Here is a 69,379-nt window from a genome sequence, read left to right on the forward strand (position 1 = left end):
CAGGAGACGGGTGCGGGAGGTGGCAGAGCTCAGCTCGCGGCTCCCTGTTCGGGTCTCGGCTTGGCCTCAGTCTCTGTCCCCAGAAGTGCCTGGAGGCCAGGTAGAGGGTGTGGAATGAGGGGCCCAGGCTTTTGCTGACCTCACTTTCTCACCCGCACGAGGGCTGGCGGCCCCACGGGGACATGGTCCGGGGCCTGCCTGAGAAGCTCTTCCTTGTGCCGACGTTCCAGGTCCAGGTTTCGTGGAATGCTTGCGGTCGCCCCCGCGGGAAGCATCTCTCTAACCCATCTGACAGATGAGAAGCCTGAGGCCTGGTGGACTCACCTCGTCTGACGTCAAGTCCTGCCGTTGGACCCCCTTCCCAGCAGCTGAGGGAGGCAGACGCCGGACCCCTGCACGCCTCCCTGAGGGGCCCGGCCCCCATCTCAGGGCTGCTTGTGCTTCTCTGTGAGACCTGATTGTCCCCAAGCCTGACTGTCCTCATCTGAGCAAGGGGGCTGGGGATGTGCTCGCTTGTGGGGAAGGGGCTCCTGGCAACAGCACCCCCGGCGCAGGAGCCCCCCAAGCACGTGCTGGGCAGGGGAGGCTTGGGATGGCTGCGAGCAGCAGGGGCGGTGCCCTGGCCAGCCCCCAGCCCCCTCCTGCTCTGGGCGGAGACACATTACTCCTCTGCTTCTCTGCGGTGACATTTAATCCACACGGGGGCTGGTGGATGCTTTATTTTTGGAGCTGACTTTGATTTGGGGAGGGTATTGTTAGCTCCCGGAAGTAGGTTTAAAAGCAAATACTACTGCTTCTTATCAGTGGCACCTAGGAGCCTCTGCAAAGGCGTCTCCCTCCCACCAAGAAGTCTAGACTTTGCCTGCTTGGCACCTGCCAAAGGGGGGCCTTGTTCTCTCTCCAAGGGGAAGGAGGGGCCCCAGCCTGGGGGCTTCCTGCCAGCTCCTCCTGGACAAGCTGGGCGGCCGCGGGCACACAGGTGCCGCCCTCTGGGCTCGGTTTCCCCATCTGACGCGGGTGACAAGGTCTCTCGGGGCCGCACGGCTTCTCTGCTGCTCCCGCCCCGCGGGAAGAAGGGTGAGGCGGGGCTTCTCCTCCAGCTGATCAGGGTGGTGTGATTTGCATGTGATTTGCATGAATATTCATGCAGATTTCATAAGGTACTAGGTCCAGGCATCTCGGAAAATTCCAGCAAACAGACCTGGGCGAAATGCCGGTGATTGTTCTGGGCCTTGAAGGCAGCTTCACGGAGACCGTCCCTCTGGACGTCTGGACCCTACAGGACTCTGGAGTGTCCTGTAAGACGAGTCCCTGCATTTTGTGACCCGGATCTCTCACCTGAGTGCCAGGAGGGGTCCGGATGGCGTGTCTGTGTCCCCAGTCTGGACAAGACTCCTGTGCCTCCGTCCAGCCCCAGGACTCCCCAGGGGTGGTCCTGCAAGTCAGGGTGGGGGCAGATTTTTGGGTCCTGAGGTTGGGGTCCCTAGGGTCCCTCTAAGACACTCATCTCTGCAGAATGCCTCTGTCAGGAGGTCCTGACCGAGGAGTCAGAGCTGCCCTCGGGGTCCCTTCCTTCCCCACCCATGCCTCTCCTGGTCAATGCCACCCCCCAAACGGTTCCCGCGTTTCACATGTGAACTTGATCACATCCCCCTTCCCCCAAACACCGCAAACAAAACAACGAAGCCCAGACCCTCCAGTGGCCTCTCTTTGTTCTAGGAACAGTATGACCCCCACTTGGGTCTGCACGGTCCTTGGAGCTTCTTCTGCATCTGTGGGCAGCCTGAGCTCCCAGCCTGTCCCCTCCTCACTCCCCGGCTCACCCGCTTCCTGCATCGTGGGGCGTTTGCACATGCTGTTCCCACTGCTGTCATGCTGTTCCCTCCGCCTCTTTCCCTGCAGCACTCCACTCATACCCCTGCCTAGTGGGGTCAGACCCCACCAGAGCCACTCACAGGCCTGCTCCTTCTGCGTGGCACTTGTGGCCACGGTTGTGGTGTGGCACCGGCGGGGTGTTGGCCCGGTTGCGGTCTCACCGCGGGGCAGTGAACTCCACTGGGCAGAGGCCAGCCCGGCCCTTTGCTCCCCGCTGCCGCTGCATGCAGTAGGCACTCCCTGAAGGAATGACGAGCGGCTGACCCTACCCACATTCCTCCCTTCGGTCTGACAGCCCCAGAGAGGTGGACTCCCCGAGGCCAGGGCCCGTTTCCCCTCCACGGTGGCCCCGCAGGGCAGGGCACAGCATCGGGCCAATTCAGCACGGAGGCCGTCTCCTGACTCGCTGTCCCCCGACAGGAAATGCGGCTGTGCCAGCAGCTTCCTGCTGCGGCCGGCTCGGGGCACGTGTTTTAGAGGCTTTTGTTCCCACAGCTCTGTCTGGCTGTTCCAGTGTCTGTTCCGTCTGCGGGGAACAGAGCAGGGTTGGCAGCTGGTGCTGCTCCGAGAGAAACCCCCCCGCCCCCGGCCACGGATGGTGGCCCTGTGGAGCGGGCCTGCCGTGGGCACAGGGTGGCTGGCTGTGCGGCCCTGGGTGGCTCGGCTGGGCGGCAGGTGGTCAGCCCTCGGGACCCCACGGCACGCTTGGCTGTGGGCGGTGCCGGCAGGTTCCCTGGGAGGATGCAGAGTCGGGGCTGGTGGGCTCCCCCGTTCAGTGAGTGCTTGCCCACATGTCCTGGGCCCGCTGAGTGCGGCTGGGATGACCTCTCCGAGGGTGCGCTCTGGCAGACCAGAGGGGCAGATGAGCAGGCCCCATGAGCATGTGGACGGAGCGTCGCGTGTGGACGGAGCGTCGCAGGTGGTGGTAACCGTGGCCCGGGGTCCCCACGGCGGCCGCCGTCCCTGCTGCACACCCTGTTCACCTGTCCTGTCCTGCCACTGGCCCCAGCACCCTTCCCTCGCCTTGGCCAAGGCTGCAAGAGCAGAAGGGAGTCAGGCCGGTGCGGCGCCAACACAGGTCGCCCGTGATCTTCTTGGCAGATGAGTGTGGGCCACCGGACGGTGCTGTGTGAGAGCCCGGCTCCCTGCCACTGCAGCGCGACCTGTCCCCTGCTGACAGGTGGAGACAAAGTGGCCCGGATGGAGGGGCAGGTGCCGGCATGGGCCTCTTGTAGCTGTGGGGCTCCCAGTTGTGCTTTGCCATGGGAGGCCCTGGTAGGAGGTGGAAGACGGGCCCCTGCACCCCGTGTCCCCTGCAGGCTGCAAGTGGGCTGTGAGTGGGCTCATCCCCAAGGCCCCGCCCCTGCCGGTAGCCCCCCTATTTGGCTGCTAGGGTGGCGGCCACTGGTATCTCTCCTGCTCCTGCCTGCGGTGGGCTCTGGGCGACTCAATCTCCCTAGTTGGTGTCGTCTACCCCACCCACTCATCTAGAAACAGCCCCTCTTTTAAGCTCACAACAGTGACCTCTGAGTGTCCCCTCTTTTGTGCCAGGACACCGGACCATGTGCCCGGCCCGTGGCTGTGTGTCCTGGGCCTTCCTCTTTTTCTGAGTCCTAGCCGGGTACCATGCCTGGAGCTCATCCATATCCCTCCTCCCACCCTGCTCCTTAGGGCTCTGGGGGAGGCCTGGTAGCCAGGAAGGGACACGTCACTCTCCCACGGTGGCTGCTCAGGGCTGAGAACGGTTTTCCCTGGAGGAATGCAAGCAGCAGGAAGAGAATGGGCGCGTACGTAGAGAGGCCTCTGTGAGCTGAGGTCCCCGGACTGGACGGAGAGCTAGGAGGTGGGATTCTGCAGAGCTGGCCCAGGAAACTGTGAGAGAACAAGGCCAGAATGATCACGCTGTGTCCACTAGACATTTGGGTTTGGGCTGCCTTTCTCTGCACGAGGTCAGCCATGCAGGTTAGACGCACAGACCTAACAGGGAGCAGAGACCCTGATTCCAGGCTCCCACACTAGGACTCACTGCTGTGCAGCCTGGGGAGAGCCCATGGCCATCTCTAAACCTTACTCTGCACCAGCAAATGGAAAGAGTGATCATTCGTCGGGTGGCATTCGAAGTCAAGGTCAAGGTCAGGGGTTGGAGAACTTTTCCTATAAACACACAGACAGCTGATCTTTCAGGCTTTGTGGCATATACCAATTAATGGGTATAACAGGTTCAATAAAACTGTAATTATAAAAACAGAGAATGGGCCAGATTTGATCTGTAGGCTGTAGGCTGCAGCAGTGAGGGCCAGGGAACTCCTCTGTATATACTCAGCTCCTGGAGACATAAAAACCACCCTTAGACGGTCTTGCCTTGACTTTGTCAACAACACCTGCCCGTTTCTCTTCCAGGAAAAAACTCATCTTGGGGTGTATATCAGAGGGGGCTCCCTGGAGGAGGTGATGTCTGAGCTGCTCTGGCGCTCCGAGAAGCATACTGCTAGCTGAAGGGGAGAAGTTTGCTAAAGTAGGAGTGGTGGCTCAGGGAGAGGCTGCAATTTGCACATTTAAACCAGAGCAGGCTGTCAGAGCCCCTAAAACCATGATGAATGCGCCTGGGCTTCCACCGGCCGCCCACGTGCTGCTGAGCAACGGTGATTTACGACGGCTGAGATTTTTCTTTAGCAAGTGGTTTTCGGAGTAAAAAGAAAGGTCACCGCGAGTTAGGCCTTACATATCTTATCTTGCTGCCCGCCAGCCAGCATTTCCCTCCGAACCTGGCCGAGCCCAGTGAGCGCGTCAGCTGCCGGGAACGGGCGTAGCTGTCCCATAAGAAGGAGGGAGGATCATCAGCAGGTGCCGCACCCAGTGCAGAGCCTGATGCGGGGCTCGGTCTCACCACCCTGAGATGATGACCCCAGTTGGACGCTCGGCCAGCTGAACCCCTCAGCAACCCCCAGGTCAATCTCATCTCGAGACCCTTGCCTTAGTTACATCTACAAATACGCTTATTCCAAAAAAAGGTCACAGTCTGAGGTTCCAGGTGTAGAGGTCTGTTTTGGGGAGGATACTAGTGGGGGACGAGGGTGGGCCGGGCAAGCAGGCAGGGCAGAGAGGGCACCGGGGGGACCCACTGTTCTGGGGGAGGGTCCTTCTTGCCTCTTCCAGCTTCTGGGGTCTCTGGGCACCCTGGGGCATGTGGCCCTCAGTCTCTGCGTCGTTCCCCACTCCTCACGTGGCCTCTCCCTCCGTCTGTGCGTCTCAGTATCTCCCTGCCTCTTCCTTATAAGGACACTCACCGTTGGAGGCAGGGCCACTCGGAAAATCCAGGACAATGTCCTCATCTCACCATCTTTAATTCAATGTCACCGGCAAAGACGCTTTTACCAAATAAGGATTTCCCCTTTTGGGGGCCGCCAATCCCCCTCCACGGTGGAGGGGGACGTGATCCGCCCTTTCAATGGTGGCGAGTGGGGCCCGAGAGCAGGGGCCTCCCGACGCCCAGCAGAGTCACCGGGGACAGGCAGGGGGGAGGCCCCATGGGGACACGTAGGAAGCAGCCCTGAGGGTGGGACACGTACAAAGCAGCCCTGAGGGTCTCAGGGGGGTGTGGGCTGCACGCTTGTGAGCAAGGCCACAGCAGTGGGGGAAGGGAGGAGCCAGAGTGCAAATCCCAGTGTGGTGTGACCTTGGGCGAGGTCGTGCCTCGTTTCACTCGTTTATTTTATGCTGCTCTGTTTTCCTTGATCTTGGTCCCGTTCCCAAGAAGCTGAATGGGAGGGACATTGCGTGGAAAGAGCCCACCGTCCGCAATGGCCGTTGACACCCAGCGGGTCTGCTTGACCCTGCAGACCCTCCATGACTTGCAGGTGCGCCGTTCTGCCTCTCCCGTCCAGGCCCTGGGAGGCAGGTGGGGATAGTGACCGTGATCCCTGCAGCGTGTGTGGGGCAGGGATCCTCATGTCCCGTCAGATGGGGGACGATCCCGCGGGCCATGGCTGTGAGTGTGGCGTGGGGTCTTTCCTGAGCAGCGTCCGTCTCCAGGAGAGGCAGGAACTGGGCTCAGAACACGGCTGCGGGCTGCCTGGACCTTGCTATCCGAGTCCTGATCTCCGTGACTGTCCTGGTGGCAGGGCCGAGATCTGACACCTGCCCGGGAAGGCTGCCAGCGGGTTCTGGGAAGAGGATGAGGGTGGGGATGCGTGGACCTGGGCTGGGCTCCTCAGGGTGCCTGGGACATGGCGAAGGAACTCCGGCTGGAGGGGTTGCTGCACAACCCCGTCCGGCCATCTGAGGAAGTGAGTGGCGACCCGAGACAGGCAGCCGGCCTTGGACCCCGCCCTCCCGCAGGCTCAGCCCCGGGCAGCCCTGACCTGAATGCTGGGGTGACCAGTGCAGGGGGCAGTGCACAGGCGGAGCTTGCCTGAGGTGGGGACGGAGGGGTGCGGTGAGGGCGAGAAGAAGCTGATGTGGTATTGGGTCACACCAACAGAGGTAAGTCAACAGGAGGGGAGAGCCGGCTTCACTCTTTCCTCCGTCAGTACGTGACTGTGGCACGAGTTTTGGTTGTTCTCTCTGAAGGGACGGGTTCACGCATCCATCCGTCTACCCACCGGTTTGTTTCCAGAAGAAAACCAAGAAGGAAGTGAGCGACCCTGGGTCCTTCATCCCCTCGTGGATGGGTGGTCCTCGCTGCGCCCCCCAGGTGCACGGCCCCGCTCGGGAGTCAAGGGTCTGCCTGCGATGGCCCCACCTTCACGTGGCCTGGGGCCTAGGCCACCACTGCCCCTTGAGCACGGCGGAGCTCCGCCCGCGGGCCTGGCCAGAGCAAGCGGAGACAACCCACCCGGGAAAGCTGAAGCCGCAACACAGCGACGAGTTCTCCCAGCAGCACTGGAGGGTCCTTAGCGACCCTGAAAGCTGATGCGGACGCGAATGATGGCGTTATGGGCTGAACTGTGGTCCTCAAGTGGCACGTTGGAGTTCTCACCCAGGGCCTTAGAGCGACGGTGCCTGGAGACGGGTCTTTGCAGAAGTGATGAGGGGAAGGGAGGTCACTGGGGGCCTGATCCACGCTGACCGGTGTCCTTACGAGAGGGGGAGAGCGGGCGCGGACATGCACTGGGGGACGACCACGTGAGGACACGGGAGGGGACGGTCATCCACACGCCGGCAGGGAGGCTCGGGAGGACCAGCCACGCCCGCGCCCAGGTCCCAGACCCCCAGGCTGTTTCTGCTGTCTCAAGCGCCCGGCCTCTGCTTGTCATGGCGACACCGGCTGACCCGCGGGGGGAGGGGGTGTTCACGCAGCCTCTTCCTTGGGCAGCGACCCCCACCCCTGCCCATGTGGGAGCTCCCCAGGGTAGACAGTCAGGGTGAGCCCAGGGTCAGAGGGCCCGTGGTCACCAGCCAGGGCCATCAGCAGACCCTGTGTTGTGAGCCGAATGAGGTCTCCGCTGAGTCTCAGACGCGATGTGTGTGCTCGGTGGTGGGCAGGGACCCCCGTGAGACCCACAGAAGGAGCAGACGTGGTGAGTGGTGGGCATAGGGCCACGAGGAGTGGCTAGGGGAGTAGAAGGCTGAGTCAGTGTGGGGGTGGCCATGATCTCGGGCTGAGGCTGGGCCTGGGTCTGGAGCTGGGACTGGGGTGGCAGGTGGTTGGCAAAGTTGGGGTTTAGGCAGAATCAGGTGGTCGGGCAGGATTCTAGGAATTGGGTGGGGACAGTTGTGGTTGAGGGGAATTGGGCTTAGCTGTGGGTTTAGAATAGGGGTGAAGATCTGGTTGGTGGGGAGACAGAGTTTGGGGCAGGGTAAAGCCTTCTGCTCTGGAGGGCCGCCTGAGTTATGGACGACAGAGGGGCCAGAGCCTTGTGGACTCTGGTTCAGTTTCCCCAGGCTGGGCTGGCCCTGGTGTGATGATCAGTCACCGCGGAGAAGCCTCCTACCTGCAGGGCAACGCTGGCTTGCAAGGTTCCTTGGCCATCCTGAGCTTGCTTCTGCCACAGGGCCTTTGCCCCTGCTGCTTCCTGCCTGGAGCACCCTGCCCCAGTTCCTCGCCTGGCTCACTCCTCCACTGTGTGATGTCCCAGCACGTCTGAGGGATTTCCCGGCCTTCCCGCCCAGAGGACCCCATTTCCTCCGGACCACGTGACTCCAGTCCCTTGCCCCATGATCCCCCCGGAGATGCCTTCTATTTTGTGTGTGTTCCTCGGTCTCCCCCACTGGCCGGCGAGCTGTGCAGCTGTGCTCTGTTCCTAGGGCTAATGCAGTGCCGGGCCCCTGTGGGGACTCAGGCTCCATCGGTGAAGTGATGAAGGAAGAAGCGACGCCCGCCTCATTCCCGAGGACTCGAGGAGCGGCTCCCGTGGGCCAGGCACAGAGGATGGAAGGCCGCCTGAACAACGGCCATGAGATCGCGGCCTCGCAGAGATACACTCCTGTGGGGAGAGCTAGACGGGAAAGAAGTGCCCTGAGCTTCTGCCAGGGTCAGGGGCGGGAGGCGAAAACCCAGCAAGCGGGTGGGGAGGGGCGGGGCCAGGGAGGTGTCTGGGGTGGTCGTCGGAAGAGGCCTCCCTGCTCCGGGGACCCTAAAGCAGGTGGGGGTGAGGGCGGGGCAGAGGGGTGAGCTGGGGGTGAGCCGGACTCAGGGTGGCGGGCAGACCCAGCAGGGAGGCTGCGTGTGTTGGGCGAAGCGTCTGGGTTCAAATCCTGCGCGTCCAGGGCCTGGCCTTTGCATTGTTGCCTGTGAAATGGGTCCCCGGAGGCACGCCCCCCTGGAGCTGCTGCTGGAGCAGCGAGCACAGCCTCCGGGACCCTGCGAGAGCCTCCAGCCTCCCCAGGAAAGGCGGCTTCCTTTTGTCCTTTTGTTGTGATAATTGCAGCGCCGGCGGCCTCTTTGTTGAGGCTGGAGGTAGACATCTGAGATGTTATTTTCCGCCGCTCGCGACCCTGTTTCTTGGCACGGGCGAGGCGGGAAGCTCACGCTGTTTCCTGCCTGGCAGAGCGCCAGCCCCTGCAGGACGCCTCCCACCCCATCCACTTCCCTGGCGCTCAGCCTTCTCCCCCACCTGCCCTGGGGGGTGGGGCGGTGGGTCGCCGCAAAGGCACACTTGATCGTTTCCTGGATGAGCTTCTGAATTTGACTTTCATGCCCTTCCTGCTGGGGGGCTGTTGGCATCAGGGCAGGAACGGGACAGCTGACGTGAGCGGAGGCTCTGGGGCCCCTGCAAGGGCCCGTCGCTTGTCTTTGTGGAGCCAGCAGGCCCGGGCCCGCCCTCTTGTTCAAGCACAGGTTCGTTTCCAGTGTGAGAGGGTCCCCAGGCCCAGGTCTGACTCCTCTTCTGGTGACAGGACCCCTGCGGAGGCTGAGACCCAGACAGGCAGGGAGGCACCGGCTCTGTCTCCAGCCCCGCCCCCCATATGATGGGGTCCCCAAAAGCATTTCTGCTAAGGGGACTGTGGCTCGGAGGAGAGGGGAGGCCACCACCAATCTCACAGTCTGGGCTCGGACGTCTCTGGCCTCACCCAGCAAGGGCTGCTCGCTCCCGGGCGGCCGGTGGTGTCCACATGGCGGGGTTGCCTCCCGTGCTCCTGAGGTTGTCCGAGGATCTGTCCGCCCCTCTCCTGGGCTGTGCTCAGGGCCAGCCCCGCCCTCACTCTTCCTGCTCTCATGGCTCCCGTGGGCCCGCACCAGAGACACCAGAGCTGTGGACGGCTCCTCTGCCCAAGGTCAGATTGTCACCCGCTAGGGCAATCGATCCGGGCTTGGTCCTTCATCTGCCAGAGCCTCCGGCGGCTTCCGGGCGGACCCTGCAGGCCCCCCTCCCTGAGGAGCAGCTGTGGGGACCCCCACCCTGCCTGGCTGGGACAAGACCGCGGGTGCTGCCGGCCACGGAAACATCCGAGAGAACTGAGTGTGGGCCGTGGAATCGCGTTAAAGCCGCAGCTTACCGATGTCTTAAAAAACAGCTTTTAGTGAGAGGCTGTTTGGCTCCGCAAGCTCCTTTTCCATTTTTTTGGGTGCATTTTATTGATTCCTGCGCTGAAATAGTCTTTCAGCGTTTTAAAATAGAATCCTAGGCGAAGGGATCCCAGCCTCGGGATTTAAGTGGAAATTGACCCGGCTCTTCATAAAATCACCGAGAAAACAAGATGCCGGGCGTCAGGAGGGCCCCGCAGTCCTGTCCCCGCTTTCTGTCGGAAAAAGTCACCCGGACAGTTGCTCACATGGACCCAGACTTCCACTGCAGCTGATTTTCTCTTTTCTCTGTCCTGGATGAGCGGGAGGGGGTGTGGACGGCTTGGGTCAAAAGCTCCGAGATTCCTACGGAATCGCATGGCTGAGCCTGGGGGCTCCTCAGGCTGGAGCCCCCAGCCTCCACCTGGCACCCCCGGGGAGACCCCCAGGCAGTTTTCCTGAAGCCCCCCCCCCAGGGGAAGGGAGCCACACTGCAGAAATGGCAGGAGGTTTCCTATGTGAGGGGTCTTGCCTTTCAGAGGGAAACGCACCTGCGTCCTGGGGCCTTGGGCAGCTGCTGCTGCTGGAGGCCTGGTCAGCCTCCCGGCCCACGTCTCCTGTCTCTGCCAGCCCCTCGTTGCCCGGGGCGGTGTCCAGGCCTCAACCACAGGAGACCACGGACGGCTGGCGGGGACTCTGGTGCTGACTGTGCACACTGCTCTTTCTCAAAGGCCTGCTCTCTGCAAGTTTCCAGGCAGGACGGCTGCTGCTGTGGACCCTCCTGCCCTCCACCGCCATCCTGGGCCGGGGGCTGGCTCAACCGGCTATGGGGGGCATCCCTGTTTCCTGGTCCCTGGCCTCGGCCGAATGCCATGCCCTGCTTCTGCTGCTTGAGTGGATCCTGGCCCACCTCTAGTCAGCCTGGCCTGAGTCTGCCGACTGGCGGCCCCGAGGAGACCCAGGACAGCTGTGGAGGGAAGTGCCCAGTCCTTCTGCGAGATCTGCCCTCCCCCGGCTCGGACCGCCATGTGGACATGTGCATGACCACTGTGGTCAGCCTCTGGAGGGTCACGGGCCAGCCCCTGGTCCGTCTCACTCCCGCCTTTCTTCCCCTGGCTTTGTCGTGCTCCCAAACCTTTGCCGGCTCCCCAGGGCCCCCGGAATCCAGAGTCTGGCCCGCTGCCCGCAGTGTCCCCAGCAGGGCCACCGTCTCTTCCTTGGGTCAGTGTGTCCAGTGCCCTGGCCCTTGCCATCGAGACCACTGTCCCTCCACCTCAGGGCCATGGTTTCCACAGACCGGGCTTAGCCCCACCTGCCCAGCCTGCTGGAGGCCGTTGGCTTGCGGCTCAGCTCTCAGCCCGGAATGGGCCGGCGTGACTGAGCTCCAGAGGGCAGTGAATGTCCCTGGGGCTTCTGTACTGTTCAGAGGAGGGTCCCGTGTTGTCCTGGACCTAGGGAGACCACCCTAATGGGTTGTCTTTCTGCTGCCGGGAGGGCAGAGCTCCCCCGGCCCCGTGCCAGGAGGCCTGTGTCTCAGAGCTCCACCCCGGGGGCTCGCTCCCTGCCTGCGGCCGTCCTGCCTCCAGCAGACACTGTGCCCTTGACTCTTCCCTTGACCTCTCCCTGTGAAACGTCACCTCGGCTCAGCGTTTTCTGGGGCCCCAAGCAGGCTCTCTCCATCTGCCCACTGCCCCTGTAACCCGATCCTGTCTCTGTGTGGTTTGGGGCATCTGCCCTGAGTCCTGAGTGGCCCCAAGCACAGGGGGAGAGGGGAGGGGCCTAAGGGACAGGAAGGTGAGGCGGCAGGAGGGGTGCAGGAGGCAGGGGGCAGGGCTGGGGACCGAGAACGGTGGAGGGGGCGGACAGTGTCCTTCTGGGGAGCAGCGCTGTCCCCTCCTTGGAAGGGAGCCTCTGCTGGGGTCGGGCTGGGGATGGGGACTCAAGCCTCCATCAGCCTCTCGAGAAGCTGCGTCGATCGGGGCACAGGGCCTCGGAGCAGATGCCCGCGAGCAGTTAGCTATTCCGGAGTCGGGGCTGCAGACATGCAGCCTCTTGTGGATGCACAGGGTCCTGCCGGCGGGCGGTTCGTAGGGAAGGTGATCTCAAGGCCGGGCCCCGGCGGCCGGGGCTCCGAGGCCCGGGGTCCCTTCCCGCTCCATGCCCAGTGCTGGGGGGCTGGAGGCCAGGGTGGGCTCCGTGAAGGGGCTAAGCGGGGGTGACGGACACGGCTGTGGGGCCCTGCACTGTCAAGGCGGCTCGGCCTGCGGCTTGTCTGTCCTGCCCTGAGACCCTGCCCCGCACTGATACGGGGGAGGCCGGTCCTCTGGGGCCTGAGGAGCAGATCTTTCGAGTTATCACTCTGAGCCCATGAGGCAGTTTTACCGCAGGAGCCTGTTTCTTGTCCGCCCCTGGCCCAGGTCCCGAATTCCAGACGTTTCTCCCGGCTCCACACTCTGGTTCTCCCACCCCCACTGCTTCTGCCTCCTTCCCAGGGCTGTGATCATGCTGGCCGCCAGCACCGCCCAGTAGACCAGGGCGGCCGCCTCCCCGCTGCTCGGAACATGAGATTTCCTCCCTGGCAGCGGGAGGCCTGGCGTCTTATTAGGAGCAGAGCACGTGCTGTCAGTCGACCTGCGACCTCAGGTATGGGGGGGGGGACTGGGCTTTTGCGCACCTCCTCCCCTTGGCGGCCCTGCAGCCAGGGAAGGGAGGTGGGCTCTGCGGGCACATGGGGGTGTGCCGTGGGGGGGCCCGAGGAAGGCTGAGCAGGGGATGCCCGGGCAGGGGTCAGTTTGGGATGTCCCCTGCTGGAGGCTGGTGAGCAGGGAGGGGCCACCGCCCTGTCCTTTGCCCCGATGGCAGGGATACTGCTCCCCAGCCAGGGGCCTGGCCTCCTGGCCTCCTCACGGGCCTGACGCGGAGATGCTGGGCGTCTTGTCCCACAGCTGACCAGGCGAGAGAGGGGTCTCTGGCCGGCCGTGGAGCCAGAAGACAGTTGTGTGGGGACGGTAGCGAAGGGGGGTGTGGGAGGAGACCCCAGCTCGCCCCCAAGACTGCGTGCCGCCCCCTGCCTTCCTGTCTTATCCGTGCGTGCTTTCCGGTCGGGAGCCTCACAGCCGCTTCCACGGGGAACGGAGCAAGGAGAGGCCAGACGCCCCCGTGAGCGAGTGGGGTATGCGATGGGGAGCAGGTTTTGGGCTGAGCGGCTGCTTAGCTGTCCCTCCAGACCAGGTCTCCGCCCCATGTCTGCTGGGCTCTGGTGTTTGATTTTTCATCCATTCAGCCTGAAGGACGGTGATGCCTGCTGTGTGCGAGCGGAGAGCTCCTGGCCCCGGGGGAGCCGGGGAAGTGGAGATGCCGGGCCACGAGCAGGAGGAGAGGGCGGCCTTCCCTCGGTGCCCAGGAAGTGGGTCCTTCCCGCGTGGGATGCTGCAGACACAGGGACACGGGGAGACACAGGCGTATACCTGCTCCCACTAGGACCACCACACGGGATATGGGACACCCAGTTAAATATGCACCTCACCTCATCCGTGACTGCTTTCTCTAGAGTTTCGTGTTGGGAGCATACTTACGCTGAAAACGTTCCTGGGTTGTCTGAAATTCAAAACATCAGATGCCTGTCATGTTTCGCGATACCTTTGGCCAGGCCAGGCTGGCCCCTTCCTCTTTGGGAGAGCTGGGGAGACCGCGAGAGAGGCTTTCCCTCCCCTCCCCGACACGGCGGGGTCTGGCGCCTGGGTTCCACGCATGCTCCCCCCAGGCGATGGTCCGCAGTCGGACCTCGGAATCAGTGACCGAACTCCGAGTGAGTTTCCACCCGGTCTGGCCAAGATCGAATCCCTCCGAGGCCTTTGTCCCAGCTCTGGATCACCTGGCTTGACCGAGTGGTGAGTTGGTCCTTTTCATCTGCTGGGCCAGAGAAGACTTGCATCGGGGGCCTAGATGGCCTTGACTCCCGGCGCGTTTCGCTGTCACCTCTACCAGCTAGCCTGGGGGGTTTGTTGGTGCAGGTGTGTCCCTAGCTGTGTGGCTGCGGGCCCGGGGCTGCCCCTCTCTGGTCCTGTTTCTGAATCTGAGGGTTGGCCTGGCCGACCACGGGGCTTTCCCCTTTTCAGTGCTCGGTGACATACGGCTCTGCTCTGCGTTGGACCGTGGCCCGGACCTCCAGACCCACGGCCCAGACCCGCTGTGGACGAGGGTTTGCTCTAAGAAGCCAGTTACCCAAGGCCTTCATCCCTGGAGGGTGACTGGATTATTTACTTATTTATAAAAGATTTTTACTTATTTATCTGAGAGAGACAGAGTGGAAGTGTGAGTGTGGTGAGGGTCAGAAGGACCAGCGACTCAGCACTGAGCAAGGACACCCCGCCCCCCGGCGATGTGGGGCTGGATCCCAGGACCCCGGGATCACGACCTGAGCTGAAGGCAGACACGTCAGTCACCGCCTGAGCCCCCCAGGCGCCCCGGGACCGTCACAACCTATTCAGACCACACAGGGGCCTCCCCATCTGCCCTGAACTCTGAAACTGCGTGGGGGCTGCAGGTCTGGGGGGCTGGCGGGGCTGCTCGTCCTGCAGGAGAAAGGCCCTCGTCCCTCGTGGGCAGCCCCAGGCCCGGCACGTCTGGACGGCCCGCGGCACGTCGCAGGAGGGGCTCAGGGCAGGACGCGAGCTGGAGCGAGGAACAGCCGCCGGTGTTGAAAACAGCCTCACGGCTTTCAGTCGTCCCGTCGTGATGAGGGGTCAAGCTTCTCCAACTCGTCTGCCAGTCGGACTTAGACACGGCCGAGTAATAACTCTGGACAGCCGCCGTGTTCACGCCTGCCTCAGTGCGGCAGGTAAGAAACTCTTCAGGGGCCGGAAATAACCATTTGAAGAGTCCTTCCCACGGAGACCCGCGCAGATGGGGCCTCAATGACGCCCGCGCGTCGGGAGCTGCTGTCCTGTGACGAGGCCGAGCACGGAGGACGTGCTCCGAGCGAGGGGTTGTTATCTCACTTGCAGGAGACTGGCCCTGTGTCGGGAGGTCTCCTTGGGGCCCCCAGGTCTGGCAAGCATCCAGTACGCCCCGGAGTAGGGAGCAAAGCCGCAGGTCACAGACTTGCTTTCTTTACTGGCCCGGGCCTTTGGGACACTCAGAGCACATAGAGACGGACAGTCCGTCACAAGAGCATCACAGCACATATGTGAGTCCCTGCCCAGCCCATGGGCTGTTGTGCTATTGTCCATGGGGGCCCTGGGTCCTGGGGCCCTGGTGAATCGGAGCAAGCAGTAGACAGGCAGGAAGGGGCTGATGGGGAGCTGCGGGGCCAGGCCTCGGGTCTGACTCCCACTCGGGGGACACGTGTCCCCCCAGCTTACTGCCTGGACGTGGTGTAACTCCCATACCCAGCGGTGGTCGGAAAGCAGGCGCCAGGCCCCAAGGCTGCGTGGACCTCCCGGCAGGGAGCAGGTGTCAGAAATCTGTTACGGAAACTCCGAGTTACTGACAGCGACACAGAAGCCTTCTGTCTCCGAGATGGCTTTGTCTGTCCATCGCGTGGCTGTGTGCGTGGACCCCACATGCCCCGGGGAGGGGACCACACAGCACAGAGGCCCGCGATGACCCTCTCTTTCCCCCTCAATGTTTACAGGTGGATTTTCTCACCGTGTTCTGCGGCTGGATGTCAGCCCTCGCCGCACGGACAGACGCCCCGCAAGGCGTCCTGCATGGTGGGCAGTGGTGCAGGAGTTTTCTGTGGCCCCCAGACTCCATGGCAGCCCCATTAGCGTGGATCCCCGGGCGACCACAGGGAGGAAGACCCGCCCTGCCAGCCCTGCACGGAGGTCTGGAGGAGGGGAGTGCTTGGTGATGCTGGACTCCTGGCCACTTGGCCTCCATAGGCAGCACGAGTCCGGCTCTCTGTGCGCCACTGCTTGGAGCCGCCGCCTCGTTCTGCCTCCTCAGGCTGGACCCTGGTCCCGGCCACCCTCGCCCCCTTGCCCCCCTCCCTTCCCCCGCGAGTGGGTTCCTCACCCCCGGTGTCTTACCCGCCAGCCTTGTGGTTTCTGCACCCCTGCTGGGCGCCAAGCGGTGGGGAGCAGCCGGGTCCAGCAGGATGGCCGCCCACGAGCCCCTTCACTGCACCCCCTCCTCCTGCCGACGGGGCAACGGGACAGCAGCGCCCGCGCCCACCTGCAGCGGTCCGGCCTGTCGTCCCTCCCGCACTCATCCCCTGAGCCCGCGCTGAGCCACAGTCCGCCTGCGAAACCCCGAGCGTCTCTGCATGGACCAGTCACGCCTGCGACCCAACACCGATGGGTGTTTGGGGGAAACTGCCCAGGGAAGGAGCATGCACAGGGCGGACGCAGGCTGGCTGCTGTCTGGGCCTCTGTCTGCCCTCTGGGATGGCCGACGCACCCCACAGGTTGAGACCCTGGGACGTCTCCTGAGGCCGGAGCCTGTGGGACCCACCCCGCCCCCACCGTCTCGCGTGCGGCCGCTCCAGGTAGGTGTTGGGGGTGGGGGTGCAGCGAACCAGCTGGATGGTACGGGGGAGCTTGGCCAGTCCTGAGGGGCTGCCTCGGGTGCCGCCCTGGACCTGGGAAGGGGGGTCCAGCCACGGGTTGAAGTCTGTGGGACCGGGGACAGGCTCCCGCAGCTCTCGCGGTTCAGACTACGCTCCCTTCCCTGCCCAACCGGCCCCGGGCTCCCGCGGATTCACCCCGGCTCTGTCTTCTGGGGGCAGACTGGCCTGCAGGCGTGTGTACCCCTGGGCCCGGCGGGGGGCAGAGCAGGGGTGAGTGTGTGTGCCCGGCCAAGGCCGGCCGCCTGGGGAGTGGACCCAGGTTGGGCGTGCAGGCCAGGGCTTCCACGCCCGTGCCCACCGAGCCCCTCACAGCGAGGATGGGCCTGGGGCGGGCAGAGAGGGAGGGAAGCTGCGGTGGGCGGGGGTGGGGGGACCTTCTGCTGTCCCCACGTCCCGTGCTCGCCGTCGGAATTCTGAAGAGCCGGAGCTTCTGAGCGGTCGGAATTGGAGCCCGAGAGCGCCTGGAGGACAGATGGTGCGTCACGTAGTGGCTTCTTGCAAAGTTGTGGCCTGCTGTGTGGCCTCACCTACTTGAGGACATGGGGGGCCTGTCCCGGCTTTGGGGCTGTGCGGCTGCCAGGCTCTGCCCACCTGCTTCTCCCTCCCTCCCTGCTGCAGACTCAGGCCGCCTCCCCTCCAGACCCTGCTCCACCTCCCCCGCACCCCCCCCCCACCCCCCCGTGCCTTGGCTCGCAGCTTCTCCCCCTGCCTCCGCCCTGGGAGGGCGCCTGGATGGGGCTCCACCCTGACTTGCCTCCGCAGTGAGGACCGTGGGGCTGGTGACCCAACGGCGCACGTTTAGACCTGTGAGCAGGCTGCTGTGCTGGGCCTGGCCAGGCGCAGGCCTCCCCTGTCTCTCCCCCGGACGGTGGCCATGGGCCCCACGTGTCCGTCTGCGCTGGTCAGTCCAGCTTGGAGGCTTGGACAGCTCATGGCTCTGGGGGCGGGGAGCCCGCGAGAAGGCAGCCGGCAGGGTCAGGTCCCTGGTGAGGGACCCTGCCTGGCCTGGAGATGGCCCCCTTCTCACTGAGTCCTCATGCGCTGGGGATGGAGGAAGTGAGCTCTCAGGGGCTCTTCTCATGGGGCACAAATCCCAGTCTCTGGGCCCCGCCTGCATGACCCGCTCCGCCCTGAACAGGGACTCAACATACGACCCTGAGGGACGCAGGTCAGTCCGGGCTGCCTCCTTCCGGCTGGTTCATCCCTGTTTGTCCTCCAGGGCACCTTTGTAATGTGAGTCTGACCGGCCTGGGGAAGCCTTCCCGAGGCTCTGAGCCCAGCCCTCCAGACTCCCGAGGCCGGCTCCCGCTGCCCCGCACGAGGTCCTGGCAAGGCCATGGGACGCGGTTCCCGGGTCGGGTCTCAGAGACGGTGCCTCCCACCTTCCCCAGAGGCACGGCTGCTCTGGTTCCTGTTCCCCCCCGAGTCCCTCCTGGCCGGGGGTCGAGAGAGGGCGGGAGCGTACAGCCAGCCTGGCCAGCCGGAGCGCCGCATGCCCTGGGCCCGTGACGGGGGCAGGTGTGGACACACGAGAGCGTGGCCGCTGAGACAGCCTCCTGGCTGCGTGGCCGCTCCCTGTGGTTTCGGTGGGATCTGGGAAGACGTGTCCCGCGCTGGCGGGGTCTCCCTGCCGCCACGTGGAGCCGGAGAGAGAAGCGGGGGAGGGGAGAGGACCCGCTGGTACCGTTGGACCCCTGGAGACAGCCGTACCCACATCTTGCATCCAGACCAACAGCACTTGGGTCTTTTTTCTGTTTTAGAAAAGTAGACGGATTTGTAGAGCATTTAAGTTCACAGCACAATCGAGGGGAAGGCACAGAGAGTCCCCCGCGCCCCATCCCCTTTCCCAGCAGGCACAGCCTCCCCCACGTGCAGCACCCCCGCCGATGGCACGCTTGTCACTGGCCAGCGTTCACGGACGCAGCCTTACGACCCGGAGTCCACAGCCTGCCTCACGGTTCATCTCGGCCCTGCACACCGTGTGGGGTTGGACAAACGCATAAGGATGTGTGTCCAGCAGTACGGTGTCGCGAAGGATGGTCTCCTTGCCCTAAATCCTCTGGGATCCGACTGTCCCCCTGCTCCCCAGCCCCTGGCAACCATTCCTCTGTCTCCATGGTTGTGCCTTTTCCAGAATGTCCGAGCCCTGGGACCTTACAGCACGGAGACTTTCAGACTGGCGGCTTTCACTTAGCGACGGGCATCGAGGTTCCTCTGTGTCTCTCCTTGGCTCGAGAGCTCAGTTGTACGCAGCGCTGAGTAACGCTCTGTTGTCTGACGGACCGCAGTCCGCATGTCTGTCTGCCTACCGAGGGACGTCTCGGTCGTCCTGAGTTTTGAGGACTCTGAATGAAGCTGTTATAACACCCGTGTGCAGGTTTTTGGGTGGGGATGGTTTCAGCACTTCTGTGTGAATACCCAGGAACGTGCTGTTGGCTTGTCCGGTGAGACCATGATTAGTTTCAGTGCAAAGCGGCTGAGCCATTCTGCGTGCCCACGAGCCGGGAGTGGAGCCGGGGCTCCGCATTCTCGCCGGCACGGGGGGTGACAGCACTCTGGACCGGGCGGTCTCACGGGGGTGTGGTGGGGCCCCCCACGGTTCTACTTCACGTTTCCTTGACGTGAACTGGGGAGGGCTGTTCCCCACGTGTACTCACCCCTGCGTGTCTTTTTTGGGGACAGGCCACGTGCCTGTCCAGGTCCGTGGCCCACGTGTCATCGGCTTCTGTGACGGGCCGTGTCTGAGTTGGGGTTTCTGCCTCCTGCCATGGAATTCAGCAGGAGGTGGTTAAGGGGAGGGTGGACACGGTGTGGCTTCAAACCTGGCCCACCTGTTGCTGATGACCTCTGGCAGACTCCCTGCCCACCCCCCTCCCGGGCTGTGGTTGCGCTCTGTGGCGGCTTTGCGGGGTCGACGGCAGGGGTGGAGGCGGAGGGCCAAGCGAGATGAGTTCTGTGAGAACAACCGGACCCGTTCTGAACTGTTAGAGTGACAATGTCCCTGAGGTTGTGCCACTCGTGCCTGCAGGCCGCCCCAGAGGACTTCCGTGTCCTTTCACAGCGACAGGCAGGTGCCCCTCTCCCTCGCTGCAGCTGCAAACCCGGTTCATGGGTCACCTCCTCCGGGGTGTCTGCCAGGCCTCTCCACATCTCCTCACCTGTTTGCTCCTCCGTGGGCTCTCCGTCAAGCACGGCCCTGGGGGTTCTCAGTGGACACCTTGAGCTCACATGGGCAGTGACTGTGGCTTGTCATCTCGCCATCCCTGCGACTCGGCGGGTGCCCACATTTGAGCCACCATTGTTAAGGGACCAAACAGAAGTGGGGCTTCTGGGAGTCGAGCACAGTGGTGCGTGGGGTGGACCCTTCTCTCAGCTGTAGAGAAGGGACTTGGTGTGTACGGAGAAACTTCTAGGTTCGAGGTGATTCACCCCCACTGACGTGGGTCCTTGTCACCAGGCCCGAGGCCTGTGTTGCATCCCCATTTGATGTCCGGGACACAGAGGTCCAGGGATGGGAAGTGACCGGCTCAAGGTCAAACAGCCCAGAAGGGCCGAGCGGGTTCACGGGGTCAGTGACCCAGGCGGGCGGCTGTGATGATGCAAGAGCTGCTCAGCCTGGCCGCCGGCCTCTCCGAGTAGGGACGGGCTCACGAAGCCTTCGGTACGCGGCAAGCTCGCTGCCGGTCTATAAGGCCTCTGAGCGGCAAGCCTCCGTGGCGGCTTCTCACGCCTGAGCTTGGGTCCAATATCAAGAGCGTCGCCTAATTACAGAGGACCCCGTAGCTAGCCAGCGGCGGCCCCTCACAGCTCTTTGGTAAACGTTCCTTGGTTGAGCTGACCTGAGAGACACAAGCTCCAGGCTCAGCTCTGTCGCCCAGGGGTCGTGTGACCTTGGGCAGGATGGGGACACACTGCGTCCAGACGCTGAGCTCCCAGAGTGGGCCGGCGGGGGCCACAGGCAGGTGGACTAGGAGGAAAGGCTCTCGGTGGGGAGGCTGGCACCGGGGGAGGGGCAGCCGTCCTGCCGCCTGGGGCTTCGGACCTCGCGCCCCCCCGGCTCCCGCCTCTCCATCCAGCCGCGGAAGAGCACCTGGGACCTCCCAACAGGGCCAGTGGGGCCCTCTCCACCCCTCCTGGCTGAGTCCCCGGATGGGGGTCTTTGCTGGCCATTCACCCCTCAATGACCTTGGGCGTGGCCCTTGGCTTTCTGCAGGTGGGAAACAGGCACGGCCACCCGCAACTCGAGATGATCAGGGGCGTGACGCTAGGGGTGGACACAAGTGTCTGGCTCGGACCCGCTGCGTGCTGACCCCTCTCAGGCGGTGGCACTGAAAGATGGTCCCCCAGTGTTCACAGCAGTGACTTGCCCAGGCCCCTGTCTGTGGCCACAATCCCTGGACGCCTACAGTCAGCCTGTTTGTTGCATCTTCTAGGCCTGGCCACGCTGAGCGCCTCAGTTTACCCTCTGCCTCCCTGTCTCGAAGTCTCGCAGAGCCCCGGGTGGGGGCCAGTACTGGGCCCCGTCGTCCTGACCGGGTGTCTCTCCTGCCCCCTTTTACCCACACCCCACACCGTCCGGAAAGCAAATTCTCAGGTGAGAAGAGAGATCAGATATTACTTCCATTTAGTCCGGGTCTAATTGTCTGGAGAAACTTCTGATGCACTAATGTTAATGTATTTCCTCTTAGGGCTAGTTACGCTAATTCAAATCTGCTTTAAGTATTAAGACACCGATACTGTGGATCAGATAACGGGACTGATGGAGGGAACCAGGGGAGGGGGAACAGGACAATATCTACAGCGGGAAGAGGAGGCGCTGTCCCTGCTGCCACTGCCTGTGACCTTGACCTTGGCTGGATGAGGGTCACAGTCTCACCTCCCTCCTCCACGCCCCTGAGCAGCTCAGACCACTGCTGACCCAGGTTGGCTTCTGGGGTGCCCACTCACGGCCCCTGCATGGCTGTGCCCCACAGGCTGTGGTCCCGCCCTTCACCCCCTCGCCCTCTAGTCTGGGAGCCCGAGACCCTCTCATCCCCAGGGAGCCCTGACCTGTCCAGTCACCTGAGGGGCATGGGTTAGGTTGCTGCTGCTCACACGGGACGACCTGGGGGGCTAGAAGGTCTTAGATCAATGTGGGGGACGCTGGAGGGGCCAGGGAGCGTGGCCGTGGCTGCCCGCGCCATCTTCATTGCTGTCACCACAGTGCATCAGCCTGTCCTGCCCGCCATCTCCCCGCTGTGCTCAGAGGGCCGTGTCCCCTCTGCTTGGCTCCTGGCCTGGGGGGCCTCATACCGGGTCCTGCGAAGGTCGTTTTGGTGGGGCCATTGCTGCGGGAGCAGGTGTGGCCACCCTGATCCTGGTGTTTCGGGGTCTACACTGTGCCGATCCCATCACATACAGGTCCTGGGCCTGACCCGGAGAAGGTTTGGGGCGCCGGTGCCCGCCCAGAGGAGCTCACCCCATGGGCTGGGTCTCCAGGCCAAGGCTGTGAAAGCCAGGGGAGCTGTGAAGACTCCGCTAGGCGATGAAGCTGCTTCTCCGTCTGTGGCTGCTGAGTCCAACCACCTAGACTGTGGGCGCCCCACGCCAGAGGGCTTCATGCTCTGCTTGGCCCTGGACCTTGGTGCTGCGTGCCTCCTGGCTCACCTTCTCTGCCCTTCTCCTGGTCCAGTTCCCTGGCTGCCGCTGCTTCCTACAAACCCCACACCGACTGCCCCCCTCCTCCCTTTGACTGCTGTCTCCACCCCCTTGGCTGGCCGGGCAGCCTTGGTGACGTGGCTTTCTGGCTGGGGAGTCCGTGTGTTCTCCTAGGGGGCCTCTGAGTGGGCGCTGGATGCTGACCCTGGGTAGGGAGGCGTCTGCTAACTTCCTCGGTCCCAAGGGCGTTCTCAGGAGCCTCAACCTGCCAGACCCCTCTGGGCCCTCTCCACCGAGCGCCGGCTTCCTGCCCGACTCTTGCTGTCCCTGCGGTTATAAGCGTCTTGGTGACGGCTGCTGAGGTCCCGCCCAATCCCTCGGTGTTCCTGAGAGCCAGAGCAGATCCTGGCACAGATCACACCCAAGGGGGTGGGGGGGGTGGTCTCTCAGCCTGCAGAGCTGGGGAGCCACGGTGCCATCCCTGGGAGGTCCAGCGGACCTTGGTCACTCACTCCTGCGTCCTGTGGGACAGGTTCCTCCCATGAGGTCCTGGGTCTTGATCGCAGTGCCTGAACCTCACAGAGGGCTGGCTTGGGTCCGTGATTCCCCTGGTGGTTTGAGGACAGCCCCTGCAGGCCCAGGGCCCTGACCTTTCCTCCAGCACATTCTCCCAGGGCTGAGGAAGGGGGTGTCTAGCACCCCCTACAGAACAGAGGTCTTGCGGTCTCTGGTTTTGGGGGCCGCGCCCAGAGACTTGTTGCTTCTGTCCAGCCCCCTCATCTAGGGCCGGGAGGCTGCCCCGGGGGCTGTGGCGGGCCGGAGCCTCATGTGGGCTGGTCTCTTCCCTCCAGCTGGGCGAGGGTGCCGAGGGCAGCTGTGCCAGGAGGCGGGGTGTGAGCGCGGCAGGAGGTAAGTCCTGCCCAGCTCAGGGGACACATCGGACACATGAATTGGTCCCAGCGAGTTCTGCAAGAGGCACAGTGGGAAGACATCTTCACCAGGCACCTGGGCAGCTCTGTGGCTCTGGGTCTGCCGGTCACTTCTTTTGGCCTCAGTGGCCTCGTGTGCCAAGGTGGGCTGGGGCATGAGCTACTCTTGGGGTGCGCCTGGGCTCCAGAGCCCTCCACGCTGAATCCCACCCACGGGCGGGACATGCCGTCCTCCGTCTCGGGCCTCCTGCTGCATCCAGGGCAGGCTGAGTCTTCCGTGTGGGGGTGGCTGCAGCGGTGCCCCCCACTTGCCAGCAGCTGTGACTCATCAGGTGTTGACAGGGTGAGTCATCGGGGGAGGCTTCCAGGCTCCGGGATTCTGGCCCAGAGCAAGGCTGACTGACAGCACGTCCTGGGGGCCCCGGGTTCCGGCACCGCCGTGCCGCGGTGTATACTCTCTGCCCTCCGACCCCTCCCCTACGGCCCCCAGCCCAGGCTGCTCTGGAGAACCCCAGGCTGGGGAGACCGTCCGGTCTTAGCAGCCCATTGCACAGATGCACAGGTTGAGGACTAGGGCACCACGCACGGGCCCCCCACGTGCACCCCACGGGGAAGATCGCAGACATTTACTTGTCTGCTCCCGACTGCCTTGTTGGGTGAGGATCCCTGTCCAGGCTCCCCTGCTCCTGCCCGCAAGCTGGGGTGGGCAGCGGAAGAAGACAAACAGGTCTTTTCCTCCGGCCCGTGGGTCAAATCGCAGTGTGGGGTTGGAGAAGTGCAGACCGTGATCTGGACGGGGCGACACAGGAGGCACTCCGGGGAGGGGTGCGGTGCGGAGACCTTCACTGCTTTGAAGAATGACGCGCCCCCTCTTATGTTCTGCCCCTCCCAACCCTGCTTTCTCATGCGCATGACGGGCCGTCAAGCAAGATGTGATTAATGCCTTTTTCAGTTAGAACTGTGGAGTAGGCTCGGTGAGTCAGACCTAGGAGTGTGCGGGCCTACTCTCAGCCCGGGTTCTTGGGTGGGTGGGCCCGAGAGAGGATGGATAGGTGGGCGGACGGGAGGGTGGACGGACGGACGGACAGGCGAATGGATGGGTGGAGAGATGGATGCGTGGGTGGCGGGTGGATGGATCCACGGGCGGGGGAGGGTAGGTGTCTCCTTCGGTGGGGCATCGGACGGGTAGGTTTGTGGGTGCGTGGGTCAGCGGACAGACGGTGGATGGATGGATGACTGGGGGGGTCGGGTCGGGAGATGTGTTGGTGGAGCTTGGACGACGGGAATGAAGGAAGGGTATGTGGAGGCATGGATACGGGGTCGGTGCACAGGAGGGAGTATTGTGGGATGGATGGATTTGGGGTGAATGGATGGATGACGTCTGTGGCTTTTGCAGTGCTAAAAGCTTAGGCTTTCTCTCCTGTCAAGAATTAAACACTTGAAGGGTCAAATGCGTGGCAAAACTTTGGGCCGGCAGCTAGAAGGCAGGGCTTAATTGTCACCCTTTCACTGTGTGACCTTGGGCAAGTCACTGACCCTTTCTGATCAGCTCCCTGTCTGCAACGTGGAGGGTTTGGAACCATTGGTCCCTCGGTTTCCATGCCTTGGCAGAGTTCCAGGAGTGTCCTGCTTCCTCCGCCCTCCGACCCTCTTCCCACCCTCCCTCCCGGGCCGAGGTCTGCTTCCCGCACCCTCCTGCACACCTCAGACCCCGAGGCCCTCCCAGGGGCTGGCAGCTTGGCAGGTCTGTGGTGAGGTCCCGGCAGGCAGCCCCGCTGTGCTGCCTTCTGGAGCGGGGCCTCTCCGTGCGGGCTCCCTGGCCAGATTTGGACAGGTGCCCAGCCGCTTTGGAGGCTGTCATTTAAATACCACAGGAGGCTGTCTGTCGGCCTGACCTTTTCGGCTGAGGACACAGCCCCCCTCCAGGGCCCCAGACAGCTGCCATCTGGCCACAGTGGTCAGTGGTGGCTCATGTTAATATTATCATTGTGATTTTGGTAAAACTGAAAAGTGTCCACACCCACCTGGATACACTGTAGGTGCTGCTCTCACCCCGACACCTGCCGTTTCTCCCTACTACCCTGCGGTCGCTCTAGCAATCACAAGGACGCTGCCCACGCTGCAGGCTGCCAATGGGACTGGTTAGAACAAGAAGGGAGAGGCAGGCGTCTTCTCCACAATTATAGGAGTGTGGCCACACCCACGCCATGGCCGACGGGCTGCGGGCTTCTGGGCACATGCATCTGTGTGCTTTGGAGCAGATTTGAGTCCTCAGTGTTAATAGCTTGGGTTTGGGGCTCTGCCCACTAGGACCCCCTCCCCAGCTCTGCTTCCTGCTCGTTGTGTGACCTTGGGCCTCAGTTTTCCCCTGTATAAAATGGGGACAGCATGGCCCATTCGTAGGTGGTTATGAGGATAAAAAGAAGGGAAGGGCCATTGTAGCTCCTGGCCTGGTCCCGCTCACGGTGAGGCGTTTGTCATTTCCTGGCAGCCCCATCCTCCAGGTGGGGCCCGGAGATGCCAGCAGTCGTGACCCCCTGCCCCTGGCCTGCTCCCTCCCTGGAGCCCAGAGCACGGTGTGGACCGGCATGGGTCCAGAGACACATGTCTGACGGGAAGGGTCGTGGGGCAGAGACCCCAGGCTGAGCCTGGCTGCCGAGTCCCGGGCATTCAATTACCCATTTGATAAGAAGGTGCAGGCGGGTTTGCGCCGTCCGTGTTTCTTAGGTCCCTTCACAGGACTCCCCCGTCACTCCTGCTGGCGCGTGGGGAAGGGCTCGGGGCTGCCACGGCAGCAGAGAGTGACTCTGGTGGGTGAGGTTGGCCAGCTGGCGGCAGTAGCTGCCGGGGGACGTTCTCGCTGGCTCTGCCCCCGGCAGATGCGTGGCTGGACGCACGGCACCTCCGAGGGGCAGCGGCTGGGGTCTCCGAGCCACACGGGCCGTGGCTGAGCCTTGTCCGAGGCCACGGGCTCCCCCCACCGCTCCCCTTCCTCCTGCTGGATGCTGAACGCTCTCTGGCCCCATCATGAAGTCATGTTCCTTTCTTGTCTGTATCAAACTTTCCCACTATGTCTGAGATAGAAGGGGAGTGGCCCAGGCAGATGCGCTGCCCAGAGCCGGGGAGCTGGCCCCCGACCGGTGCTGGGGTGAGTCCGGTCCCTAAGAAGCGGCCATGGCCAGGATGTGTGGATTTAGAGGTCTGTCGGGAGCAGAGAGTCCGTGAGGCCGGGTAGGGTTCTTGGGGAGCCGAGAGCCCCCCAGGAGCCTGGCTGCTGTGGAAGACGAGTCTACGTGAGTTCCTGTGCTTAGGAAACCAGCCCCACCAGCCCGTGCACTGGGGATGGGTCCTCGCCTTTGCTTTTATGACTTTTCCCCCTTGAGGAAATGTGACAGGCCAGGCCAGCCTTGGCACAGTCCAGGAGGGAACTGGGGTTCCCCAGGGGTGGGTCTGCATGTGCCAGCATGCTGCCCAGGTGGGCAGCGTGGAGGAGGCAGCAAGGACAGGAAGCAGAATGGCACAGCTGCTGAGCATCTCAGGGCTTAAGGCCCTTTCTTGGCAAGGCTGCTGAGGCCCAGGGGAGAGCAGGCCTTGCCCCTGGGGATTCCCTATCCCATGTGGTCAGTGGGCAGATGGCCCTGAGGCTGCGGCCACCCTTCGCTGGCTTCTGGGGTCCCAGGGAAACTCCATACCCTCTCTGGGCCTTGGGGCTGACCTGAAGCCCCCCTCGGCCTGTGAAGGGAATTTCTGGGCTTGCCAAACCCCCTCACCCCCGTATGCACCTGGCTGGCCTCGTTGTAGGGTAGACCCCGCTCTGGGTGGCCTGGCTCCTGGACAGCCTCTGGGTGGCAGTGGTGGCCTGGCCACCTCCCTGTGGCAGCTCAGCCTCAGGCTCCTGCTCTTCAGGCCCCTCCTGCTGCTGTGGGGACTGTTTCTGGGGTCGTGCTGCCTCCCGACCGGGGGGCACGGGAAGAGGCAGCTGCCGCACACCTCGCCGTCTGCCGGAGCTCTTTGTGTCCGAGGAGCGACACACCCTGTCCCATGAGCTGCTCTGTCCATGGCGACTCAGTGCTTGGCCCCCCACCCCTGACCGGGCTCGCCGGGCACCCACACCCTGGTTCTCATGCGCTTCCTCCGGCCCCTGGCTCCGAGCATCACCACTGGCACCTAAGCCATGCTCCGAGAACCAGAGGGGCTTGGGGAATATTCCTCGACACCCAGGCCATGTGTGCCTGCAACCTTGGCTCGCACGTCTCCCACCAGGGTAGGCTCACTCTTCTTGCTCCCTGGGGCTCACTCCATACGCGGAGGGTCCTGCCCTGGTTGCTGAGCAAAGTGGCCACAGATTCTCATGCCGGCCACCTTCTAGATCGGACTGGGAGCCTGCGGGGGGCGAGGAGACACCCACTTTCCCTTTTTCCTTGCTTCCCGTTGTGAGAAGTCCCCCGAGACCAAACCATTCTTTCCCCAACAGGACCTGCCCTTTGTGGACAGTCACCTCACCTGCCCTGGCTCGTGGGGGTTGTCGTCTGGCAAAGGGACACCCCAGCTCCCGGGGGCAGTGCGGGGGACTGCAGCCGTCAAGTGGGCCCGCTAAGGAGCATAGGGTCTGGCGGCGGAAGGGTGGCCTTCCCATCTGGAGGCCAGGAAAGACCTCGTGGAAAGTGACTGTTATGGGGACATGATAGGAGAATGTCACAGGTGTCTAGAACATGTGGGCAAAGGCCCTGGGGCAGGAAGGAGGTGAGAGGCTTTAGAACTGGAAGCTTTCCCTTATGGCTCAGAGGCTGAGCCCGTGAGCTCAGAGCACGGGTCTAAGGGCACATTCAGGAGTTCGGGCTTCGTCCCGAGTGCACAGGAAGCCACTGTGGGGTTCTGGCACTATTACGGCTGCCCAGAGTCCCCCTTTCTCTTGGGGATCTGCCCCCTCCCCGACCTGGACTGCGGTTCTGTTGTGTTTCCAGGCTTTGATGGTGTTGCAGGTTTGGCCACGGAAGAGCTTCGGGGAGACTGGCCGGAAGAGGAAGGGAAATGCCTGGGACGTGTCCTTGGGGCCATTTGCTGGTCCGGGTGGGGTCTCCTCCGGCTCCAGGGCCCACTGGATGCCCCACCAATGCCCAGTTTCTGTAGGCGACCCCACGGTGTGGTGTGGTCTGCACCCGTGGTCTGAGAACTCCACCTCCCCACTCCTGCTTAGCGAGGGGACCCTGCCCTGCTGCTGCTGGTCCCTGGCGCTTGCCGTGTCCCCCACTTGGCCGTCAGTGTCTTCGCTCCTCAACCCCTGCGTGAACGCGTCTTGGCATGAAGACCCTCTGGCTGGAAGGCCTGGCGTGTTTCCCGGGTCCTGACTGGACCCCGCCTGGCACCCACTTTTGTCTTCGGCGGGTTTGGGCTGGGATCCCGTCCCTCGCGGCTGGAGGCCTCCCGTGCGTGCCGGGGTTTGTGCAGGTGGCGGAGGGCGGCAGCTGCCTGAGGGAGGGGCTGTGGGGGAAACGCTCCCGTCGAGGAAGGCCGCGTGGTGAGGGTGCCGGGAGCAGAGGCACTTCTGCGTTCAGGCAGCTCCGGGGCTCATCCCAGAGTCTAAGACTAAGGGTCTGGCGGAGGCCTCACAGCGCACGGGCACAGTCGGGTGCCCCCTGGACGCTGGGTGCGCAGCCGTTGGAAACGTCGGCCCGGCCGCCTGCCGTCTGGGGAGGCGCAGAGGCCGCCGCGTAGCTGTTGCGCGTGGCTGGGTCCACGTTTGTCCCTGTATGTGCTTTTAAGTTCTCCCAACACCCCACTTTCCCGCTGGCCTCCACCCTCCCGCGGCCCAGCACAGCTCATGGGTCCGGGCTCTGTCGGGCGGGGCGTGTAGCCTGGTGAAGGAGGGTGACAGTCTCCCCTGGGGCCGTGGGGGGGATGGGAAGCACCTTCCTATCTATCTCCTGCCACGGACCAGCCACCCTGAAACTGGGGGTCCAAGCGGCAGGAACTTGTTATTTCTTATCTTCTTGGGTCAGCTGGGTTTTCTTCTGTTCCCTGTGAGCTCACCTGGGGTCACGGCGGTGGGGGGGGTGGGCTTCAATCATCAGGGACATCAGCTCAGGCTGGAATGTCCCTGATGACCTCACCCACGTGAGTGCGGGGCTGGCGACCCTCAGGCGGGCTCCCTGCCACGTGGCTGACCTCTCTTCTGGGGGCTCTCATGGAGCGGTGGTCAGGGCAGCTGCCTTGTGTGGGGCCGGGGGCCTGGAGGCTGACGGGAGAGCGGCCGTCCGCTGGAAGCCTGGGCTCGGCGCTCGTGTGAGGCCTCACCCCTGCCACATTCTCTGGGTCAGAGTGGGTCTCGGCCAGCCCAGATTCAAGAGGTGGGGTGGTCGTGATCCCCCAGTCTCCCGCAGGGTCACAGACCACACGGTGGGCGTGCAGTCGGGGGAGGGGACGGTGGCAGGGGGACCTCGCAGTCATACCCGTTCACTCATTCAGTACGTACTTTTGGAGTGACCACTGTGGGTCACTAGGGAATAAGCCCCTGCCTTTGTAGAGCCAGAGTTCTGGTGGACGGGAAGAGTCAGAACCCGTATGTAATCCTGAGTGTTTGAGGAAGCGTCAGGGTCTGAGACAGGAGTGCCAGGAGGCGTGGCCTAGGAGGGCTGCCTGGAGGAGGAGACAAGGAAGCAGAGACTTAAAAGAGGGAACAGGGCCAGCGCCCTGTGAAGAGTACAGGGAAGAGCATTCCAGGGAGGGAATAGCGTGTGGGAAGGCTCTGCGGCCCCAGACAGGGCTGAATTTGCTGGGGGCAGTGAGAGAAGGGACCTGGTGCTGCTTGGAGGTCATGGAAGGTCACTGGTCACGTCGGAACATGTTTCCAGAGGCGAGTTTGTGTGCCCTGGACTTGTTTCCATGGAACTGGTCCAAGCAAATTGCATGTTTCTCTGGGGACAGGGCCTTGTCTGGCTTCTACCTGGTGTGGGCAGAGCGTGGCCCCCGCCCCACATAGGGACCAGTCAGAACCACAGGAGATGGTGGGGTGCTCCATCAGGGCTCGGGGTCAGGACGGCTGCGGGGGTGGAGCCCAGGGAGCGGGGCCGCGTCCCCACACCCTGCCTGAGCTCCTGCGGCCAGCACACGTCCCCCACGGCGGCGACTCCAGCCGCGGGCTGCTCTGAAGGCCGCGGGCAGGGAAGACCCTTGAGGATGGCCATGGGGCGGCAGCGTGTCCAGGCCGGGGTGCACACTCAGTACGACCTGGTTTCCCCGGTGTGCGGGCCATGCCTTGAGCACCATCTGACAGCGCACCTGTGGCCCAGGCACCGTGCACTGCCCCAGGCCAGACTCTCCCCAGGGGTGTGTCACTGCCATCAGACCGGGTTCCTCTCGAGAGTGGACCCCTGTTTTCCCCTCTAGCAGAGGTGTCTGAGGGAAAAGCCAAGGCTTTACTCCAACTTTTTGGCCACATGGGGGCTGGGGCCCTCGTCTCTGTCCAACCGGGGCTGAGGTGCTGTTTCTAGAATAAGCACCCTGCCCCCCGCCTCCTGTTTTTCAACCTTTCCATCTCGGGTGAGTTCATCCGCTGCCTGCCGCTGGTCTCTCGGCTTGATTAGAGAGGTCACTTCTAAGCTTGAAAAACCCGAGTTGAGGGAAGAAGAAAAAAAACCAAAGAGAGAGAGTGGGAGAGGGACAGCCTTCCTGAGGGAAGATTCCTTATCTCCTGGCCGCAGTCTGCGCGTCGTGTGTGCTTAATAACCCAGCAGATCTTGTCTTTGCAGAAGATCATGCAGCCTTGCAGGCTGGCAAAGCCCTTGGTGGTGCGACTTCTCTCCCGCATGGCCCCCTTCCTTCTCAGGCTTCAGCCCTGGGGCCGTGGGGCTGGCTGGCATGGAGGGAGGTGGGACCTTGTTCCCTGACGGCCCATGCACGGCCAGGCACCGTTCCAGGCACTGGGCATGCGCGGCACATGCCAGGCTCCCAGCAGCTCTGCAGGCAGGCCTAATGGACCCATTTTACAGATGGGAAAGCAGGCCGGGGGGACGGAGTATCCAAGATGGAGCATGAGACCTCTTTCAAAGGACGGAGACTCAGACACACAGCCCAGGCTAAGCTTTCACTTTTCTCTGGACTCAGCTTCTCCACCTATATGGTGATAAGCAGGTAGGGTTAGACCATCTCCAGGATTCCAGGGCCCAGTCTGAGTGCACAGAGGGCCAAGGCACCAGGCCCAGGGCTTCATGGCTGTGGGACGAGTGACTTTGGGCGGAAAGGGTGGGGTGTGGTGTTCGTCTGGGCCCCGCTGCTGGAGCGAGCTGCTGTCGCACTTTTGATGAGCTCTTTCGGTCTCCTGCTCACTCAGGCAAGTTCCTGAGTCTCTCTGAGCCTCATCCTCTTCATCCATGAAGTGGGGACAATGGAAGACCGTCACGTGGCTTTGCCAGGGTCAGCCCAGGCTGCGTGCCAGAGTCCGGGAACCAGAGAGCTACCCCTCGCTCCATTCCAGCCTGAGTTCAACCCAGAGCGGATTCCTTGCTACTTTGACTTGCTTTTTCTTCGGGAGACTGCTTTCCGAGCTGTGGTCCTCTGTGCTCCCCTCCGCTCGCCGCCATCGCCTGAGCTTGGGGGTCTGGCCCTGGAGTGCAGAGGGTGGAGGAAGGCCTGGGGAGGCCCTGCAGAAGTGAAACCCAGGCTGAAAGCCTGCCCAGGAAGATGGGCTGGCAGAGAGCGGTTTTTAGCGCAGAGCTGAGAGCGAGGAAGGGGATTTTGCCATGGCCCGAGGCTCTGGAGAGCTGCGGCGAGCAGAGTGGGCACAGTTCTGTCTCCAGGGGCCATGGTACCTGACCACAGGTGCACTGTGTCCATGCAGGGGGTGGGAAGTGTGCGGAAGGAGAAGATGCCCCTTCTGAGAGCCCGAGGACCGACATGTCCACACAGGTGCCTCTTAGCACCAAGGACAGCAGCACCTCCAGGCGGCTCCAAGCCCCTAAATCCACCTCAAGCTGACTTCTGGAAGGTTTCACGCTGCTCCCAGGGTCCTCAGGCCGCACGGGCAGGACAGCTGGACAAGAGCAGCTGGAGGTGGTAGAGTTGTGGCAGGGAGCACCCAATCCCCGGGGTACGATAGAGCGACCGTCCCCAGAGACTGGAGACCCCTCATCGAGGGCGAGCTCTGGCAGCTGGAAGGTGTCCTCGTCCTCCTCCCTCGGAGCAGCTGGACGGCCAGCGACGAGGTGGCCTGCTCTGGGTGGGCGCTGGGCCGGAAGACTGCGACAGCCCTCCAAGGGCGTCCAACCTGCGGCAGCCGCCCACGAGGTAGGATAAGCCCGGACTCGCTCATGGCAGCGGCGGACCAACGGTGCCAGCCGTCCTGGGGTTGGAGGATGACCCATTTCTGTATGGTTTTTAACCAGAGGTGAACACTTCGTGCCAGCAACGTGACTGTCCTGGGCCTGTGGGCGGGGACCTCATTCATTCCAGCTGAAGTGCTGCTGACCGCGCCTGTGACCGGCGCGCCGGGGGGCCCAGACCGCAGAGCCTGATGCTGGCAGGGCCTGATGTGCGCAGGCTTCACTGGGGTGCAGCCCAGGGCACCCCGAGTGAGAGGAAGGGGAGGAGGGGCGTGCGAACCGGGAAGCTGCTGGTCCCCAGCAGAGGCAGGAAAGAGACCCAGCACGAGTCAGTTTGGCAAGGTGCCAAAAGGCACCTTACTGCTCTTTCCTACCTGACCTCTTGCTGGTCAAGTGATTCCCCCCTACTCCCACCCCACCCCTCAGGGCAGCACCTGCGGAAGATTTCAGAGCCCCTGGTGAGGCTTCCTGGAGTCCAGAGGGATGGGGGAGCCAGTATGGGGTGTGGTGGGCTCTGCTGTCATTGGTGATGGTGGTTGTGCCACAGCCCGGACCTTGCCCCTGGCCAAGCAGAGAGGGACCGTCATTAGGGGATGAGGCCACAGTGGCTGCTGGGCAGTGGCGAGCCCAGGGCCGGCAGGATGCATGAATCAGGGAGGCGAGAGGCTAGGTCCAGCCCAGTGCCAGCAGTCGGAGCCCGTGTGAGCAGTGGGGCTTGGCAGAGGAGGGCGCCCTCGGTTCTGCTGGAGCGAACAAAGCAGGCTCCATGGAGGCAGTGGTGGTGTCTAGCCTTGGCCCCAGACTCACTTTCTGCCTGGTGTGGAGAGGTTAGTGGGCCCAGGGCTGCACTTAGGGACGACATGTGCAGCCTGTCCTTAGTGGACCAGGTGTGGGGGTGGGGGACTCTGGGAAGGTGCTGGGCCATCTGCGCCACAGGGCTGGCTTCCGAGCCGGCAGGAATAGCCCAGCGTCCTGAAAGTCCTTCAGCTGCAGGGAGCAGAGGGGACAGCCCTGGGGCTGCTCCTGTTGGCCCCACCCCCTTGCCTTCTGCTTCCTGCACGGACGGCCTGAGTGTTCCCGAGTTTGCCTCCGATGGCTGCCTGGGGTCCTGAGCATTTCCCTCCCTTGCCTCACCCTCACCCTCACCGATGTCCTCCGTATTGACGCTGCGCCTCCGCCGTAGCATCGGGGGGGAAGGGAGGTTCAGAGCAGCGGGACATGTGGCCCAGGCCGGCCAGCTGATCTCCCTGCTGCTGACAGGCCGCCACGTCTCTCGACCCCCGAAATCCCGCCCTGCTTCCCTCCAAGGCCTCCCCATAACCCCTTTATCAAAAATTGTTGTGAATGTTTGTAGATAGTGTTGTAACAGCTAGAATCGTTATGGAAAATCCCCCTAGACTGAGGTGGCGGGAACTTGCAATAAGCTTCACTGGGCCACCCCCGTGTCCCCCCGGGATCGCCTGTGCCGGGACCCCCGCGGTGCCACTCGGCCGCTTAACGGCAAATCCCACACTTTGTCTCATTTTATCTCCACCTAGTTCAATATGTGCCTGCAAAACAGAAGATTATTAAAAAAAAAAACAAAAAACCCGCAAAATACCAAAGCAAAATCCTATGCAACCATGACATCATCATCACCCCCAAAATAGCAATAATTGTTTAATATTCAATATCCAGCAGTGGGCACATTTCCTTGTCTCAGGCTTTTCTTTCTTTTTTTTTTTTTTTTAAAGATTTTATTTATTTATTTGACAGACAGAGATCACAAGTAGGCAGAGAGACAGGCAGAGAGAGAGGAGGAAGCAGGCTCCCCGCGGAGCAGAGAGCCGGACGCGGGGCTGGATCCCAGAACCCTGAGATCATGACCTGAGCCGAAGGCAGCGGCCCAACCCACTGAGCCACCCAGGCGCCCCTCAGGCTTTTCTTTTTAAAGCTTATTGGATTCGGGGTCCAAATACAGGCGAAATACGGCATCCTCTGACATTAAGATTTCTGTAAATCTATGATGTCCTTTCCTCTCCCTCTGTCTTTTCTCCTTCTTAGCGTGGCCGCTGGAGGCAATGGCTGTCTGGCTGCGGGGCGTCGCGTCCTGTGGGACAAGGCCCGGAGCCCCAGGCCATGGCCTGGGACCCGGGTCTGGGTGCGGTGGGACCCTTCCAGAGTTGGTGTTGCCTCTCGCAGCAGTTGCCGGCAGAGTCCGGTGTCTTTGGGGACGTAGGTGACGGGGCGTTCAAGACTACCTCGGCCAATTCACTGGGTGTGAGAGCAACACGGTTTCATTTTTCCACAAAGGAAAATTTTACTGAAACTCAAAAGTGGAGGGCTCACCTCCCCTCCTCACTTAGCATTTCAGAGGCGCTCAGACCCGCAGGGTCCTTCCAGACTTTCCCTGGGCCCAGGCAAACCTGACCCACGTATACTCACGTATACGCAACCAACGCTGCGCTTTTCTTTACAAAACAAATAGGATCGTATTCGACGCATTGATCTGTAGCACGCTACAGTCACAGAAAGTTATAAATTACGGACTTTCTCGTGTCACCACGCACGGAGTTGCTCGTTTTTTATCTATGAACGTCTCAGAGCGCATCTCTGAAAGATGAGGGCTTTTAAAAACTGCCGGCCCCGACATCATTCTCCCAGCTGACGAGAAGAACAGTAATTTCTTCATATCCGTCACTGTCCAGAGTTCAAATTTCCCTGATTAAACCATAAATGTGTTGTTCGTGATTTTTATTCCAATTATTTTCCAAAATAAGGTGCCCCCGGGCCCTGACGGTTCTCCTGGGTCCTCACCCTCCACCTCGCGCTCTCTTTTCTGCAACATGTATTTGTCCCAACCAGGTCTTCTGTCCTTTGGAGCCTCCCAGCCTGGCCTTCACCGACATCCCCGACGTCCACCTGACCTGGCTCGTGCAAGCTGTGGTCAGCGTCTGGGCATTGGTCCGCCGGGAGGGACCAGCTCTGCCCGTCTGCTCCTGGCGATTCCTCGGGGTCCCAGAGTGCGGTCACAGAAACCTGCCATTCCGTCCGCTCTGGTGGCCGGCACGCCTCTTCCCGAAGAAGCAGCCACTCGCCCACTGCTGGGGACGGTGGCGGGCAGCCCGAGACGATGGACAGTCAGGACACGTTTGCTTGTCTCCCTTTGTTTACTAGGTTTCAAGACGACGAGCTGGTGTTCTCTGCATCCGACGACTGCCGGAGAGTCTCGCCATCCATTTCGGACTCGGCAATTTGGGCATATTTGGTATATTTCCGTGTGTCGCAGGTGGGGTCTGTATTCATTTAAGGATGGCCTCTGACTTCGTCCTTGCTGCCTGGCCCGCGCCGTTCCCCGCTCCCTTCCAATCCCGGCCTCGCCACCCCTGCGGGGCCCTGCCTCCTTCGGACGCGACGTGGCCCTGAGGACAGAAAGCGCTCGGCTCCTGGACGGAGCCTTTCCTAGACAGGCCAGGAGGTTCTCTTTTTAAAGATTAAAAAACCGAGTCAAGTGTGGGCTTACATGGTTTTATTCAATTTCTTGACTTTGCCTTTGAGCCTCCTTGTTCTCCCACTAACAACTTGGTTCCTCGTGGCATAAAATAATTTCGTATTTATTTTGTCCGTATAGGAAAGTGGCTCAGAATGACTCTGCCCCCATCCTGGGCGGCAACGGGACCGTGGACAGTCGTTCGACGCCACTCCTCCCGTGGCCCCGTCCGCGCTTACGGTACAGCCCTCGGGAACTTAGAATAAAATCACTGTTGGAAACTCACCTCAAATGACTCTTTCCCATATTGCCAAGCTGCCGATTCGATGCGCTGTTAGGGTCTTTGCTTTTGTTAGTTTTTAGAGACTGTTTTCTGCTGCCTGATTACCCAGAACGTGGGCATGGCGCGTTTCAGAACTTCCAGCTTCCGCCCCCGCCGCTCAGCCCAGGCTCACCCAGGTTCGGTTTCCATCTTTAGGTACAGCTGTCTTCTCCTCAAGGTTTTTCTCTCAACTTCCATTGCTTCTCAAACACACGCAAACGACTGCGCCCATTTATATCCCCCTGGTGCTCGGCGAAAGGGCCGCGCGCTGTCCGCACGCTTGCTCACGCTCTTCCCCCGCTGATGACACACCCTGACGCTCACCCACACCCGGGGAGCTGGCGTGTCGCGCCCCTCTGTCTGCAGTGCCTGGCGGGTTTGGGTATCACGGCTGGGGTGGTGTGTTTGTCAGGTGGGTGGGCAGAGGCTGTTACGGAGGTGCGTGGAGCACTGGGGAGGGAGTCCGGAAGCACGCCTGGGAGAGTCAGGAAGGCTGGGGAGCCGGTGGAGGATGGGCGGACAGGGGTCCTCAGGTGGGCGGTGAAGCGGAGTGTCTCGGGTCTGGGCAGGACAGCTCAGGGATCTGGGCGGGTGCAGCTCTTCAGCTCCCGGCGACAGTGGGACGGTAGAGCACGGCAGCTGGTGTGCAAGACTTGTGTGCCGCTGAGAACCCGTGCTCTGTTGGGGACGGAATCACCCACGCGGGTGGAGGTAGCAGAGGGACCCCCTCCTCTGCGTTCCACAGCCTGCTGCCTCCATCCCTTGAACGTAGCTTGAAACAGTCTGTGTTTGCTTTACTTCGGAATATAATTGATAGGGGGCCTCTGTCTCCCTGCTCGGGGGGCAGCCCCTCGAAGGTCTGGGCCCCTCTCAGCACCAGGGCGAGGGCACGCTTCTCAGAGTCTGAGAAGCGGATCTGGATTTTGCCACCGTCTCCGTCTATGGAATGAGCACATGCGCTGCAAGTTCCCGGGGCCCAGGAGCAAGTAGAGACAGTGGCCCCAGGGAGGGAGGCGTGGGGGGCCCGGCGACGGACGAGTGTCTCCGTGGGGAGTTCCTACCAGCTTCCCACAGCTGCCATAACCAAGCACCACGCACTGGGGCTTTACCCACGGAAGTTTATGCCCGCCCAGTCTGGAGGCTGCAAGTTAGAAACAGGCGTCACAGCTTTCTAGCCTCATCTACGGTCACCGCCCCCCTCCTCTTGCTATCTAGAACTCAGTGTTTATCACCAGTGCTGGGAGATACCAGGCCCATCCCATGCCTTATAAAGGCAATATCCTCTCTAGCTTCAACTGGGCAACTCCTAGCCATCCTGCAAAGCCCCAAACAATCAATACCTCCTCTTCCAGCCTCCTTTGACCCTCGCCTGGCTCAGCAAAATTAATCATGGTCCCCAGAGCACAGTCTCTGAATCAGACTGCAGCTTGCACCCCTTAGCAGCTGTGTGGCCATGGAAACTTGCTTATATGTAAAAGGGGGATGATACTTGCCACTCGGGGCTACTGTGGATAATCAGGGGGTGCACAGTGGCCGGAACGGCGAGGGCTCAGTAAGGACTGGACACAACACCAGCCACCATGATCATTGTCTGTCCGGGAGTCCCGGAGCCCTGAGCCCTCCCCGCCCAGACCATGAGCTACTTGCGGACTGTGATGCCCCCACGTCCTCACTGTGTTCATAGGAGCTGATGGCTTGGGGTGGTGGGGAGCCCAGGTCTGCAGGCTCTAGCATGCTTTGCTTTCTCAAAGTCACCACCACGGGGCCTGGGAGCCCGTGGAAGACAAGCCTGGGCGAAACGAGGCGTCTTGGAATCTGCTCGGCAGGCACCTGGCCTTGCTTGTGCCGTGCGGAAGGCCCAGGGGAGGCCGGAACCGTTTAGCAGGGGCAGAGCTGCTTAGGGGGACCCCCGGCTTCTCAGCTGGCAGGCGAGATGAGCCTGTGGGAGCCCCGTGGGATTTGCCTTCCACACCTGCAGCTCAGCTCGCTCATGTGTACAAACTCCCCATTACGTCTGATTACAAACCATTAGTGCAATTAGGTTAGCCCCTCTCTGCGTTCCAGGGCCCGGAGCCAGCTGTGCTGGGGGCTAGGGATAGAATAGCAAACAGCTTCCCGCAGAGGCGGCGCGCGCTTGGCCAGCTCTTGCGGGCTCTGGAACCGTCCTCTCGGGCCAGGGAGCCTGGGATCTGGACGGCCCTGGAGGAAGGGGGCTGCTGTGCACCTCCGGGAGTTAGGGGTGGAGGTGGGCTGGGGCCAGCGCTCAGGTGAGGTCACCGGAGGAGCAAGAGCCTTCTCCTCGCCAGGCCTGCACACTCCCTCTTCCCACGCCTGGAATGCTCTCCCGGCTCAGGGTTCTCATCCCCCGCACAGCTGATGGCTGGGGCCGGCAGTCCTCTGCGCTGGGGGCCGTCCTGCTCCCCTGCGCTGTAGGACCTCTAGCGGCACTCCTGGCCCCCACCCACTGGATGCCGACGGCACTCTCCTCCTCCAACTCTGACAGCCAGAAATGCACCCCCCCTCCATTGCCTAGTGCCCCTGGGGGCAGAATTGCCCTGGTTGGGATCTGGAGCCTGGACCTTGATGTGCAACTTCTGGACCATCGCACGGAGCCGGAGCCCTGCCCGGCGGGCGGCCGCCTGATGCCCGGCTTTGTTTGTTCCGTGGCCGCACGAGCTCGGCCCCTCCCTCCCCCCGCCACAGCCCTCCTCCCTCTTTTATCTGCTGTTTTATGCCCACGGCAGGCTTTTAAGCCCAAAGGCTTCATCACCTCTGGCCCTGCTACCCACAGGGGTGCCCGAGTCTGAGAGACCCCGAATATTGGTCCCCTGACCCTCCACGCTGAGCGCAGCCCCAGCCCGCTGGACTTGAAAGGGCTGCTTCGGCTGTGTACTCGGCCGTGGCTGTTTGTTCCGGGAGTCAGAGCGAGTGTGCGGCTCTTCAGAGCGCGGCTGGAGGTGTCCGCTGGAGGCTGGCCTGCCCCGCCCCCCGCATTGATCTTCGGCGGGCCCCCACGCACCCCCACCCGGCGCTTGTAGCCGAGGACTTTAATGACCACGTCTCACCGGTTCCGACATGTGTTTCCGCATCTCAAATCCCCCGATTTCAGGTGCTGGGGCCCCATGGCTGCTCTCTTCGGGGTGGTATGCAGGAGTCGGCCGCCCCGGTCGGCGCACTCGTGTCTTTGAACCTGGTTGTGGCTCATGGGGAGGCGCACGTGCCCCTCCTTGCTCTGTCCCCTGCGTTGTGCCACTGCTCCCTCCAAGAGCCGGGGGTGTGTTCGTAGGGTGATGAGCCTTCGAGGTCTGTCAGGGACTGGGGGTTCAAGGACATGGACGTTCAGGGCTGAGGCGGAGAAGATCCCAGGCAGACTGAGGGAAGACGTTTGTTGTATTTGCTCCCGGTCCCTTGAATTGGGCTTGGCTTTGTGACTCGGCTTGGCCAACAGAACACGGCCAGGTGTGCGCTGGTAAACTGGGGCCAGCTCCTCTGCCAGAAAAACACCCGGACCCCCTGATTCATCGCATTTGCCAGTTTCCTTGACATAACGAGTCCCTCCGGGCCGATGTCAGGCGGCTGATCTACCCCACTGAGCGTGGAGTTTGGACGAGATGCACGTAGTCTCTCTGGCTCACACGGGACGGGCCCGTGTGTGCTCTGGACCTTGGCTGTGAGAAACTCCATGAGCGTCGGCTCTCTCCCCATGACTGCCAGGTGGACCGTCTGGGCTAGCCTGCTGGACGATGAGACCGTGTATGTGTGTGTGTGTGTGTGTGTGTGTGTGTGTGTGTGTTGGGGGCAACAGCAGCACCCACAGCCGGCCCACTCCCAGGCCAGTGAGAGCACCCAGCCGGGGCCAGCTTAGCTCACTTGTCACCGACCTCAAACACACGAGTGAGCCCTGCCGGGACCGGGGGAGCCATGTGCTGACCCGGATTCTCATGGACTCATCGTTCAATTCTATCACTTTAAGGAATTCTATTGCTTTAATTGTACTGTTTTAAGCAACTCTTCATTTTGGGGGACGGTTTCTTACGCAGCAGCAGCAGCTAACTCGTCCGCAGCGGTCCGCACCGCTTTCCCTTCAGCTAAGTCATGTGTGTCACTGACTTATTATATGTGCTGAGTCTAAGTGTCATTTAAAGTACTTAAAAAGGATGGGGTGCATCAGAAAGATGAACACCCAACTTTTGTGTCAACATGGACAGGACTGGAGGAGATGATGCTGAGTGAAATCAGTCAAGCAGAGAGAGTCAAGTATCATAAGGTTTCACTTATTTGTGGAGCATAAGGAATAACACGGAGGACATGGGGAGATGGAGAGAAGGGAGTTGGGGGAAATCGAAGGGGAGATGAACCATGAGAGACTGTGGACTCTGAGAAAAAAACAACTGAGGGTTTTGGAGGGCAGGGAGGTGGGGGGATTGGAGGTGGTGGGTATTAAGGAGGACACAGATTGCATGGAGCACTGGGTTGGTGCATAAACCATGAATCTTGGGGGGCACCTGGGTGACTCAGTGGGTTAAAGCCTCTGCCTTCGGCTCAGGTCATGATCTCAGGGTCCTGGGATCGAGCCCCACATCGGGCTCTCTGCTCGGCAGGGAGCCTGCTTCCCCCTCTCTCTCTGTCTGCCTCTCTGCCTGCTTGTGATCTCTGTCTGTCAAATAAATAAAGAAAATCTTAAAAAAAAAAAAAAGAATGAATCTTGGAACACTGAAAAAATAATAAAATCATTAAGAAAATAATAAAACAAAAAAGATGTGGCACCTGGGTGGCTCAGTTGATTAAGTGTCTGCCTTCGGCTCAGGTCATGGTCCCAGGGTCCTGGGATCGAGCCCCGCAGCGGGCCCCCTGCTCGGCGGGGAGCCTCCCTCTCCCTCTGCCTCCGCCTGCCGTTTCCCCGCTTGTGCTCTTTCTCCTCCCCTCTCTCTATCTCTGTGTCAAATAAATAAATAAAATCTTTAAAAAAATACAGTACTTAAAAGTTTGTACTACGACTGCACGTGGAACAGGAACGGTCGCACAGGACGTGACGTCGCACCAGGTTCCCTTCATGTCGGTTAAGTGAATGCTCATCTTTGAAGAAATGACCGCAGTTCCATATTTTCTTCCCAAGCAGCAACCAGGTACCTTGTGTGCCTGGAGAGAGGAAACGGCTCTGTTTTATGGTGGGATGGATGCCAAAGCCCAGGGAGAGGCTGGCGTGACCAGTTCCAGGGCCCGGCAGGACGGCGGTCACTGGGCACTGTGCCACAGCTTGACTGGGGATGTTTTCTCTTCGTGTCACACAAAGTCATGGCATTCTGGAATCAACAGTGTCCTCAGTCTGATGGACCTGAGCTTCCTTCACACACACATCCACGCCTCTCGACCAGCGGCCTGTGCAGGCAGGTCCTTGTTGCTAGACTGAGCCCACGCGGCGCATCCCCACGGCTGGAGCGAGGGGTCATAGCCTTCATGACCATTGTCTGTACTGTGGGGTTCGGGGGCAAACTGCCCCTCCGTTCCCTGTCTCCCCCTCAGCTTACCCTTGGAGCAAGCCTGAGCCACAACAGAGCAGATGTGAGAAGCTCCCGTGCGGAGGACACTGAGGCCGTGGAGACCTTGTGTGACCAGTAGGGCCAGATTCAGGGTCCAGGGCCGGGACGTGGGCAGCCACACAGGGCTCCCCGGATGGAAGGGCCCTGTACTGGGTTGAATGCGCTGCTGTTGCCGTGACGAAATTCTTAACTTGTAAGTAAGGCTCCGTATTTTTATCTTGCTATGGGCCTGGGCAGTGGTGGAGCTGGTCCTGGTCTCAGTAGCCAGAGTGTCTGGAAGACTGATGGCAGGACCTGGGTTAGAGCCGGGCTCTGACCCTGGCATGCTGCCAGCTGTGTGCTCCCAAACACAGCTCACAGGACCGACTACAGGCACCGGCAGAGCCGCCCCCGCCTCCGTGGCGGGCACAGCAGCACTCCCTGCGCAGGCCCCGCCGACCATGCCTAGTTGGTGTGCGGGCCGTTTCCCTCTGGCCCGTGGCCCCCTCTTAGCAGAGCGCGAAGAGCCCGTCGGGGACAGAGCTCTGTGAGCACCTCAGCCCCAGGCCGACGTTCGCGCCGTCATCATTACTGCTGTCCGGATCCCTGTGAGCCACGGTCGTGGACCCTGAGAAGGGGGTGCCCTTGACCACAGGTCTCGCCGGTGGCTTCTTGTTTCCCTCTCGCTCCCCGGTCAGGCGCCCGCGGCTGCTGACCTGTCTGGGACCCCTGGGGCCCCGGCCAGATGACGACTCTTTTGACGAGCAGAGGCAAAGGGCTGACCTTGAGTCTTGCTGGGAGGTGAACGGTACTAGCAGACGCTTATGTCTAAAATAGAACCGCCTATCCAGACAACTGCTTATTAACTTGGGGAAAGGGAGTGCTATTTCAGGCCCAACATCAGAAAAGCATTTTCCTTTGAGAGCTTTTCCTGAACTTTTCACACCTGCTTGGCTGTGGAGGCCGGGGCCGCGAGGGCAGCCCCTCTCCCAGGGTCCCGGGAGAGCAATGAGACGAGCCGTAAACACATAAACCATAAGCCATAATGGGCGACGTGAGCCCAACGTGACACAATAGCCAGAGGAATCATAAGCCGCAGCTGGTGACGCTGTGTTCTGTTGGAAGGGACCCTGGGGCCCAGTCACGGGGATGCAGCATCCCACACCAACAAGATAGGGCTGCATCTGACCATCTGTGTCCGGCCACTGTGCCCTGCACCCAGATCCTTCAGATGGCTGGGGTCAGAGTTCAGACTATGATCACGGTCGGAGCTTTAATAGCCCTGTGGCAAAGGTCAGGGCCCAGTGTGTGACGAAGTCCCAGGATGTGACCAGGATCCGGGATCAGCCCGTGACCAAGATCAGGGCTCAGAGCATGACCAGGATCAAGGCTCAGCATGTGACCAGCGTCAGGGTTTAGTGTTTGTCCAGGATCAAGGCTCAGCCTATAACCAGGGTCAAGGATTGGTAGCTAACCAGAATCAGGGCTCTAGCATGCACCCAGAGTAAGGACTCGGCTGTGACCAGGATCAGGGCTCATTATGACTTTCTGGTGAGCAGGGGGACAGGATCAGCATCAGTCTGAGGCTGGAAATGAGCGCCCACCCACCTTCTGGCCACTGGGCTGTCTGCTCCTGAAGTTTGTGAAGCTCTCAGCATCCCAAACCCCAGGCAGCTGCTTCTCCCCAGGACAAGGTGGTCCTGTGAGGTTTCCTAAGCGTGAACAGAGTGAATGGGTGTGTCTGCAGCTGGGTTATTTTCCAGCTAACCCTGGCCCTCCCGTTCCCCAACTAGCGGTCACTGGATGAAGCTGGGAAGTGGGAGGGGGACTGCACTTTAAGCAGGATCCTGAGCATCGACTTTCCCCCAGATTTGGGGAAGCACGTGGGCCCTCCAGCTTCTGCATCTTGGCCTTGACTATAGGATCTAAACCCACCTCAGGGACCATCTAGGTGCTTAGGTGGAAGGAAAAGGGGGAGCGGCAGACGCCATTGCCTTGGCAAGTTCCTCTAAGATGTTGTGTTTGCATATTCTGCTTCCCCCTTCTTCGGGCGTTTGCTGTGAAGCACACATTATGCCTCTTTATTAAAACTGTTAATCAAAGGAAACGCACAAGCGAGAAGGAACCGGAGAGAAGACGAGTGACCGGAGGCGGAGCTGTCCTGGCGTTGGGTCAGGACGTTCCGTCGGAGCTGTCCTGGCGTTGGGTCAGGACGTTCCGTCGGAGCTGTCCTGGCGTTGGGTCAGGACGTTCCGTCGGAGCTGTCCTGGCGTTGGGTCAGGACGTTCCGTCGGAGCTGTCCTGGCGTTGGGTCAGGACGTTCCGTCGGAGCTGTCCTGGCGTTGGGTCAGGACGTTCCGTCGGAGTAAACCTAGGCAGAGTTGAAAGGACTTTCCTTACACGCAGTGGCTTTCTGTGTCAGTTTCCCCAATGTACTCAGTGTGTGAAAGGGTGAGGGCCAGATGTTTCTGAATAATGGTAGCAGTGAGCATGTTCGTAGAAGCTACCGTGACTCAGGCACTCAAAGGCATTATGTATATTAACTCAATTAACTCCCCAGCAATCTCTGAGGCAGGGACCCTTACTGTCCCCATTTGACAATGGGGACTTTACAGTCCAGGGAGGCTGAATAGGTTATCCAGGGTCATGCAGCAAGCAAAGGCAAGGGTGCGTGCTGAACCCAGACAACCCCGTTTCATACAACCTGTCCATCCTGTTGGTGAGTAACTCCCCGGTCCTGGGTAAGGTCACAGGCCCTGCCAGAGTCTGTCCTCATCCTAATTCTGTGAGGCAACCACAGCGTTGTCTATATTACAGGTGAAGAAACAGGCCACACAATGAGTAAGTGAAGTCATCAGAAAACTGATTGGAACGAATCCCAACACAGTGCGGTACAGTGCAGTTTCTTCTGCACCATGTTACTTCGAACAGCGAATTCCTGCTCTCATTTCTGTATTACTTTGGGCAAGCCCTTTCACACCTCCACTCAGGTTCTCCCTCCTTCAGTCTCACATTTATAGATTCTGTCACCAAGGATTCCGTCAGGATCCACACCGCGAGGAACACAGCGTGTGGAGCCTCAGCACCTAGTGCTCACAGGGCTCACGCCTGTTACTGCAGGAGACACAACCTGACACACTTGATGTGCTGGTATTTTTGGTGCTTCAAACAGGCCTACAGAAAGAGCCGTGGGATCCTGGAGGCGAGGGGACCGGCCCTGGCCTAGGCTAGAAGGAGGTCTGAGAAGGCTTCCCAGAGGCAGTGGCCATAGAATGGGCTTGAAGATCATGAGATGGTAGCTCAGGAATGAGGTAGCATCAAATTCTAGGCAAAGTGAGGACAAATATGTGACAGTACAAGAACAGTACCAGCAACAGAGTCATAAATAGGAATATCATCAGCATCAACATCATCACCATCATCGTCACTATCTCTATCACCATTACCATCACCATCACCACCCCCATCGCCACCCCCACCCCACCATCATCACCACCACCACCATCATCATCATCACCACCCCATCATCACCACCACCCTCCTCCTCCTCATCATCATCATCACCACCGCCATCATACCATTATCGCCATCAGCACGACCATCACTCACATCACCATCATTGCCATCATCACTACCACCATCATTACCATCATCATCACCACCACCACCATCGTCATCATCATCATCATCATTACCACCATCATCGCCACCATTATCACCATCAGCACCACCATCACCAACATCACCACCACCACCATCGTCATCATCATCATCATCATCACCACCAGCAACATCACCATCACCATGATCATCATTATCACTGCCATCACCATCACCATTGACATCATCACCATCACCATCATCAACATCATAATAACAATATTAACCAAAACAACATCATCATCATCAAAAATAACATTAAAACAGCAGCAGCAGTAACAACAGTCACTTAATGGGTATTGTAGTGCAAGTGTGTCTAGATTATACCACTTTGTCCCCATCACAGACTTGTGAGGTAGATCCTATCATTATTCCCATGTGCAGATGAGGACTGTAGAATTCAGAGAGGTCAAATTAACTTGTATGAGAGCACACAGGTCAGTGCTGGGATTCAACTCAAGTAGGGGCAATACCTACACAATTGTCACACCTTCTCAGGGTCTTCCGAAACCTCCCATCTCTTTGGAGCTCAGCCAGTGTGCCATGAATGGACAAAGGGGAGTGAAGTAGTTGATAGTCATCTTCAAGCCCACCTTTGTCAATCCCAAGAGTTCTTCCTGGTTTCAAGTCCTTTCTGTGCTATAGTCTGAGCAGAGGAAGGGGCTCTTCTATGGAAAAAACACATACTCCAGCCACATCCCCATCTACCAAATGTGAGGGTGGGGAAAGGATCAACCAGCCTTATTCTGAGCACACCCTGTTCCTTACTAATGGACAATTTTGAGCAAAGCCCACCCTTCTCTCTGCCTCTCAATTTCTTCAGCACTAAAATAGCCTTGATATCTTGTCCGTCGTAGTTTTCCTGATGGCCCAATGAGACAGTGAACTAAGAGGTGCTCTGAAAACTGTGAAGTACTGTCTAGGGACCAGCTTACCTCTGAAAGTGTGGGAGGGAGAGAGAAGGAGGTGAGTGGTCATTGAGCACTTTGGAGGCCTGTCAATTTCATTGATCATTTCAGAGAACTGGCTTTTTGTTTCATTGATTTTTCTCTGTTGTTTTCTACTTTCAGTTTCATTGACTTCAGCTCTTATTTTTATGATGTCGTTCCTTCTGTTTGCTTTCTTTTTATTTACTCTTCTAGGTTCTTGAGGTGGGAGCTTGACTACTGATTTGAGACTTTTCCTCTATCCTAATATAAGCATTTAGTGCCTAAAATTCCCTTTCAGCACGCCTTAGCTGTGTCCCACAGATTTTTGTATGTTGTGCTTTCATTTTTATTTGGTTTAATGTCTTTTTAAAAAATTTTCTTTGAGACTTCCTCTTTGATGCATGGATTAAGCAGTTTCCAGGTGTTTGGAGATTTCCCCACTGTCTTTCAGCTATTGATTTCTAGGTGGATTCCACTGTGCTGGGGAACACACTCTGATTTCAATTATTTTTATTTGTTGAGGTTTGTTTTATGGTCCAGACTATGTCTATCTTGTATATGGTCTGTTGGTACTCGAAAAGAATGCGAGTGTGTAATGCGATTAGATGGAGTGTTCTATCGATGTTAATTGCATCCTGTTGGTTGAGAGTCTTGTTAGATTCTTCTATATCATTGCTTATTTTTCTGTCTAGTTGTATTGTTGGGACAGTAGTGTTGAGGTCTCCAGCTGTAATTGTGGATTTCTATTTTGTCTACTTATCTTTTCAGTCCTCATTTTTTTCATATATTTTTCAGCTCTTTTGGTTCATATATGTTTCAGGTTGCTATGTATTCTTGGTGGATTTACACTAGTATAAGCACTTTCTTTTGATTAATGTTTGCATGTTGAATCTTTTTTTTCATCATTTTACTTTCAGTCTGCTTATAATGTCATATTTGCTTAAGACTCTTATAGAGATAATATAGTTCTGTTATGTTTAATCTACTCTGTCAACCTCTGTATCTTCATTGGTGGCTTTAGGCCATTTATATATAATATAATTATTGATATGTTAGGTCTTAAAGTGGGCTGTCATTTTATCTTTTGTTTTCTGTTTGTTTTTTCCCTGATTTTTTTTGCTCCTCTCTTTCCTTTTCTATGCCTTCCTGTGGGTTACTTGAACAGTGGTTTTTTTTTTTTTTTTTTTTAATAAGACTTCCATTTTGATCTTCCATCTGTCTTTTGGAGTATGTCTTTTTGTATAGCTATTTTGGTGGCTGCTCTAGATATTACGTTTTATGTACAAAACTGATCAGAGTCTGCTTTGTCATCATTCACCAGTTCAAGTGTAGAAAGCACACTTCCCTTTTGTTCTTATTTATAACATAATAGTTAAAAGTATTTTCTGTACATGGAGCTAGACCCTCAGACAGTGTTACAAACTTTGCTTCAACTTCAATTTGCTTCAGGCATAATTTAGGAAATCCAGAAGGAGAGGGAAATGTATTGCATCCAGTCCATTTTACTCTTTCTGTTGTTCCTTCCTGATGTTCCGCGATTTCCTCTCTTATTGTTTCCTTTCTGTCTGGAGAACCGCCGTTAGCAATTTTTAAGGTTAGGTCCGCTCATAAGACAAGTTCTCTTACTTTCCTAAACCGGAGACTGTCCTGATTTCTCTTTCACTCCTGAAGGATGCTTTTGCTGGATATATAATTCTAAGTTGACAGTTCTTCCATTTCAGTACTTGGTAAATGTTTTGTCACTTCTTTCTAGCCTCCATGATTTCTGATGAGAAATTCACTGTCCTTCTAATTGCCTTCCTTCCACGGGAGATGTGTTGTTATTTTCTGGCTGCTTTCAAGGTTTAATTTATCTTTTTAACTTAAAAAATTTGCTTAGTTTTCAGAAGTTTGACTATGATGTGTCTTTTTGTGAATTTCCTTGGGTTTCTCCTATTTGGGTCTCCAGACCTTGAATTTGTATGTTTATGTGTTGTCTAATTTTGGAGTTTTCAGTTATTATTTCTTTCAGTACATTATCCAGCTGCTTCCTCCCTCTCACCTTCTGGGACTCAACAGAAATCTCCTGTTATCGTCTTACAAGTGCCTGGGGCTCTGTTAGTTTTTTCAGTATGTTTTCTCTATGTTGTTCAGATTCCGTGATTTCTATTGTTCTGTCTTTAAGTGCAAGGATGCTTTCCCCTGTCTCCTCTATTCGGCTGGTGAGATCATCTAATGAGTTTTTAAGATTTTCAGCTATGGTATTATTCAATTCCAAAATGTCAGCTTGGTTTCTATATATCTTCTCTTTCTTCATTGACACTTTTAAAAAAAATTGTTACAAGTTGTTTGTCACAGAGTATTTATTGATGGCTGGTTTAAACTCTGTCAGGTAATTCTAACATCTCTGTCATCTTGGTGTTGACATCTACTGATTGTCTTTTAACATCAGTTTGAGATATTCCTGGTTCTTGGTTTGATGAGTGCTTTTTAGTTGAAACTGGGCTATATTGGGTGTCATGTTATAGACTCTGGGTCTTACTTAAACCTGTTTTAGTTGACTTCTGCTATTGCTATGGTATGGGATGGGGGTACTACAACCTTGTTGTCAGTGAGGGATAAACATTCAGGCTACCCTCTTGGTCTCTGTTGTCATCTGATGGGGTACTTTAGCTGGGTGACAATCCAGGTTTCTTATGTAGTCCCTGAAGACACCATGTGGGGATCTTACTGCTGCCTGATGTGGGTGAGAATCCTGGCTGCCTTCTTGGCCATCTCTGACACTACGTCAACAGGAGAGGGAGGGGGAGAAGAAAGAGCTGTGATTGGGATACTTGGGGATGGAGGCCAATAACAGAAGAGCAAGAAGAAAGTGAAGAGAGAACAAATAATGACTTGAGAAAGCAGAGCCCCGTTCTGGAGAGACGGTGAAACTGAGGCACAGAGCATAGAGAGGAGACTTAGTGAGACAAACGTAGTCCAGCCCCATTCTCTGGTAGGGGCAGGACACTTCCCCGGGCACACTCCTGGGAAGGAGGGTGTCCCAGGGACTTTGCTCCCATCCAGAAAGAAAAGGGGGTACTTTTCTTACACAGAGACCCCAAAGACCTGGCTGGGGAGGACAAGTTCTGAGGTAACCCAGAGTCCTTCTCCAAGATCCCAGGACTTCTCCAAGTCCTTCTCCTGCTTCATCACGCTTTCCCAACCACACATCAGTTTGTTTGTCTGCAGACTTTAGCTGGGTCTCTCTTCTTTGCTTGTCTCAGGGTGCCAGGGTGGTGGTAGCAGGCTCCATTGTCTCAGGGCATGTGTCCAAGAAGTGAGGGTTATGAGGTCTGGTGGCTCCAGCAGTGGCCCTCTGCTCCTCCACGAGTCTAGACACCAGTTCATCACCACCATCATCCTCACCACCATCATCACTACCACCACCACCATCACCACCACCATCATCACCAGCACCATGATCGTTCTTATCATCACCACTGGTGTTGCCATCACAACAGCGAAACAACAACCATGACAACAAATGTTGAGCACTTACATGATCTCATTTCCTTTATACCACAACACCATGAGGGAGGAGATACTGTCTTAATTTTTTTCAAATGAGAAAAACTCAAGCTCAGAGAGATTTAAGAAAGTTTCTTGACCTCATACAGCTATCTAGTGGTAGAGCCAGGATTTAAACTCTAGTCTATCCATTGCCAAGGACATTGCCCAAAAGGAGCTGGTCATTGAGGCCTTCAATGGGCTGGGGAGTGATGGCTTTATCCCTTTTGTGTGCTGCCCACAGTGGGGCTTCACTCACCCTTGGCCCTACCTCCTGTCCAGGCCCCCACCCTACATATGCAAGCACCTGCAGAGAGAAAGCAGAGCCAGATGTTCAGGGTAGGCCTGGCCAGAGCTCATGTTCAGACGCCCTGCCCATCTGCTGTCCGTTGCTGCCCCAACCATGCAAATATCCCTTCACTCTTTGTGCAGCCAAAGAGAACGGGGCGAGTTTCCCTTCCTTCAGCTCCTTCTCTTTCCTTCCATTAATATTACCCTGCTGAATGCCCCACATTTTTAGTACAGAGTGAGCCTTGAGGTCCTCCCCTCACAGACGTGCAGGACGAAGCTGCCCCAAGGAACAGTGGTGCTGTCTGACTGGCGTGGTGAGTCTGTAGCGCCATGCCCACACTGCGAGGAGATAAGCCCCTTCCTTCCAGGTCATGTGTGAGGTCTCAGGGAAGTCCTCTGGCCTCTGCTTGGGCCGTGTGACTTCCCTGTGGTAGTGGGTGTGGGGCTGTTAGCTACGTGTCCTGCATCCACGTGACAGCGGGAGGTGGCACATGGCTGGCAGCTGCACCTGGACCAGACAGAGAAGGAACAGGCATGTCTCACAAGGAGGACAGACTTGGACTCACGCCCTGGCCCAACGATTTGTGAGAATGGGGTGAGTGCCCATGTCGGGGCCAATGTGGGGCCACGGTGACCGGCACAGTGACCAGTGTTCCACGGGGGAGCTGCCAGACAGTAGGTATCTGCTGCCGCGAGTTGCCCGGCGTTTGGGCCCTGCTGCATCTCTGCAGATGCGCCGGGGGCGTGAGGCTGTCCTCGCTTGGGGGCCCTCACACGGGGCAGGAGGGAGCTCCTCTTGTCTGATTTGTAGTGTCTGATTCTAGTGGCGGCAGCTGAGGGCCACCACAGGACGTCTTCCGTCACACCTGCAGCCCCCGGAAGTCAGAATGCTCCAGGGAGCCGGGCAGAGGGGCGCATGAATATTTCATCGTGAGGTTCTCCAGGAGAGCGGCTTCGCAGGCGGCTCTGCACTGAATCCTTGCATCTCGGTGACTTACGTCTTCACCCCTCTCTCTCCTCTTGTCAACAGCGGACGTTCCAAGGAGCCCTTCACTGCTAAGTAGCTCGCAGTGGCAGAAAGAGAAAGTAACAGCAGCTGACATTTGTCCCACATGTCCCTGCACAGAATCCCTTCTCGGGCGTTAACCCAGTCGAGTCTCCCCAGGAGACAGAGATGCCAGGGTGATGGCGACGCGGGCTTTACAGACGGGACCTGGAGGATCCCGCAGCGCCTCTGCCGCGGTCCTTCTCTGTACGCTGAGAGCTCCCCGACCGGATTCCCTTGTGGACCCTGATTCCCATGCAGACCCCACTGCTGGGCCTCTGCAGCGGGCGCAGGCCCGTGGCCCGTGCTGTCTGTTCTCAGCAGCTGTGCTGTGAGGGAGCTTGCACTCTCTGCCTCGGTTTCCTCCCTCACACATGGGCAGACGAGTGTGCGGGTTGCCTTCTCGAAGCCTGGAGCCTACAGCCTGCAAGGGAAGACAGTGCTCACAATCACATATTGATAATCTGTTTGTTCCTTCGAGGCTCCGTGCACCCCTCCAGCTGCTCCGGTACCCACTGTGCGATCACACGTGTCCCTTTGTGCATCTGTGTGCACATACACATGTGTGTGCACCTGTGCCTGTGCACGTGTGTGCATGCAAGCATCGTGTGTCTCTGTGTGCACACATGTGCGTGAGCAATCACACGTGCCCCTCTGTGCACATTCATGTGCACATACACATGTGTGCACCTGTGTCGGGCAAGTATGTGCACGCAAGCATGTGTGTTCCCGTGTCTGTGCACATGTGTGCGTGTGATCACACGTGCCCCTTTGTGTACATGTGCGTGCACACACACTTGTGTGCATCTGTGTCTGTGCATGTGTGTGCATGCAAGCACATATGGGTGTGTGCACATGTGTGTGCATGTTTTTCTGCTTCCCCTCTGACAGTTAACCCCAGGATAGTTCTGACTCAGATTTTGCTTTACTTCGTACACAGGCCCTTTCACAAAATAAGAGAACCTCAAATGTCTCTCAGATAAATAAACTCCAAGAAAGAAATGGACCGAGACAGGAGCAAGTTGGTTCACCAAGAAGGACCTAAACACAGACGCACGGACCTGCCTCCAATTCAACATTCGGTCAGCCAGGGGGACAGGACTCTGCGTAGGTCACCTCTCCCCGCTCGCGAGCTGTGAGGCTGACGGGAGGCAGGGAACGGGGCCCCGCACTCCGAAGGCGGGGAGTCCTTCAGCAAGAGGCTCCTGGGAGGCCGTGGGGCCCATCATGCCAGACTATGCTCGCGGCCTCTGGGGATGCGTCACAACAAAATCACTGGTCTCTGGCCCGCGGAGGGGAGTGCGGGGAGGGCGCCAGGTCGGTGGATTATGGGCTACTGTACCGAACACACAGAAAACGTGCGGAATGTGCACCGACGGAAGGCGGGGAGTGGAGACGGTGCTTCCCTACACCGGATGGCAGCAGCCCGGCGGGATCGGTGTGAGCCGCTGGACATGGAGGGACGCCCAGGTTGGGCACTAGCGCAGAGCTGGCAGGCCACGGGCAGCGCATCCCAAATGCAGCCACTTTGCAAAATCCTCTCAGTCTCTCTCCAGCTCTCCCGCTCGGAATGAGAACAACACAGAATGCGGAGCTTAAAACCTATTTCCTGACATTTTAACAGCCCAGGGGGGTGGGAGCCCCAGCAGTTTCCTCTCATTTTGCCATTCCTTTAGGAGTTGTCTTCCTTTTTTATTTTATGTTGTTTGCAGTCAATGCTTATTACTTTAATAACCGTAGAAATGTTATTTTTATATTTTAAGGGATTCTTCTGTGCGCAAGGCTGGACGCGGGGCGTTGTTTCCAGAACGCCCCCTGGACTCACCATCAAAGAGGCTAAATTTCGCTAAGGATTTACCTGCTTCTTCCCATCAGGTGAGGAGCCTGGAGGTGGGTGTCCTGGAGGATCGGCCTCACGGCCTGGGCAGCGGCAGTGAGTGGGACCAGCTCGGGGGCCTGAGCAGGAGTCTCCACCTCCTCGGACTGCAGTTTCTCTGGCAGGAAAACGGAGCGACAGCCTGGCAGACCCCCAGGCGCTGCAAGCAGGGCAGACAGGCGGCCTGAGACCCAGGGACCCGACAGTCACGGCCGCTCCGCCAGGCACACTCGCGGGCATGGACCGTCAATCTCCAGGAGCTCTGTGAAGTGACCATGCAGCCAACCCTGTTGTCCAAGTGCTGAAATGGCCCGGAGAGGCTGAGAGACTGCCCCAAAGCCACACAGCGCCCAGCAAGCGGCCGTGTGCCCAATGCTCCCCTGTCCTCCTCCCCCGACCATTAGGAAACTCCGACTCCCAGTGAGATGACATCCGGGGGTGGCTGAGCTCAGATAGGGCCATGGGATGGGACCCCTAGAGCGGATTCGTGCCCCCATAGGAAGAGGAAGATGCAGGAGACCCACCGTCACCCCGCAGACCCATGCAACTACAGCAACAAGTCTGCAAACCAGCAGGGGGGTCTGGCCGGGACATGAGCACGGCGCCACACGATCCCGGGCGGCCAGCCTCCAGCACTGCGAGGACTGAGCCCCGCCGTCTCAGCCGCCCAGTCTAGGGCAGCCCCAGCAGGCTACCACCGTGGCTGAGCTGGGCTTGCCTCCAGCACGCTAGCTCTTAGCCCTGCGATGCACAACCTCGGTAATGTGACCTCCCTGACACTCGAGTGCAGACCAGAGTCACCGCCGTCCTGCGCCAGCCCGAAAAGGAAGCGAGCTGAGCGCCCATGAGCACATGTCTTCATCTCTCTGAGCGGCAGATGCCTTAGCTGCGAGGGAGGATCTCAGCGGCAGCCTGTCCCCTGGTTTCCCTGAGCCTTGAATGGGGAGTAACTGGTAGAAGCTCACATGGGCCTCCCAGGCCTCCCGCCACAACGGGCCCTGCACTGGCAGCTTACAGCCGCAGGGACTTAGCATCTCATGTTCTGGAAGCTTCTAGCCTCTGAAATCGCAGTGTCGGCAGAGCTGTGCTCCCTCTGGAGGCTCTGGGTGTGGATCTTTCCTGCTCCTCCAGCTCCGGGGGACACATGGGTCCCGTGACGGCTGCTGGCTTGTGGGTCCTCCGTGGGCCGGTGTTGTCCCTCTCCCTCTCTTGTAAGGACACCAAAGCCCTTTCCTGCTTTGCTTTAGCGGCATCATTCGCTGTGGTTTTTTGGAAATGAAGTTCCCATTGTAGGAAAAGTTCAGAGGCAGAATGGAGAGTTCTCACCTGCCCCACACCTGGTTTCTGCTGTTCTTAACTTGCATTATTGTGAGACATTTGTCACCATTAATGGAACCAGTATTGATACGTGACTATGGACTGAACACTGTGCTTTTTTCCCTGTTTTTTTGTTTTACCTAATATCTTTCTTCTGCTCCATGATCAGGCTTCTGTAGCTTGAGGCCGTCTCTCAGACTTCCCGCGTTTTTGCTGATTTGGACGGTTTTGAGGCGGTCAGGTTTCCGTGGAATTCGTCTGATGTGCTCCTTGCGATCGGACAGGGGCTGTGCGCCTCTGGGAGGAAGAGCTCACGGGCGACGTGCCGCCCCATCACAGCTTATGCGCTGCCATGACTCACGTCTGCCCGTGGGGACCCTGATCACGGGTTGGAGGCGGTGCTTGTCCAGTTCCTCCAGGGAAAGCCCCCTCCCCACCCCTTTCCAGACTGCCCACTTGGGAAGGGCGTCACCAAGTGCAGCCCACCTAGGGATTGGCGGTCACACTCCCCTCCTTGAGTGGGTGTCTCCCTGCGTATGTGGGATTTTCTGGCCTGGGAGCTGTTTCTATTCTGACCTTATATATATTTGGCCAATCACGTAATCTTGTCAATATGGACTCAGGGATATTTAATCGATTCCTTGGTTATAAGCTGTAACCACTGCTGATTTCAGTCCCAGCTCTGGCCGCTGGGCGCCCTCCGCCGGCTTTTGCCCCGTCAGTATGCGTTTGCGCGTTTGCTCACATCTGGCACGTGGGAGGCCCCGCGCTCACTTTGGACGCCCTCACCTGACGCTGCTGCCGGGCACCATCGTGGCCCCGTGTATGCTCCGGCCCCTCCTGCTCGCCTGTCCACGCACAGGGAGACCCCTGGCTCCCTCCACCTGTGTCCGCTCACGGGGGGGTCCCAGCCTGGCCCTGGCACAGCGGCATTGGCGGGTGGACCCCAGCCCCCCAGAGACTGTGTTCCCCCTGGAGCAGAGTTCCCTGCCTTCGGCGGGAGACGCCCTCCCGCCCCGCCCCAGGCTACGCAGGCTTCTTGCTCCTCCAACCTCTCCCTGCAGGTTTTGGATCAAAGATCTTCCCGTTCAAACTGTTGGAAATAAAAGAAAGCACGAGACACAGATTTTGAGCCGTCAGCCCTTGGCCTTCCAAGAGCTCCTGTGTGTCCATGTCCAGCCAGACCGTGTCCCCATCTCTTCCGAATGCATGTTCTGTTATTTCTCAAGCAGTGCCACGCCCACCGCATGCTGAGCACTGTGTGTGGGTCCGGAAAATCCACAGACAGCTGAAGGAGAAGGTGTGGAAACGGAACGAACGCGAGATCGTAACCATGGCCGGTCCCAGGAAGAAGGGCACGTGGAGCTCCAAGCCTGCTCTGATCAGGAAAGCCGGGGGGACTTCCCAGAGGAAGGGTCCTGGAGCTCCAGTGCCGCAATCGGTTAGCGCGCGGTACTTATACAGAGGAAGGGTCCTTGGGTGATCATTTGAAGCACAAGAGGGACTGATGAGGGGGAGGCACTTATGGGCTGGGCGGAGGACTCAGGGCTGGGAAGCACGGCATGTCTGTGGGTGTCCAGCATGGCCAGTGTGGCCTGAGCATGCAGGGGTAGGGAGAGGACTGTACAGGGGTGGAGAGCGGAGCGTAAGAAACGGGATGGGGCCGCAGGGCCCTAAAGCGTGTTGCTGGCTCTGTGAGGGCATGGGAGCCCTGGAGGGGCATTGAGTGGGAGGGGGAGCCATCTGATGTGGACTTTGAGGAGACACCTGACTCTCCCTCGAGGAGCTTGGGAGCCCGGCTGTGGAGGGTGAGGCAGGCCGGCAGGGAGGATGGGCCCCGACGGGTGAGACACGTTCCTAGCCTGGTGCCCAGCTGTAGGACTACATGTGCCCAGACCTGGTCAGAAGGCCTCCGCCAGGCCCTTCTCTGCCTCAGGGCCTTTGCACTTGCTGGTCTCTCCCCGTGTCTCCCCACACCGCTGTATTCCTTCCTCGGGTGCCCCTCCCGTCTCAGCCCTGCCCACCTCCTAGACAGCGCCTGTCCCAGAGGCTGGTGGTTCTGTTCCCACTGCCCTCGCTGCCCCGACAAGACTGTGACTGGTGACCTGATGCTGATGGGGACATCCCGCGGCTGCCATTTGCACAAAATGACCCAAACGCAGGGAGAAAACGCACGTGTTCGCGCGTCGGGGCTGACGACTCCTGGTTTTGATTCTAGGTTCAAAGGAGCCAGTGGCTTGGGTCTGCTCACAGCAGGGAACGCGGCTTCGTTATTTCTGGGAAATCTGCTGAGGCTGCAGTGCGGACTCGGGTGGGGGCGGTGGGGGAGAAGGCGAGTCTTTGCTCTAGTCCTGTCTCCGGGCCCCGCCCCACGGTGCCCCAGATGAGCACCTGCTCCCACTCACCGATCGGGTCCTCCACGCTCTGGGCTCTGCCGCCCTTAAGGGGAGCGTCTGGGGTTCCGCTCGGACTCAGGCCTTGGGGTCTGAGGTCCACGAAGTTACACAACGCCAATTCTGGGAGGCCATAAGCTTCAGTAAGCCGCCCTCCTCCCATCGACAGAAGGAGGACTGAGTCCCAAGGGCTGACAAGTCATGGGCACAGACCGGCACTATGGCTGGCCCTCCGAGCCCAGCTGGGTGTGTTGGTGAGGAGCAAGGGGAGGGTGCTGGGGAGAGCCGGGCACGTCGTGGGGGGCTCTGGGGCTTTGTTGAGTCACTGCTGAGGCTGCTGCTCTCTGTAATGGCCGAGAAAATGCAGCCCAGCCCGGCTGGTGTGGCAGGATGGTCCCTGTGCATCAGGAGGGCTCCCCAGACTGAGACACAAGCCTCCCTGCACACCTCCTCCGGGTCTCCCTCTGGCTCTGAGTTCTCACAGAGGGGAGGACAAGGGGACGGCAGGAGGGGCATGTCAGCCACCAGTAATGTAGCTGGAATCTTCCTCAAGTGTTACCCCATTGAACCCCGTCACAACCCTGTGCGGTAGCCGCCGACCTCCCCCGCTCTAGGTGCTGGGATCATAGCAGTGGGAAAAGTGTGCCCTCAGACCCCATCGTCTGCTGCGGGGCCAGGGACATCCAACAAGCTGGAGAAAGAAACGGCACAGTGGAGACGTTGGGGAACGCGCCTGCATGGCCTTTTTGAGGGATGGCGATGTTTGAGGATTGGCGGGTGAGGCTGAGCAAGTTCTGCCGGTCTCCTGGGCACCCCCTTGTGGCCAGCGGGCCCAGGGCACATTGGCCAGCCCCTCTGAGCTTTCCTGTCCTCTAAGCCAGAGCAGGATGGCCCATCTGGCACAGGAGTCAGGGCAAACAGGTCGATGGGCCAGGGGGCCTCGCTGGGCAAGGAAGTCAGCCGCCGAGCTGCCGCCCCTGGGCCTCTGCCGCACCGCCCACTCCAGCTTCTTGAGGGACCACGGGGGCTGGGTATAGCCCTGTCCTTCCTCACTGGGGCCTCATGGGGCCCTTGAGGCTGATGCCCTCCCGAGAGCACGAAGGCTCTGGGCCTGACCTATGACAGCTCAAGGCAGGCACGGAGCAGACGCTGTGACAAAGGGGACACGTGCCAGAGCTCGGAGTCCTCTTGCTTCCTGGAACTGCCGGGAACGCTGACAGTAAGGACTTAATGAAGCCCATATCCCTCCTCCTCACAGCCTCCCAGCGCCACAGAGGTTGAGTAACCTGGCTGGGGTCCCTCAGAAAGTGGGCTCAGGGGTCACCTCGAGGCCTCGGGGCTACACATGCTAGGGGGGAGCCCAGAGTCCCCACGGAAGGGCCTGGGGCTCCCACACTGTATGCCCAAGGCCTGTGGGGCTGGGGGAGGGGACAGTCTTCTGGCCGTCAGCTCTAGGAGGCCAGGGCTCCTGGCACCTGTTTGCACCGTGGTGAGTGAATTATAGCCCAGCCAGGGGCTGGCCAGTGCGATTGGGGACGCACGTGCTCTAATTACCAAATGTCCTGCATGATTAACTAGCAAATTAATAGGCTGAGTACTCCGTCTCCACCTGGCCAGCGTCTCTGAAGCCCATAAACATGCCGGAATCCAAATGCCGCTGGGGGCCCTGGCCCTGCCCCCGCCATCCAGCACTCCAGGTGATTTACGGGCCTTTCCCGAAGGTTGTCTCTGTGCCCAGACCTCAGTTGGGAAGCCGGGAGCTGGGTCTCCAGCCGGGCGCGCTCCTCCCCCGCCCCAAGCCCTTGCGGGATCAGGCTTGCCTGGGTGCCCCGGGCAAGTCTGGCACTGCCTCGGTCTCAGTTGCCTTTTTGGCCTACCAAAGGCGGTCTCGCCCGGTGTGGGCCTGTCCCAACGGTCAGACAGATGATGCAGTGTTGTGTGTGTTTCCTTCCTCTCTTGGCCCTTCCACTGTGTCTGCCGGAGGGTCGCTGGCCTGCTGACCGTCCAGGCGATCTGAGTCTGAGTCTTCCGCTGTGTTCTGGGGGGCACGGCTGATGTCCCCGTGCCACAGGTGGGCACGCCTTCTGGCCACATCTCCTTGTCCCATGTGTGCCTGTCGGGGGTCCGGGCGGGCAGGGCAGCACTCCACCCTCTCTTCCCTCCTTCTCCCAGGGCGTGGCCCAGCTGCCTGTCACCCGGGCTCTCGGTCATCGCTGCCCCCAGCCCCTCGGCTGAGCCCGTCTTTCTCTCCATCAACGTGCGGCCTTGGATCCTTTGGCTTTCATGCTCACAGGGAGGAGCAGAGGCCATGGGGGTGAAGGTTGGGGACAGGACAGCCCAGGAGGCTGATCCTGCTGCTCCCAGTAGAACCTTTAGCCCCGAGAAGCGTGGCTGGGTGGCCTGGAGGCTTGTGCAATGTCAGCCGTCCAGTCCTGGCCTTGCATTCTCCTGGAAGGTAAACTGAGGCTGGCAGGGCACAGGACAGACCTCTGGGCCCTACGGCCTCCTCCTGCAGCGCCTCCAGGCCCACCTCCTGGAGGCACGCTTGCTTGAGGCTGCCCAGTGCTGTGGGCATCACGGGCCTGTGGTCCAGAGCCCCCACTCACTCCCTGGCTGTCTCTGGGCCTTGGTGTATCCATCTGTGGGATGGGTGATGGGGCCGCCTCTCGCTCGAGGAGGTCGTATAAGTGGTGACTGGGAACGAGGTCCAAAGGGCCCCACGGTGCACCTGGCTTTGTTCCTGCTCTGGGCTGCTCCTGGGGAGGAGGGGGCCGCGGAAGGGGACGGGTGCCTGCGGGGACAGGGCGGCCTAGACGGCACGGTGCAGGGACAGAGTGGAGTGGGAGCTCCCTGGGGACAGGCCGTAGGCGAACGCAGATGGAGGTGCCTGGAGGGGGACTTCCTCACCAAACATGCCCTGTTAGCAGCAGTTTGGCCCATTTTTGAGGTCATTTTCTACCTTTGAGCATTTCAAGGATTTTAGTCCATTTGTTCTCTGGAAGCTCCTTCCTGCTGCTGGCCAGGGAGACACTGGTGGAGAGGAAGCAGCACCGGCAGAGCCCAGGGTCCGGGAGCTGGCGGGGGGCACCCAGGAGGGGCTCGGCGCCCACGGGAGGCCCCTCCTCTGTGGAGGTCAGTGCGGCAAGCTCAGCCAGCCGCCCCCCACCCCCGCTCACGGAACTGAATTCCGTTGGGATTAGTGTTAAGTATATTTAAAAAAAATCAGGGCCCGGAAAAGTGAGAATTAAGTAGAATTTAATATTCATCATGCCTCGGGAGAGGGAAGATTTCCTAAGTTTAGAACTAATACAAGGAATCAGGAGAGAAAATATGGACAGATTTGACTGCATGAAAATGAAAATCTTCTGCATGTCAAAATTAAACCACCAAATAAAAAGGCAAAAAAAAAATATGGCCTCAGAAATATATTTGCAGCAAATATGACAGACGAAGGCTTAATTTCTTTATTAAATAACACGCTCGTAAGAAATTCTGCAAAGACATGGAGGTGCATAGAATGTAAAGTTCAGTGTATTTTTCAGGCGATCCAAGTGGCGAGGGGGGAACGTGCTGGGAGCTCAAGCATGGAGGGGCGAGCTCGGCCACGGGAGGTCGGCGCTGAGTTCTCAGCAGGGGTCTACATTACACACTCATTTCTTCCATTTTCCCAAGTTGTTCAGAGTTCCTTTTTTCTTTTTTAACATTTTCTTTATCTGAGAGAGAGAGACAGACAGACAGACATAGTGACAGAGATCACGAGAGAGAACACGAGTGGGGAGGAGAGGGAGAAGCAGACTCCCCGCTGAGCAGAGAGCCCGATGTGGGACTCGATCCCAGGACCCTGAGATCATGACCTGAGCCGAAGGCGGCTCGTCAACCAACTGAGCCACCCAGGTGCCCCTTCAGATTTCTTTTTAAGGACTATGTTTTAGCTTAAAAACTGTGTGCTGTGCATTAATTGATATCATGACTCATTATCATCATTACGGTTAGGACCATAGCAGTAGCCAGCGCAGACCGTAGTGGTGGCAGGTGTGTGCACTCTGCTGTTCTGTGAAGCACTATTTACCCATCACTTAAGCTTCCCAGCACCTGCAGGAGCCAATCAATGGTCACGGGCCCCATTTTTAGATATGAAAATAGGCTCAGATAGGTTCACCGGGAGAGAGGGTTTGCATCTGGGGCCCTGTCCCTGAGTGGTGCAGGGATGCCGGCCGAGGACAAGGCAGGACAGGCATGGTGCCCCAGGGATTCAGTGCTGGCAACCCCTTGAGTGCACGATCGGCCAAAGGAATCCTTGTCACTGCGGAGGGCAGCGCGTCCCATCCTCGGATCGTCCCCCTCCCCTTGACAGCAACGTGGAAACAGAAAGGCAGAGCCAGGAGCTGGGACCACGTTGGGGAGTCAGCAGGAACCCAGTGTCTGCTGCCACACACGTGCACTAAATGCTTATTAAAAATATGAAAACAAGGCCGAGGTATTCTTAGACTAATTGACTAAAAATCCTTGAACTTGACACAAGTTGGAGGAAAACAACAGAGAAAACATGCAGAAATGCTCAGAAGGAGCTAGACTCCTGTGACTTGGACAGCACGTGCTGCATTTGGTGATTCCCGTTACGGCCCCGCTGTGGGGGAGGAGGTCTCCCAAGATGGAGTGTCTAAAAAAAGTCCTTGAAAACCTGCACATGAAATCAGGCTCCAGGATGAAAGGCCCCAGACTGAAAGCCCAGGATGGACACAGAGGGGCCATGTCTCTCACAACACAAGTCCCGTGTGCTGCCCTGGATGCAGAGATGAAAATGCCTCTGCCCTAAGGGGGCATGAGCCTTGTCTTGGCACACTGGAGGGCTCCATGGAGGAGGCGTTTGTGTGACTGAGCCTGGAGGGGGAGAAGGACCCAGGACGGTGCAAGGCTGGGAACAGGAGAATTGGGAAGACCTAGCAGGTGGTCTGCTGGGTGGCATTCAGGATGCCCGGTGCAGGGGTGGGGGGCAGTGGGGGACTGGATGCGCAGGTAAGAGACAAGCAGACCCCAGGATCAGAAGTGACCCCTCTTCCTGGGCCTTTAGCCTCTAGGAGATGAAAAGGTAGTCAAAGGCCTGTGAAGTTTGCTTTGAAAATCCCAGTGTCTTTGGGGGACGGAAAGGAAAGATCCAGCCCTTGTTGTGGGGGGTAGAAACTCTGACCCCCCCGCTTCTTGCACCACTCTCCCGAGGAAGCTGTTGTACCCCTTCTGCAGATGAGAACACTGAGGGTCAGAGAGCACACAGAGTCAAAGCCCACAGCCTTCCCAGCTCTCACTGCTGTGGCTCAAGGCGTGGCTCTTTGTGTGACCCCAAGCCATGGGCCACTGCGCCCTCTTGGGACCTTCTCTTTCTGTTTCAAGGCTCAGACCTCAGAGGGCTCCTCCTGGCCTGTTTGTTCCTCCCTGAGCCGATCTCTGGCCCCCAGCGGGCTCGCAGGCCACCTGCGGGCAGGGCCAGTTCTGCTGTGGCGGTATGTCTGAGGTCCTCACCCCTCACCGGCATGCAGTAGGAGCTCCATATATGCTCTTGAATCACAGGACCCGGGGAACAGTGCATTTCCGCTGGCATTCCTTCAGTGTTCGTTCCCTGAAGCCAGATGCAGGCGTGAGCCCGCCCCCGCACGCTGTTCAGCTCAGTCCGCAAAACTTGCCTGACTTCTTTCAGCCCCTGCTCTCGACTCAGCCCCAGACCTCCCTCCGGCTCACACACTGACTCCTCAATTCAAACCAAATCGGGCCAATTTACCTCCAATTCCGTTCTATTGGATTCCTTCCATTCAATCCGATTTCCTTTCTTCCATCCAGCGAAATTCAGTTCCTTCAATTCATTTCAATTGTCGTCAGTTCAGTTCTGGACCTTAACCCAATCCTGGCCAATAATCCAACTTCAGTCAATTTTCCAGTTCTTCCTGAGATGACGCCGCTCGCCTCGGCCCCGCCCGGTCCCTGGGTGCTCCTCCCCGCGCGGACGATCTCAGTTCCATCTTCCTGTGTTTTGACCACCTGAGCCCTGCCCGCATGGTTCTCCCCGTGGTAGAAAGACAGAGAGACCCCCCCCTCCCCGACCCTCTGGAGTGTTCTGGGAAGGAAGAGGCCCTTGCTCACCCCCTTGTTCTGGGTGAAGCTATTACAAGTCCGTCTCTCCATGTTCTTCTATGACAACCCTGAGAGAAAGTCTATCTCCACTGGGGAGCTGGGGATGTGGGGGCACAGAGCTTTAGCCGTGGCTCAGTATGCCTGGCCATGCAGGTCTGGGTGTTCAGGCTGTGGACCTGGCTGTTTGATGGCCAAGTTCTTGGTGAAAATTTACATGGGAAATTAATACCCCTTCAGTCAATGAAGTTTTCAACAATGTCAGGAGATTACTTGTGCCCATCGTTGGGATCTAGGCAGTGTGGATGTGGCAGTGAGGGCTGGAGCCACAGGCCTAGCCCTGTGCACCTGTGACCCAGGTGTGAGATGAAGGTCACATGAGCGAAGTGTGGTGAGGGTGGGTGGGTCAGGGACCGGTGGTGCCATGAGGGCACATGGTAAGCACTGCTTACCGAATAACGAAATAATGGGGTCCTGGCCTTCCTTGAGGGTCAGGAGATGATCCTCACCTGGTGTCAGCTCCTTGCTTGAGCTTGGACCGCCACACTCCCGCCCACAGTTCACCAAGGCCACCAGTGCCATCATGGCAGACTTTCACATTCATTCGCACCACACTCCACTCACCTCCTCCCAGTTGTTCTTGGTACCATGGCTTCAGCCCCTATGCGAATGCCTCTGCGGTCCTTCAGCTGCTCTGGGTAACCCCTGGAGCCAATGTGGGGGGCATCTCATGTTTTTGCCTTCCTGGATGATCTTGGTCCTCCAAATCCAGCAGGACTTTGACAACTAAGCCTATGTGCAAAGAGGATGATCAAAAGGCAGAAGCAAAGACTCGGGGGGGGGTCAGTGAAGTAAACCTAAAGTGGAATCAGAGCCGTGGGAAGAAGGGGACCGAAAGGGTCAGAGAGTTTGGGGACATCTACCTCTCCTATGGGAGGTGCGCATTTTGGCCAGAGTCCAAGCGATTGCCTGTGATCTCCACACCCACTTTCTACTCCCGGTTGTGGGGTTTCCTCTCTCCGCTCCAGGGACACTTTCTGCACCTCTCCCCCAGTGTTTCAGGACCCTGCCTCTGTGGACAGCACCCTGACCGCCACCTTCCCTTCTCCTCTCTCCCTGCGCACGACCCCGCTGTCCGGTGGGGACTCTGACCAAAGGCACGGGGGGGGGGGGAGATCCACAGCGTGTCTCCCCAGAACAGGTACAGTTCCTCAGAGACAGGGAGGACAGGAATCGACTCTGAATCTGAGTGTTGGCGTGACTTTGACCTGCAGCTCCCCACCTGTCACACGGGGTGGCTGTGAGGAGGTAATGAGGGAACGTTTGTCAGCTGCTTGACAAAGAGCAGGGCTCCACAGCTGTTTGTCCCTCCTTCTAAGTAGCATGTTTCCATTTTCCCAGGGATTCCTGGTGCCTGAGCCAGATGGTTGAGGGGCAGACACCACGCAAGCCAGTGGGGGAGGCTGTCTCTAGCCGGCTTCCTGCCAGCGCTCACCTTCCTGTAAGGCTGAGAAGGGGCTCTGTTGTGACAGCTGCCCCCCCAGGGCTTTTCTGGGAATAAAGGATCCCAAGAGCACTTGGTGTTTAATGGTGGGTTCTTGAAGGGCAATGCTTGACCCATGGGATGGAGAATGAAGGTAAGATACTTGCAGTGTGGGAAGACACTGCGGACATGGGGTGGCAGCTTGTCTCTGCTATCACCTTGTTCAGTGGTGGCCTGCCCACTCTTGACTGAGCTGGGCCTCTCTGAGAGTAAGCCCCCTTGCTTCCTGAGAGGCTAGGACAAAACCACAGGTACCGAGAGACCCTGCCTTCCTGGAACGCACCAGGGGCCTTTGTAGTGTGGAGTGGAAAGGCTGCAGAGGGGTCATGGCATTGATGGGGCCCCAGTGATGTCATGCGGAAGCTCAAAATTCGATCTCATCCCTTGTTCCAGACTCCCGGGTTGGGGACATTCTGTCTTGTCTACTGTTTTGCCTCTTGGGTCAAAGTCCTCACTGAGTGGCTGCCTCCTGTGCCTGCTGGTGATGCCCAGCCCTTGTGGCCCGGGCTCTGCTCACAATCTGTCCACCCTCAGGCCTCCGCCTCCGAATCCTTCCGCCCACTCTCCCCCTTGGCAAGCAGCTCTTTAACCATCATCAAGGACCTGCCATTTCAGAACCTCAGCTTCATGGACAATGTACCCCAGGCCAGGGAGGGGACCGCGCCTCCCGCAGATGCCCACGGCCACCGCACCAGCACCTCATACCTGCCGGCCACAGGACAACCCCAGGACCAGGCACCGTGGTCCCCACCTTTCACTGGCCCTCAGTCGCAAGAGTGGCTGAGGCCCTTCTGCAGGAAAGTGCTGGAAATTCTAGAGATCTGACCAGAGCGAGCCCCAGATGCCTTGATGAAGCGGGGGCGGGGGGGTGTCCTCAGAGCTCCAGGGAGAGGGTGAAGTGAGGGGTGGAGAGATCAGAGCCAGGCAGGTGCCTGGCCCAAACCAGAGATGGGCTCTGAAGGGGGTAGGCAGAGCGGGCAGGGATTTACGTGCCGCCTTGGGGCTGTGCGAGGGCCTGGGGGCAGTTCTAGGGGCTCGGAGCGGGGAGCCCATGGAGGGCCAGGAAGGTGGGGAGCTCCGCGTTGGAATCCGGCTGTACCACTGCAGAGAACAGCCCTGTTCCCGCAGCCCAGCCCCTTTCTGCTTCTCTTTCTGCTTCCTGACCATGTGAGTGGCCCAGGAGCTGCCAGTCAGCACTTGGCCCTGCCCTCTGGCTACAACTGATTGGTGCAGAGGTCACCACCGGAGCCAATCAACACGCTTCTCTGGGATTTTCTCTTAGTAAAGGCCAATCCCTGTACCTTGGTTTGCAATTCTAAGCGTGCAGCGTGGAGCCTGAGCTGTGAGCCCTGCGGTTCCCACCAGCAGGGGTTTGCTCCAGGTTGAGGGGGTGAGGCCAGGGTCGACAGGCGGAGGGAACCAGAGATCGGGGAGGAAGCGCAGGAATAGTCACGAGGCCCCGCTCTTTCTTGGGGCCCAACCGCACTGCAGCCTGTCCCAGCGCTCCCCTGCAAGGCTCCAGCCCGCTCTGGGGTCTGTCGCTTCCTGATGTTCGTGTGTGTGTGTGTGTGTGTGTGTGTGTGTTGTTGTTGTTTTTGCTTTTTACTGTCCTTTTGTCCACGCGCTCATCGCGGCCTCTTCAGGGCTGGAATACCGCTGCCCCAGGGGACCAGGCTCGTGGTGAACCCTGAGCTTCCTGCCTGTTGGACCTCTGGCTCTCCCGGGATTTCAGGGCTGACCCGTCCTCCTACGGTCCACTGACTGCGAGCAGTGTTTCTGCCATCTGCAGCCGGAGGGCCCGTGTGATCAGACGTCTGGGGCCTCGGGCAAGCCTTCCACGCAGAGCCTCGGGTTTTCCACCTGCAAAGTGCGGACGGGAGGAGAGCACGGCCGCCGCCCCCTTGCCGTGCTGTTCGGATCAGCACTCACATGCCAGCCCCCCGTGGCCATCGTGGGGAGTTGGCACAGTCCTGGGGCCTGGCGCACGATCCCCTCAGGGATGGCATGGTAGGAGAGGAGCTGAGCCTTCTTTAGCTGCTGGCTCTCCGTCTGGCAAATGCAGGATTTGGTGAGGTCCGCCTTCCGCTCGCCTGGGGGATTTCTCCAGTAACCTAAACTAAGTTCCTCCTTCTCCAAGCGCAGAGTGTGCGCGGCAGTCCCGTTTGCAGAGCAGATGGATTCCCCCAAGAACCAGGCTGGAATGCTCTCCGCCAGGCAAGGCGCCCACCGTTCACGTGCTGGGGATCGCTCTGGGAGGGGAGCCCTTCTGCAGATGAGGAAACTGAAGGTCAGGGAGCTCCCTTGGCTCGCCCCCGTACACACGGCATGTTTGCGGTTTATCTGGGGTAAAATCATGATCAGCCCAATCCCTTAGTTTGGGCTTGGGCCCTTCTGTGACCTCCCCAACGCCTCTCTTGAATCCCCATGATAGCACAGTGTGTCCCCCAAGATGCCGTCTGGATGCCAGAGCACCAGACTCCGGCCAGAGACATGGGTTCACAAGCTGGTGTCACACAGCGGGCTGGCAGAGAAGGGCAGGGCCGCTCCACTGCTGTCTTCCCCGTGCTCTGTGGGGTCGGCAGAGGTGCCCCCCAGCGCTCAGGGAGGCCCGGGGCTCCCTCACGTGGCAGGTGCGGCGGTACATGGAGTATCTGGGTGGGGGGGAGCCGGTCCCTCCTGCTGGGCCACGTGCCGGTGTGTGTGAGAATGACAGAGATAATTTCCTAAACACCATCTGAGCTGAGTGCATTTTGATGAGGATGATGATTTTTTAAATTTTAAATTAGAAATTACATTTTTTTTTTTGCCTGCCAAAATAAAGATGAGAAATTAGATGAATCTGGTTCAAAAAGGGGCTGGAACCAGGGAAAATGTGTCTGACAGACTCTGTGTTGAGCAAACAGACCTGGATGCCAACTGTGTGCCTGGAGGTTGGTCCCTGGGACCCTTGGCTCCCAGACCCTGTGTCGCCATGCCGGGAGCTGTGGGGGCTGGCACACGGGGCTGGAGCCCTGGCCTCTTGCTGATAGGGTGTGAGGAGCCGGCTGGGGCGCAAGGACCTTGCGTGTTCTTTCCGAAGAAAGCAGGCTTGCTGATCTCTTTTTTAGCAATTGCCATGGAATGAGCCAACGGGACAGATGTGGTCACTTGCTTCCGTAATGTCACTGTTTCTCTGCCCGAGCACCTGCATGTCCATAGCCCCTCCAGGGGTGGGAGACACTGGGGGCAACCAGCTGTGTCCCAAGGGGGCAGGTGGCATCTGGGGGTACAGAGGCGGGAATGGGCCATCACGGGGTGGTGGTCCCACGAGGTGGAGGGACAGACAGTGGCCTGAGCACCACCAGGGACTTACTCTCTCCTGCTCTGGGGGCTCCAGGCCTCACACTGTCTGCCGGGCTCAGTGTTCTCCAGGACGGGCTCAGCCCTGTTTCCCATGGCAACTTCCAGAGACAATTTTGATGCTGTCACCCCCGTTTTACAGGTAGGGAAACAGAGGCTCAGAAACCCAACTAGGGGTTGAGGGAGGCAGGAGGCCATGGTCAGGCTCCCACCCTGGGCATGGGCTCTGATTCTTGGAGAAAGAGCTGTGGGCTTCCTCCTTTCCAGCCCGACAGTGGAAGCTGCTTCTCCCTGGAGAAGCTTCTGCAGACACAGAGCCCCCTTCCGTCAGAGCCTGGCTCTGGCAGGCCCCACAGTCCCTGGCACCTCCCGGGAGGCTCGGGTGATGGGAAACATCCCCCACCGTCCTCCTGCTGCGCCCTGAGCTCACTCTGATGTGCACAATCTGCTCCTGTTGCCAATGGCCTGGGGCGTCTCTTTCGAAGAAGAATGCCATGCTGACCACCGCGCCCATGCAAGCACCTTGTCCTTCTGTCCACCCGCACCCCTGCCCAGAAAGGCCTGTCAGTGGGACTCTGGGACCCTCAGAAGGTTGCTCCCTTTCTCTGTGGGTGTTGATTCTCTGGACTCTGCCCTAAGCACCCCTCAGCCCAGGGGAGCCCCTGCCTGCTTATCTTCCGTTGCTCACCTGTGACCCTGCCTCCAAGTTCTGAGGACCCACCTTGCCGCCTTGCCCCGGGGAGCCCACCAGGCACACAACAGTGGCACCTTCTCTCAGCTCGCACGAAGTTCTCTGCTCGTTGTCCAGAGTCCACGGAGCAGGTGTGGACAATGTCAGCGGGGATCTTCGGTCTTCTGGAAACAGGTGATGCCGGTTCTGTGGGTCTGTGTCCCTGTGGCTGTCCTGCTCTCCACCCCGGGGCCGGCCAGGCTGAGCCTGGAGGCCCAACGGTGCAGGGTGGCCCCGGCCCCCTGCATGCACCCCCAACAGTCTCCCTTCCCAGAGCGGCCACGGCTGTCCCTCTGGAGCCCCAGACTCTTGGTCTGCCTTCAAGGTTACTGCCGTGGGATTTTTTTTTTTTTTTAAAAGTGAGATTCAAAGAGCCTTCCTACGTCCAGGCCATGGGCTAGTACTGGAAAGGGAGGTGCATGTCATACGATGCCTCGGACAGACGCTGAGTGACCGGACGCTGCCCTTTGAGGCTGCACAGCACATGATTCCGCTCGCGGCACTTCCCTGAAGGGACACGGTGAAGGACTTGGGGAGCCGACAGGTGGCTGCCATGGGCCGGGGACAGGGCAGCAGGAGGGCACCTCGAGGGTATGGCGGCTCCACCCCCAAGCCATGGCCAAGGCTTCCCGAGGCGCACATGTGCATGTGCACACACACACGTGCACATGGATGTGCACACATGCCCACACGTACATGCAGACATGCACACACACGTACACACACGCACACGCACACACTCACACCTACACATAGACCTGTATTCGTGCACGTGGAGACACGCACACAACCCGGCATGGTCACCACACAAGTGTGTACACAGACCTGCTCCCACACACAGGTGACGAGGTCCTTGGGCTGTTCTCCAGTCAGCGTCCTGGTCTCCCGGGTGCTCTGTGCTGCAATGGGCCCATCGGGCATAGGTGAAGGGGACACGGGCTGATTTCTGTGACTTCCTGACTCTCCTTCTACGTCAGTGTCTTCTTGCCTGTGAGTGAGGCGGGAAGGGGACAGAGGAAGTGGA

At 59.3% G+C, this 69,379-nt stretch overlaps 1 protein-coding gene across 1 annotated transcript; it reads left to right on the forward strand.

Moving 5' to 3' along the window:
- The first annotated feature begins 15,681 nt into the window (after positions 1 to 15,681).
- On the forward strand, positions 15,682 to 53,101 carry LOC116574988. Its single transcript, XM_032316019.1, has 4 exons — positions 15,682 to 16,310; positions 35,119 to 35,366; positions 35,431 to 35,542; positions 52,913 to 53,101. Exons 1-4 carry the CDS (start codon positions 16,089 to 16,091, stop codon positions 53,099 to 53,101), a joined length of 771 nt encoding a protein of 256 aa, XP_032171910.1. The 5' UTR covers positions 15,682 to 16,088.
- Positions 53,102 to 69,379: the final 16,278 nt, after the last annotated feature.

Source organism: Mustela erminea, chromosome 16 (assembly GCF_009829155.1).
Source record: "Mustela erminea isolate mMusErm1 chromosome 16, mMusErm1.Pri, whole genome shotgun sequence".
Classification (NCBI taxonomy): Eukaryota; Metazoa; Chordata; class Mammalia; order Carnivora; family Mustelidae; genus Mustela; species Mustela erminea.

Coding starts and splice junctions, on each gene's coding strand:
- LOC116574988 (XM_032316019.1), top strand. CDS start 16,089: ATGGACCAGTCACGCCTGCGACCCAACACCGATGGGTGTTTGGGGGAA. Junction 35,367..35,430: donor CTCGCCCACTGCTGGGGACG/GTGGCGGGCAGC, acceptor TTTGTTTACTAG/GTTTCAAGACGACGAGCTGG. Junction 35,543..52,912: donor TATATTTCCGTGTGTCGCAG/GTGGGGTCTGTA, acceptor TCTTCCCATCAG/GTGAGGAGCCTGGAGGTGGG.